The 64,572-nt window shown below is 44.1% G+C and overlaps 4 protein-coding genes across 11 annotated transcripts in view; 1 reads left to right on the forward strand and 3 right to left on the reverse strand.

Moving 5' to 3' along the window:
• Positions 1-4,794, reverse strand: part of LOC103707224 (lipoamide acyltransferase component of branched-chain alpha-keto acid dehydrogenase complex, mitochondrial) — a 10,626-nt gene extending 5,832 nt beyond the window's left edge. Inside the window, exons 1-4 of the mRNA XM_008791625.4 lie at positions 4,419-4,794; positions 4,148-4,297; positions 1,713-1,838; positions 600-1,003 (exon numbers count right to left, since the gene is read on the reverse strand). Of these exons, the coding sequence (XP_008789847.1) occupies positions 600-1,003; positions 1,713-1,838; positions 4,148-4,297; positions 4,419-4,610 (872 nt within the window). The 5' untranslated portion in view covers positions 4,611-4,794. The remainder of the gene's footprint in view (positions 1-599; positions 1,004-1,712; positions 1,839-4,147; positions 4,298-4,418) is intronic.
• Positions 4,795-29,940: 25,146 nt separating this feature from the next.
• LOC103707225 (dynein light chain 1, cytoplasmic-like) lies at positions 29,941-35,814 on the reverse strand. Its single transcript, XM_008791626.3, has 3 exons — positions 35,386-35,814; positions 35,140-35,245; positions 29,941-30,187 (listed from the first exon to the last, which is right to left on the reverse strand). Exons 1-3 carry the CDS (start codon positions 35,590-35,592, stop codon positions 30,105-30,107), a joined length of 396 nt encoding a protein of 131 aa, XP_008789848.1. The 5' UTR covers positions 35,593-35,814; the 3' UTR covers positions 29,941-30,104.
• A 1,222-nt stretch (positions 35,815-37,036) lies between these two features.
• Positions 37,037-51,734, forward strand: LOC103707226. The gene is made up of 2 exons (XM_039132884.1): positions 37,037-37,623; positions 51,518-51,734. The coding sequence occupies exon 1, from the start codon at positions 37,110-37,112 to the stop codon at positions 37,620-37,622; it is 513 nt and encodes a 170-aa protein (XP_038988812.1). The 5' UTR covers positions 37,037-37,109; the 3' UTR covers position 37,623; positions 51,518-51,734.
• Positions 51,735-52,004: 270 nt separating this feature from the next.
• Positions 52,005-60,376, reverse strand: LOC120103861 (alkaline ceramidase-like). 8 transcript variants are annotated; one of them, XM_039132881.1, is made up of 6 exons: positions 60,220-60,342; positions 59,197-59,346; positions 56,638-56,993; positions 56,166-56,285; positions 54,342-54,575; positions 52,005-52,829 (listed from the first exon to the last, which is right to left on the reverse strand). In XM_039132881.1, the coding sequence occupies exons 5-6, from the start codon at positions 54,461-54,463 to the stop codon at positions 52,316-52,318; spliced, it is 636 nt and encodes a 211-aa protein (XP_038988809.1). In that variant the 5' UTR covers positions 54,464-54,575; positions 56,166-56,285; positions 56,638-56,993; positions 59,197-59,346; positions 60,220-60,342; the 3' UTR covers positions 52,005-52,315. The 8 variants fall into 8 exon arrangements, with proteins under 8 accessions (XP_038988809.1, XP_038988807.1, XP_038988810.1 ...); XM_039132879.1 differs by having other exon boundaries at positions 56,050-56,285; XM_039132882.1 differs by having other exon boundaries at positions 56,050-56,296.
• Between the last annotated feature and the right edge of the window lie 4,196 nt (positions 60,377-64,572).

Raw genomic sequence — 64,572 nt, forward strand, 5'->3', positions numbered from 1 at the left:
GTGCAACATATGCAAGAATTGAGAGAGCTACACCAGAACCCTATGCCAGGATCTGTGCCAAAATCCTATGAGGGCAAAAAAAGAATGGTACACCATCTAAGTTAAGAATCCACATAGTTAACCATGATTAAGATGACCAAAATGCCGAATGCTTAGGAGGTTCTTTTTTATGCATTAAATTATTAGGGAACAAGAGGTTTTTAATGAAAAGAACTGTAGTTTGCATGTGAGGACAGAAATTGAGCATTCACCCTGTTGATTATGATTTACACATCTTAAAACACATAAACCAAGTTGTAGCGGGTTACAAATATTTTTCAAGCTATATATCACATGTCATCACGTTGTTTGAAACCACTAAGTTTATAACCATGCTAAGTAAGAAATGTCTAAAATGTGTGGATTTTGCGTTTTTGTTTTTGTATATTATGATTAACAAAGTAATGTTCAATTTAGATGCCAATATGTATTTTTCATCTATTGCATATGCATTCATAAAATATTGGTAGAATAGTGGCTCATCAGACAGAGTCAAAATCACATATATCTCCATGTTAAGATTACTTTGAGCATTACCTCACAAAATCAGCTATAGTTACCTGAGAGGAATTGTCGTATCTTCATAGCATTTTTCATCTAGCATGTGCATGTGAAATGCCTTCCCTTCTTTCAACAGCCCAGGTTCACCAACATTGACTTGTGAAAGGGAAGGTCGTTCTTCCTGAATACCCTTGCTAGCAGCATAGTTTAAGACATCTTCTTTCAAAACCCTTCCATCTATTCCTGTTCCTTGAATATCATTTATGTTTAGACCATACTGCTTTGCAAGATGCCTAACAAAAGGTGTAGACAGAACTCCCTTAAAATCCTCCCCTTTTCTCGATGATCTTTGAGAATCTGATTCACATAGGTCAGAATTTAGTGATGTTGCATCCTCATGACACTCAGATGTAAGAGGACTCTGAGCATCTTCCGCAATTATCTTCAATAAAGTTTCACCAACCTGCAAATGGAATTCTATAACTCACATAGATGACAGGGTTTCTTTGTACTTGAAGCAATCATATATCATTAGAAATAAGGGGAAAGGAAAATTGCATTTGCTTCAGATTCTGTGACAGGACAAAGTAGCAATGCATAAACATGCCAGCATTTGTCTACATATAACCAGTTATAAATGCATTTTACCAGGAAACATCATCTAAGACAATTTTCAAGTCAATGCTGTATGAATGAACTTAGATGAAATTAAATACTAGTACAGAATGAAAACCTCCCTTTTTTGATGAAAGAGTTGTACTGAATGACAAATTACAAATTTGAGAAGACTTGCTCTCTTATGAGCATAATCTTACGTGCATAATCTTATGTAAATCATTGATTGTGTTTTGGTTATGAATTTGTTCCAAGGGTTCACTGTGACAGCATATAAATTTCAGAAACTTGACATTGTAGAAGCTTGAGAAAAGTTTGTGTTAAAATCCTAAGCTATTTTACTAAGCCTAAAAGAACCAGCCCACTGATCTTCAAATCAATGACATCTCATCATTCAAGAGGTCAGTAGTCATATTCCAAATGGATAGAAGTCTCGACTTCAACTAAAGGAGTCAACTATGAGGCCTAATAAATGAAAAGGATTTAAATTGTTCAAAATAAGGAATCCAATGTAGGAGCAAAAGCTCCCCTGAACACGAGATCTGATGCCACTCTACCTTGACTATATCACCAGGAACAAAAAGAATCTGAAGGATTTTTCCTTTATAGCGGCTTGTGATTTCAATGGTTGCTTTGTCGCTCTGTACTTCACAAAGCGGTTGAAATTCTTCTACCTCCTCACCCTGACAAGAAAAATATTAATCAATTGTCAGCTATAATAACAACATCTAGATGGTTAGATATATAGTTAATTAGATGACAGCATTGAAACTGAAAATATGCCATCCACCTCCTAGTCATGGTATGGCCAAAGCAAATTACAGCAATTGAAGAATCTGGATGCATGCAGTTCGCCTAAAACAAATTAGAACCAAAATTTATTAAGAAATAAAAGATATATCTACACATTAAGGCTTTGTTTGGTTTGGAATAAGAAAAAGGGGGTAGCAAAAGTTATGCCACAAGTTATTCAAATTTTTGTTTGGTTACAATTTTTAGAACAACTTTTTATAAGTTTTTTGGTCCAAAAAAAGTAAAAATTAAGTATAAATATACTTATAGACTAAAGAATAACTTATGACAGCTCTCCCATGGTATAAATAAGACTACCATAAGCAAGTTTGACCAGCATAATTATTCCTAGGTTATGCTTGTTTCCCAAAAGCTGTTTGGCAAGTATAAGGCTTATTCCAAGCCTTATATCTGCTTCATGCCAAGCCAAGCATTGTCTAATAGCGAAACAGCAACCGTATGTTCAGTATTTGAATATGTTAGTTCGAGTCCATGCCATGTCACATCTCAAGTATAGGCTCTCCACAGATGCCTTTGAGCCTCTTGGTTTGGGTTCTACAAAGTGATGCAAACACAGTAGAAGAAAGCCTAGAGGTTTGTGCCTTGTGACTTGTCTTTTTACAGGAGGCAGATCCACCAGCTGGCTACGTAGTTTCACTAACAATGAAAGAGGAGGGATTGTCCTACTTATTTTTGCAAGATGTACGTGAATTATCCAATGTCAACCTTAATTATGATATATCACCGCATCCTTCAAAATTTGCCTAGAAAATATGATATCAAAATGCTAGATGCTTACAGAATTTGCTAAATTGACCAAATCCATATCCTTTAGCTGGCTTTTTTACATGATTTTTCCTTATTTTATACATATTTGTTTTGTATTGAAGAGATCCTGTGAAACTTATACCTTATGGCTCAAGGGCTAAAACTCACCTCCTTAAGACCCTAGCCACTTCTTTAACATTACACATGCTACTTCAAAAACATTTACATCATTATGTGTGTAAATATCAGATATTAGTACATTACAAAATAAAGACCTTTATCTAAAGTCAAAATGAAATGTTCATTTACAACATAGCAGTTTGTTGGAATTTTGGCTGAAATGTGGTGAAAGTTAACAACCATGAAAATTCTCAATGTTTTACCCTTAAATTTTGTAATGCACTTCTTTTTGAAAGAATTCATTAAAATTATGAGATTATATCAAAGAGATTTGTGCTGTCACATGTTTTTGTATAAATGTAAATATTCACAACAAGTATTGACACCAGAAAATTGTATGAGAGCAAAACTACCTAACACATGATGCTTATCCAAAGAGGCTTGCACGCTCTTCTCATCTATCATAGTTCTTCTTTACAAGACCCAATTCCATGTCCCTTCTGATCTTTTATAATATCTCATGGTTGAAAAGTACCAACATCTTCTTGATTCAGAAAAAGCTTTTCTAAATACATTTCCATTCAAACAAATACAGATGAACACTTCAATAGACATGACTGGGAAAAATGATTGCTTGTCCAACGCTTTATAACATAGTGCTCATGTAGAAGCACAAAGAGAATTATTGGGCCAAAATTAGTTCACGGCATCCTGTACAGTGAGTGAGTGACTCAAGGAGCGCCCAAATTGGTCAAACTGTTGTTAGGGAATGCATAGAAAGCACAGAATTCCTGCAGGTCAACACTCCAAGTTGGGTAATCATTTGGACTTACCAACAGTTCCAAACTTTTATATTTAAAATCTGAATTTTGAATTGATTATATGTTAGTCCTCAAGACTGACCACTTAGATGGGTAGGCATTTCAAGCTGAATTCAAGTTAAGGTGCTCTAAGTGGGAAATTATGTGTGGAATGGGGAATACATATTGGAGTGCCATGCACCGAACAAACTGTTGCTTTCTTACTAGGTGTCTGATCAACGCAGCAACTGCTTACCCAAATCACGAATCAGAACTCCTACTGAATTACCATATCTCCGTCCTAAATGACTCCCCATATTGTTTTCTTTCCAAGATTTTAACTTTATAAAAGTTTCATAAACACCATAACAATAGAAATCCAATTCACGCAAGAGTCCACTGCTACCTTCTACTATGCATCCCTCTAAGATTAAATGGGCCTCTATAGTTATAGCAAGTGGAAGCAAATTTGAACGAATTGAAGCAAACGCAAGAAAAAACACCGATCTCACCTCTTTGACGAACCATTTGAGTAGTTCGCACTCGGCAATACCTTCCCCGGTCTGCGCCAGAGGCACCTCCACCACTTCTCCCGTGGGGGCATCGACCCAAGCCTGAGTCGTCAAGCACCGATTCCTTGTTGCAGTATACGAGCCCTCAAACTACGCATCCAAAAAAAAAATCAAAAAAAGAAACCCAAAACAGAGATCGCCCATCAAAAAACGAAACCATCTTGGGGGAAATCAAAGGAAGAAAAAGAGGAGAGTGGAATTGCTCACTAACGAGAGAGTACAAAGAGGAGGAAGCCAACGTCCGATCGGCGCGGAGAAGCGGCGAGAGGGGGAGGAGAGAAGAGAGCCCCGAGAGCGGCGGAGGGGCCGATTCCGGGGACGGCCGCGGGGATTGGATCGCGGCGAGCGGAAGAGGAGGCCGAGGGCGGGCGTAGCGGCAGAGGCGCCTGAGAGCCATTACCATTGAGAAGGAAGTGGGCGAGTTGGGGTTAAAATCTCTCTCCCACTCCCACCTTTCTGTCCGAGTTGGCGATAGAAGAAACAGAAGCCGAGAGCCGGGCCTCCAGAAGATGGGAGCTATTGAAGGATGAAGGTGAAGCTACAACTTTGATTAAACTTGTAATATGGCCTTCGCATGGAGGGTAAAGATGACCGAGCACAGAAGTACCGCCCTAAACTAGTTTTATATATGTATATATTGCACGGCTCCACCGCATGTGGTCCCCACACAGGAAGGGCCAGCTCGGACGTGGATAAAGCACGGTGACGTCAGAACTTTGTGTCTTCGGTATCGCGTTCCATTGAACTTCTCTCTCGAGTACTTATCCTAACTTCCATTCATGCATATTGGCTTTAAATAACGCCGTTATAACCGTTACAATACAATAATTATAAGGTGGCTGCTCCCACCATGGAGGGTGGTGATGGCTTCGAAGCCGATCACTCCCAAAATGATGCCGGAAAGAGGCTCGGACCTTCGCTTTGATATCATATCCGACCTAAAAAAAAATAAAGACAGAAAAGTGTTCTCGTTGAAAAATATCTTCTAATACTTAAGTCAAACAAACTATTAAAAAACAATGAAGATATCGGAAGAGCGACAGCATAAGAGTGTAAAAGAGGTTCAAGAGTACTGCCGTGGTGGACCTCCACGAATGGTTTATATAAGTAAGGGTCGGTGTTCGTCGTAGAAGAATTGGGACGTACACATCGGCTATTTTTAGTAATCGATCGTATCCCGAAGATTACGCACGAACGTTTTATCTGTGCATCTTACTCTTTGTATTCACGATCATGACCATCCATTCCAAAAGAATTTAAAATTTGAACAACTCTCCACACGCCTCTAAAGCCTCTGAGTCGGCCACATGGTAGATTTTAACTGGCTAGTCCGAGGCTTCGTGATAAGCTCTCATTGGTCAGTCTGTCACATCGATTTGGTCAGTTCTCAGACATACCAACCACCTTTTATTATATTAGAGATAAATAATATAAAAAATAGAATGATCATTAGTTTCTCTGTTTATTTTTCAAATCATCATAACATAAATAATGAGTTAATGATGGTTATTTTTACTTCATACTTTTTAAATAAAATATTATTTTTCAAATTTTATGTTTTCTCAAAATTTCTCCAAAATAATTATACAATGCAAATAAATATTATGTATCTAATAAGAAAATAAAAGAAAAGATAACACGATTAAAACTTTAAAAAGTTACCTATTAAGATAAATAATAGGTATGTTATAATGGATAACTAGCATATAGCTTGCGTAATATTCAAGTACAGTTTTTTCTATTTTTTCAACTATTCTAAAATATAATATGGCAATATAATAAATTATAATAAAAAAAATTTATAGCATTTTTTTTGGCACATCAAGCAATAAACTTTAATAAGAGCCGAACATGTCTTTAACAGTGCCATTAATATTAACATCCACATAATAAATAAAAAGTTCACCACAAGTTAGTTACGCGCGCGCGCGCACATATATATATATATATATATATATATATATATATATATATATATATATATATATATATATGATATAATAGATATATTATTTAAATTCTTTTACTCTTTTATGCATCAAATTAAAGAGTGGCACGAAAATTGATCTACAACATACTCATCTCTCCTCTCATACACAGCATTACACCCCACAGAAAAATTGTGCCTGGAGATGCGTTTGCAAAGTGGCTTTGCCCAAATTTGTGGCTATGTTACAAAGAGGCTTGCCATCCCTCGCTGAAGGGCTTTAGCAAGTTCTGATAAGCTGGCCTTACCATAAAGCCACAGCATACAAAAGAGTAGTCTTACGGAATTGGAACAGGGAGTCTCTGATTGCTTCTTGTACACCATGATCAACATCCTCTGCACCCCCTATTGCCTCTCTCTGGCTCCTCTCCTCAGCCTAACAGGCATTTTAGGCATACTTGGATTATTATCTAAGAAAATTAAATGAGACATCATTAATTCTCCACTAAGATTAACCTTGAAGTTGTGTTACTTTTCTCAACTGGTTTCCACAAAAGAACTACACATTCTGATCCAGTCATACCACAAATGGTAGCAAGAGTATTTTTCTAAAGAGCGTATAGCATTTTTCCAAGAAATCCAAGAAGCATAGGTTATATTTGATATAATAAAAAGTAAAATACATAGAAGACTCAAAAGTAAAATGTCTATAAGCTACATGCCCCATGCATTGATAAAAATAACCTTAAAACATGATAAATATTGTACAACACAGCACCCTCTGAATTATAACAAAACCGAAAAATTTAGAAGCCATATTTAATCTTGTGGTGGTGGCTCCTTGAAGCAGCTCTCAAACTTCAAGTTCCTCGCTCATCAAACCCCTTCCTCTACAGGGATAATTCCTTCGTCCACCCAAATCCACATATTATAAATTATTCTTCCTATTGCTAGAAAATCAGAAAAAATGGCCTTCACATAATTTATCTCCAAAAATCTCTTCTGAAGGCATTCTAACTTGTCCTCAGTGCACATTACTCATTCTAAGCGTTCCATCTGCGATAGAAGATTATTATACATGGATCAAGAATGGACCAATAAAATGTTGAGATATAGGTCAGAAAACATGAAGATCACATGAGAATGAACACCAAAATTGATGATACCACTGCATATGGTATATAAGAAATCAGAAGGCTTTTCCTACAATTGCTATCCCAAGCTATCCCTCAATGACTGGAAAATGAGTATAAGAAGACTCTTCTCATGTACATGGCCAGTGACAGCTAGCACTAAGACAAAAGTTGATTCTTGAGCCTCGCTTCCATGGGCGAATGCAGATGTCACAAAAGAAAAATGGAAAATATTCCTGGTCAATGGCCCTAAGGGCTTACAATGAACTAGACAGCCGCATGTAAGCACTGGATGCAGATCTGGAAGATTGAAATGCTATTTCTATCTCACAAGAACTATGTCGACATAATTGCAGGAATCAGCTTTCTAAAGTGCTTGGGTATCATAATTTTCTAGGCTTGTTCATAACAAAAATAAATATTCCATCAGCCCATTTTGATAACAAGGATGAAACCCAACAAACGACTTCATCAGAAAAATAAAGAACAAATACCTTCCAAAGGCCATCATTTAAATAGTGCATATTATCAACTCCAATTCCCTTGTTGATAGAGCTACTGCAGCAACAAACAGAGTACATCGTTCAACACAAGGAATGTGAAAAAAAAAGGAAGAAAGATATCAAAATCTGAAAATAACCCTTTTTTTCTGCTTGAGATACTATTTGATGCCAATGTATCATTCATGAACAAAGAGAGGCATGCATACACTAGCAGGGCACAAACAAGTTCACAATGGAAATTTTCAGTTACATAATGATGTAACCATTTATATAATTACAAGTGGGATAAGAAGAGTATGGGTACCTTTAAATGCACTCTTTTAGTGTAAGACATGAAAATGTAATAATTTGTTGATACAAACGTTGCAAGATTGTTATAGAACCCAATTAAGTTCAGAAGCATAAGTATTTAGGAAGAGTATTCCAGTCAACACCATAACCACAAACCCACCCAACACCCCATCCACGGCGCACGCATGCGAGAGAGAGAGAGAGAGAGAGAGCCCAAGCTATGCATGCAGGGCTGGAGTGCAGTTTTAGTATTTCATACAGTACCATAACTCCTCTTTCTCCACCATGCAAAATTCGAACAACATTTTACCATGCAGTATAACTCGGCAGTTAGGTATCCATAAGTCATGCTTCTGCAATAGAATCCTTAGTATTACAGTCAATTTTATGAATGCAGTCCCTAGGCTGCATCACATTACCTATATGGTTATCATAAATGGCCAGGCTGCATATAGGCAGAATAGGCATCCCACTTAACAATACCCAACCACATAACTTAGCATAATGTGCATGTATAACCAACTGCATGTGCCCCTGAATAATTGTTTGCATACTTCATTCATGCCATGCGGCCCCTTGACAATCCGGATACCGTGGCCACCTTTCAAAATACCGTCCATTATTATTATGACTTTTGTTTCTCATTACTGCCTTCCAACCTTCAAGTGGTTTTCAAGTGAAGAACAGAAATGTAACATGATTCCCTAGTTTAAGGTAAAGCCTACCGAAACTCAAGAAGATTTCATGCCTACATAATGTTTAGAACCCGTGAAGCTGCTACTTTAAACAGGAAACACCCCCAATGCCTACCACCCTCACGTGCATATCCCATAGTATTATTAATATGGGTAAGGAGAAATTAGGATCTCTTTGCTGACCACTGTTAGAAATCATCAAGTAAACAACTGAATGACCTTTTCTTCGTGGTGGATTTCTTACATTATTTGGACAAAACATTTGAGAATGCAATCAACAACCTTATGGCTTCAAGATTTACATGTAGAAGCAACCTGTTCACTAGTTTAACCTCAGTGATCCTTGGGAAACTTACGAGAAGTAAAATTAAAGTATTATTCAGGCCAAGCACAAGCAAATGTCGAGAATTAAAATCAAGAACCACTTGTCAATGGTCGAATAGCCCAAACAACACAAATAGTTCTTCCATTAATTTCATCCATAAATAAGAGAAGCATCGTTCTCTCTAATTTAGAAAATATAGGTTTCCTGACTAGGGAATCTTCCATTTTTATCAACATCTTTGATCAATTTCTCACCCTGTATACTAGTAATCACCTATACAGCCTTTTTTAATCTAAGGAGTAGCTTATAAAACAATATAAGTAAATCAACTAAGGATCATTTAACCATGAATTTCCATCTTTGCATCTGTAAACTATCAATTGATATAGCTTAAACTACACGAGGAGCTTATAAAAGTGGCCTTTATTTATAGAAGACTAGACACTGATCATGAATTGAAATTGGTGAAAAAATGAGAAAATATGAAAAAAAAAACATCATCACTCTTAAATATATATATCTGAATAATTAGCAATTGATATGTAATTGATCAATGGAACCTCAAAATATATTACAACTACTTAAAGGGGGGAAAACCAATGTAAGATAAAACCTACATATCTTTTGCTGTCATTTTTGTATATCCAATTGCCAAAGCATGTTGTTTTCCTTCCGCCATTATGGCCTGAAAATAATGAAGATACAGAAATCAGCCATTATTCCCTACATCACAGCACACAGAAATATTACTTGTACAAAAGTAATGTGTAATAACTAATAAGTATTTTAAAGGCTGCATGACTACCTAAATCTAAACACATTGTAAGTTGTAACAGCAACCACTCAACCAAATCCTATTGGTTGATATGCTATGTCAATACCTCCTGAGGGGGAGATAACCCAGAAATTACAGTCACTGAACAGTTGTACTTGATGGCAATTTGTTCTATGGCTACTCCATGCATGGCCTAGCAAAACTGAACATGATGCCAATTTGTTCTATGGCTACTCCACAAAGTAGCCTACCAACTGATGTATCTGAGTTGACCAGTTCACCCTTGACTTGTTGAAGTCATAGGGATTAAATTTTACATTCTATAACTACAATATAAATATAAATCAACTTTTGCTATGACCTGTAAAAGAGAATCTTTACCACAGGGGTTTCTTCCAATACTTCATCATCCAAAGCGCCACCAGGCGATGTCAGACCAGGACACATAATGTTAGCACCAGAAAGGACAAATTTGATCGCGCCTCTATCCACCTGAAACTTTTTCATTATATCTGGATCTGAGAGAGCATAAGAGAAAGGATGAGAACCTAAAGAATTACAGGGTTAGACTACTACTCAATTACTACTCAATATTAAGGCATCAGTTTGACTCAAAGAAGGTGCAATTTTTAGTGATCACATCACCCATGGGGAATATACAACAAATCATTTGCTGCTCAGCCAACTCATAAAACAAAAGGTAACCTATACATTACAAAGCTTGGAAACTAACCTTATACGAAACAAAAAAAATATAGGAAGAATAAGAGCCAAGGAGATACTTTACATTGATGAAGTAACCTCAATGTTGGCATGTAAGGACTATCTCGAACATTGAAAAATAGTGGTACATTGTTTTTTTTTTTTTTGGTAAATCGGCCGCTCACACATGACGAGCGTGAAGCTGGCCTACAAAATCAGAAAACAAAATGCTACGCAAGGACGCAGGCACAGCATCGTGGCCTGTCCAAAAAAAATCTCCCGAATGATGAGCCGCGAAGGAAGCAACCCAGTCAGCCGCACCGTTTGCCTTCCGATATACGTGCGAGGCTTGGTAGGAGGCAGTCTCCCCCAACGCTCTACGAATATCGAGAAGCAGCGGCCGGTCGTCGACTGAGTACCCCCCTCCCCGGATCCACCCAACCACCGTGGTCGAGTCTCCCTCGAGAAGGAAGTGACCCTCACCAAGTACCCGCCTCGCATAGGAGACACCCTCCCAGGCCGCCTGAAGCTCTGCGGTCGCCACTGATGAGTCAAAAATCCTGCGTCCACCTGCCGCCACAAGTCTGGCATCATGATCCCTAATGATAAATCCCACACCTCCGCAGCTCCCATCCGCTGATACACTGCCATCAAAGTTCACCTTGAGAAAGCCAGGGGGTGGGGGCACCCAGGATACAAGTATCGTCCTGGACGCTGCAGTAGCAGAATGGGGGCCCCAGATGTCCCTAGCCAACCCAGTAGGTGTAGACTCAACAGCGCCGATGATCTCCGCCGCAAGCCGTAGAGCTCGATCCGCCACCAACCTCGGATGGTGGCTCTCACCATCGAAAACCCATGTATTCCTCCCCAGCCAACAATGATAGGCCAGGTAGGCATCACGAGTCCCCCTCTCCTCGCGTACAGACCCCCGGACCGAGGCCTCCAAGTGACGGAGGAACTCCTCAACGGACGTCCACAACTGCCTCTGGTCGGGCTGAGCTGAAGCATGTCTCCATATCTGGCTAGCTCTAGGGCACTCAAAAAGAACATGATAGATGGTCTCCTCTGTCGCCTGACAAGCTCCACATCCGGCCTGGACCCTCACTCCTCGTCTCACCAAAACCCCACAAGTAGGTAAACACCCCCAAGCCACCTTCCACAGGAACAAGGCCACTCGAGGGTGAATGTGCATCCTCCAAATCCAGCCGCAGTCCATCTGTCTCGCAGAGGGCCCTCTACCAATTGCTAAAAGGTCCCGAACTCTCACAGTCGTCCCACCTGTCCTGCTCCATACCCTCCTATCCACTGCCTCCCCCTCCGGGATCGGCAGAGCTAGGACGCGCTCAGCAAGGTGCTCCCCGAATACCTGTCGAACAAGGCTCGTGTCCCACCTCCGCTCCCCCTGGGCAAATAAGGCACACACTCTACGTCCCTCCATCCAGCCATGGTCAATCTCGGTGGGCCACCCCTGCAAAGCTACCTCAGCCAACCATCTGTCCTCCAAAATGCTGATCGACCGCCCATCCCCAATCTCCCACCTGATCTCTGGCAACACTCCTGGGGCGCGAACGCAGATCTCTCTCCAAATAAAGGAAGCTCCTCGGCCAGTACGTAGGACGTAGTGGGGGGCAGGGTCCCCGTACTTCGCCCTCAACAGTGAGCCCCAAAGGCCCTCAGGCTCTAGAAGAAACCTGGCTGCCAACCTGGTCGCCAATAACTCCCTCCGCTCGACCAATGAGTGAATACCAAGTCCTCCCCTGTCAGTCGGCTGGCAAATAGACTCCCAAGCCACCATGTGAACACCATCTCTGCCTCCCCGCCGTCCCCAGATGAAAGTGCGAAACATCCTCTCCAATCCCCGGATCACAGCAAGAGGGACCAGGGTATTGGAGAGCAAATAAATGGGGATAGAGCTCAACACTGGCCGTACCAAGATGACTCGGCCCATCATCGACAGTGCACCCACCTGCCAACCCTCCAAACGGTGGGTGATGCTCCGCTCCATGGATGTACACTCCCTCCGACGTAGACGGCGTCCCGTAATAGGCACCCCGAGGTATGTAAGGGTCCCCACCTGCTCTCCAATCCCTAGTAGGCTCATAATAGACTGCCTCGCCCCATGGTCAGTCTTCGGGCTAAAGAAAATGGCAGACTTGGTCAGATTGACCTGCTGCCCCGACATACCACAATATGCCCCCAAGATCCTACTAATGGCCCGGGCTGATCTGCTCGTCGCGCGGGCTAACAGTATACAGTCATCAGCGAATAGCAGATGCGAAACCCTAGCCGTCCCGGCCCCCGGGCCATAGACCTGCAACTCCTGCTCATGGACTGCCTGTCTGAGTGCACGGGACAAAGAATCTGCACATAGAATGAACAAAAGTGGTGACAAAGGGCAACCCTGTCTCAATCCTACCGACGACTCGAAGAAGCATGATGGTGAGCCATTAAACAATAAGGCAAAGGACGGGGACAATATGCAACCGAGCACCCATCTGACCCACTGTGGGTGAAATCCAAATCCCTCCAGGCATCGCCGCACAAACTCCCATCTCATCCTGTCGTATGCCCGCTCCATATCAAGTTTGACTCCCATTAAGCACCTGCACTTAGGCGCTTTCTGGAGGTCAGTCATGAACTCATGAGCAATGAGGACGTTATCCGAAATGGAACGCCCCCCAACGAAAGCCCCCTGCTCAGGGCAAATGAGTCTGGGTAGGATACCCCTCATCCTCTGGACTAGTACCCTCGCCACCACCTTATACAGGGTGGTACACAAGCTGATCGGTCTGTAGTGGCTCGGCTCAACAGGGTCCTGTCTCTTCGAAATCAGTGTAATGAAAGTCCTCCTCCACTCCACAGGCATTGCTGTCGACACAAAAAACTGCTGGACTGCCGCGGTCACCTCCTGTCTGACTATGTGCCAATACCTCCTGAAAAAGACAGGGGGGAAGCCATCTGGGCCCGGGGCTCTGTCCTCGCGCAAAGACCAAAGGGCCGACTGTACCTCCTCCCCGGACACTGGACTGACCAAAGCTGCGTTCTCCTCCACTGACACCTGCCTCCCTGGTACCGGTCCGCATGCACCTCCATCTGTACCTCCAGACTCGGTCCATCTATCACGAAAAAACTGCATCAAGGTCCTCCTGACTGTCTCCTGATCTTCAGACACCCGCCCACTGCTATCCCTAATCCGGCCAATCCGGTTCCGATGTCTCCTGATGATGGTCGACTGGTGAAAGAATCTGGTATTCCGATCCCCCTCCCTAATCCACTGGATCCTAGACTTTTGCCTCCAAAACACCTCCTGCTGCCTCAAAAGGGAAGCGTGTCCAGCCAGTAGTCCCCTGAGCTCCCCCTGATCCACATCTGAAAGACTACCCCCTCTGTCCTCAAGTGCCTGTAACCTAGTGATGGATGCCTCCGTCTCCTCCACCCTCCTGAAGATATTCCCCACCTCCTCCTTATTCCACCTTTGCAATCAGCGTCTGGTTAGCTCAAGTTTCCGGGTAACCCTATACATCACATCCCCCTAACCGGCATCTGCCACGCCTCTCTCACCACCTCCCACGACCGTGGGTAAGACAACCATACCTTCTCAAAGCGAAAAGGACAATGAACTGGAAAGGTATAAGAGGTACTCACCAATACTGGGCAATGATCAGAAGCAATCCTGGGCAGGTGGCGCACCAAGAAGTCCGGAAATCTCTGAAGCCATCCGGGCGTCGCGTACGCTCGGTCAATCCGCTCCCAAACACGTGCCATCCCCAGCCTGTTGTTGCACCAGGTGAAGCGCGGACCAGTGAAACCAAGATCCGCCAGCCCATTGGACTGTATAAAGTCCTGGAACTCTCTGACCTTAATGTTGTTGGAGAAGACCTTACCCCCTCTCTTGTCCTCCGGGCAGTCAATGCAATTGAAGTCCCCTGCCATTATCACAGGGTGGCCAAGCTGAATGAGGCTGGTGGCCTCCTCCCACAAGACTCTCCTCTCCCGATGGTCTGTACTGGCATATGTGGCTAAAATGACCCACGGAGGCCCAGCCCCCTCAGAAATAACCAGGATCACCTGTTGGTTGCACTTGTGGAATACATCAATGCCAACACCCCCCAACCTCCATAACACAATGATGCCCCCTGAGAGGCCCCGTGAGTCCACCGCATATGTCCCCCATGATCGCGGGATGGCACGCCTAGCTCGTTCCAAACTAGATCCCGACAGTCGGGTCTCAAGCAAAACACAAACATCTGGGTCATGCAAACTCACTAACCTACGGAAGGCCGGCCGAAAGGAAGGCTTCCCCGCTCCCCGACAGTTCCAAAGAAGAACCTTCATAACAACACTTGGGTGTTTTGATGCATGGCCACCCCTTCGGGGTCTTGCAGCCCTCCCTCCTTACTACACGCCGCACCCTCTTCCGGCCCGGCCATCTCAAGCACCACCTTCAATTGGTGTACCAAGGCTTCGTGTGCAGTTCCTCGTGGTTGCTCGGTGCTCACAGGCTCACTCTGAACTTCCATCTCCCTGGGCTCCTTTGCCGTTCCCCCCTTAGGCATCTCACCTAGGGTCTTCTTCCCAGGTGAGCAGACTGTGGCAGTGAGCAAAATTTCATCCCGCACAGTCTCGGCCCCATCACCGACCTTGGTTCCTCCGCAGACCGACTTGGGAGAAGACCCAAGCTCCGCTGACGGGAGGCCACCTCGCCCAAGCTCATCCACCGCCCGAGCATCCACCCCGCCTGGCGCCACCGGAGGCAGACCCCCATCTCCACCGCCCGCCGCCATACCCCGTCGCGGAACGGGATCCGCAGAAGATCGCTTCCGGTTGAAACCACCCTTGCCGCCCCCGCCGACCGGCCTCCCAACTCGCGGGCCTTCCGCAATCGCCGGAGACGCGCTCCGACTCCTGAAACGCCGCCAGTCGCCATTCTTGCTCGCCGCCCCGGCCACCGGCACGCGGAACCCCGGCACGAAAGACCCAGGCACCGGAGGGGCCGAGTGGTCTCGGGCCAGACCTCGCTCCGGCCCGAGGGCCCCCCGCCGCTTCGAAGGGCTTCTGGCCCTTTTCATTGGGCTGGGTCCGCTGTTCAGGCTGGGAGGGCCCAGCCCAGGCCCCTGATCACAGGCCCCAGTCTGGACCGGGCCCGCTTGGGTTTGGACGACTCCCTGCCGAGTTAGACTCGGTGTCGACTCGGTCCGCTGCACCGGTGTCGCCGCCACGCCCAGCACCGGTCCGACTCCTCCCGCTCCCTTCGCCGGCGAGATGCGCCGAGCGACCTTCTTAGGCTTCCGCCAGCCCTCAGAGTCCGGCGATGACTGAGGCTCGCTCGCCCCTCCCTTGGCCGGACCCGGGCCCGAGTCGGTATGAACCGGTTCCCGAGTCGGCTCGGTGCAGGAAGTCGTCGTCCCCTTTGGCCTAGCCGGAAACCTAGCCCCACCGCCACCTCGCTGTGCCGGAAACCTAGAAGAGGTCATCCATGGGCCGAAGACTCTCGGCCTACTCCCCCCGGGTAGGTTTCCCTCCGTAGACGACGAAGAGCCGCCAGGAGCTCCATTAACCATCGGGATCGATCTCCCTTCCGCCTCGCAGAACCGGCACTCCCCCGCCTAATGACCAGTGCGGGCACAGAGGTAGCAGAGGCTCGGCAGATCCTCGTAAACGAAGGCCTGCCAGAACCTATTCTTCCCCCATTGAACTAGTGTACCAGGAACCAGTGGGAGGCTAGCGTCGATCTCGACCTTTGCTCGGGCATAGCCGACCCTCCGCCTCTCGCTTGACACCGCATCAAGCGTAAGTGGCCTGCCCGCCGCCGCCACCATCTCCAGGATGGATGCATTATACCAATATTCCAACGGCAGCCCCGGTAGCCTAACCCAGACAACTGTCCGGCTAACCGAGTGGACGCCCGGGGTGAAATCAGGCCGCCAGTCCTCCATCGACATCAGCTGGCCCCCCACCAGCCAAGGGGCCACTGCCATTGCCTTCGCCCGCTCCTCCCCTGACCCGAACCGGATCGTCAGAACACCCTCCGCCATTGGAAGAACCTCCACCGGTTGCAGGAGCTTAGCCCGTCCTCTGAGTTCACGAGCCACAACCTCTGCCGGAATGCGCCGCCCCAAACTCTTGGCGTGCACAGCTCTCCCCTCCCAATCACTCCTCGCCTGCATCACCCTCTCCGTCGGCAACGTTACCACCCGGGGAAAACGACGCTCGAGCTCAGCCAGCTCCTCCTCGGTAAACCGATGGCAGCCCATCTCCGGTTGGGACGGAAGCCCTCGCGCCACCCCAACCCACCGTGGAGTGGTCTCCGCCCGGCCTGGCAAGGGACCATCCCGATTCCCCCGATCAGAAAGCCCCCCGGCGGCTGCCATCCGGCGAACCCACCAGCTACTCGGTGGAAAGCCAAGTTCCCCTCTCTCTCCTCTCTCCTCTCTCTCTCTCTCCTCTCTCCTCAACGGTGTTTTCCATCGTGGTACATTGTTCACCACCACAAGATTGAGATGATTTTGGCTTAAATAAAGAGAAAAATGCATTAATCAAGATGTCCAGTTTAGTAGTGGATCAACTTTCATCATTTCATACATGGACAGCTAGAAAACAAGTCGCTAAACAAAAATAATGAGAATGAGTTGGCATTTTCAGTAAGAAATCTTTCAAAATTTAATAATCTGAACATCAATGCTTTAGGATGCCCAGAAAAGTTCCAAATGGTCCAGCAGACAATTTTTAATGCCTTACACAAAATTCTACAACATACATTATTGACCAGTAACATGAGAAACATGGAAGATACATTGGTTGACATAAAACAAACTCCAAAATAACTTAGATATTGCAAAATAAATCTACCCAGAAAGCCACGTTAAAAGGGATATCCTCCTTGTATCACTGCCAGATGTGCAGCATTACATTCTATGATTCAACTCATATTTATCTGATCTTATTCCTAATCTGAAACCTCCTTGCTTAAAGGAAAAACTTTTTGCTGCTCCATATCTCTATGTTGCACATACACTTGCAAAGACAAACCTAATATGTAATAGCCCTCCTGTACTTAGAGAAATATGATTGGATATGTAAGATTGAAATGTAAACCTTCTCTTAATGTGCTAAATACTGAATAATACTGAAATCGGTGATGTGCCTTAGAGACTAATCTATAAGACTTTTTTTTTTGAACAGAACTTTTGGACCTTAACAATGTCTTGGCATAATAGAATTAATGGGATCTTAAGATCCAAAAAAATAGCTTGGTTTTTAAAGTTGATATTTTGATCTAATGCTAAACATCTAAAGTTTGAACTAAAAATGAGATACCAACTTTTAAACCTTAATAATTAGATTTTCTATAAGCATTTTTTGTTGAACTCAAATGAGGAAAGGGGGTTTACTAACTTATTTACATGTAATGTCTTTAGTAAATGTCCTCTTTTCTATTTACTTCAATAATATTCAGTAAATAAGTGTTGTTGCTGAGGGCCCTGTTGGAATTTAACCTACTGAGTCATCATCTTCTTGACCAGCTAAGGAAGGAAAGGAAATATAGTAAGAATAAGAATAAGAAGAAGGAGGAGGAGGAGGAGGAGGGGAACTTTTATGGATTTCACTGGCTTTAAACATTCAGTAACTTCTTGATGCATAATTCAAATAGTCTTTTCCAAAAACTATGGATTTCCTTGCAAGTGACTATTCCACGCCTTTAGAAATTAAGGTTTTAAAATTTGCTTTCTAATTTTGAATCTCTTAGTCGCTCCATGTTTACATGTCTTTAGAAATTCACAATCTTAGTATCTGTTTGAAAATCGCTGGACTACTTTGCCAGTAAGTCTTCCACGTGACTTGGAACCAATTTTTTTTAGTTTCTTTGAAACTTACAGTTAATATCAAGATTGTGTTATTTTGAAGTTCTAATCATCACAATTGTTTTCAACACTTGCAATCTTTAATATTTCGACTCTCCAACTGAATTCAATCTCCAAGTTGCATTCAAACTTGCATATTCTCAATCTGAAATGTGGTTGATTTTAAAATTATTTGTTTTCATTTGAAAACTCTAGACGTATGTGTGTTTTGAAATTGCTATTATAAAATTAGTGTATCTCCTTCGATTTGAAACCATATATTTATTGAAATTCTCTAAATGCTAGGTCAGAAATAGTGTTTATTCTCTTTGGAGCTTTTATTAATTATTTAGTATGAAATTTGTGAAATTTGTTAAAGTATGAAATATTGACATAATTCTAAATAGAATTGAAACCTTAGCTGGGAGGTATATGAGTGACCCCACTCAAGTTGTGGCAAGGAACTCGATGGTATTTGTGGTCACATCTGGATTACCAATGAAAGTCTAAATGGACCCACAACCAGCTGGTACACAGGTGGCCTCACTTGATTTATTGATGAGAAAGCACATGCTATGTGGTATATGTGGACCCTTGGCCGAGTAGCCTGAGTACAGCCGAGGATATAAGTGACCTCATTTGCATTAGCAATGAGGATAATAAGTGGCCTCATTCAAATTATCGGAGACAATATAAGTGGCCTCACTTGCGTTTGCAATGAGGATCTAAGTGACCTCAAGGGTATTTTAACATTATAAGATAATGTGAAATTATATAAAATATCAGAATTTGACATAAAATATGTTATGATTGTTCCATTGTTAATTTTCCTTATAGTGAATTTTAATTTCTAGAATTTTCATTACCAAACCATCGCCAGAATTTTTGAAATATATATGACTTGTGATCTAATATGAATTATTGAAACTCTTCTTGAAAAATCATGTGTTTTGATCCTTTTACAATAATTCCTTTCCTTATCGAAACTTTTGGTTTTATTTCAATGAACCAAACCTGGATTTTCAATGATTCTTTGAGTTATGTAGTATGATTTAAGAGATGTGTTTTTCAATGAAAACCTAAATTCTTAATCATGGTAGAGGTTTACTTGTTGAGCTACATAGCTTACTCCACTTATTTTACAATCTTTTCAAAGTTAGTTGTATGATATATAGTGGACCCATTTCAAAGAAAGACTGAATCTGCTGGGGTTGTTTTTGGATCGAGTGATTATTGAAATAACAAAAGCATAGTTTTGTATGATTGTTGATATAATTGGCGGCACAATAATGTATAGGTAGATATGTTTTTAAGTTTGTAAGCGAATTTTCATTTAAATGCTATGGTTTATAATACATTTTGATATACATTATTCCATCATATAGTTTATCCTGAGGATGTTAAAAGTTTCAATGATATGTAAATCTATTATAATGGTCAAACCTCAAGATTAGCAAGTTCTAATTTTGAGGAATGACATTATCAGCATCAGGGACAGTCCTTGTACATTTGGGATGATTAAAGCAAGCTGTAAAGAAAAGGAGAAGGTAGGGAAGTTAGCTAAGCACACATGAGCACTCACTCATGCTTTGCAAAAAGAAAAAAAAAGATAACAAAATTTGGCCATGGTGGATAGGTGAATATAGGAGGAATAATTATGCTAGAAGCTCAGAAATTAATGTGCACACATTTCAATAGTAACCATTTTATTATTCCACCTTTTTATTGGAGTAAGTTGAAGTTGGAGGGGAAAGGGAGAGTTAAACTATTCCACCTTTTTATTGGAATAAGCTATTCCTTGGTTAAGTGGGATAAATGGGTCAGGAGGAGAAAAACTAAAGCATCATGCTCTACCTTTTTTTCCAGAAAGACCCATTCTGTCCTTCTTAGAAAGTGGTTTATTCCATGTGCTCAAATGACCGACTGGCTAAAAAGAGGCGGAATAAGTGAATTAAGAGAGTTTTATTCCTCCCTATTCCTCTTCCAAATGCAACCTTAGCATTTTAGCCTTTGCAGAAAATTGAATGACGGAAGAATTTGGTAGTTTGTTCGCATGACTTTGGAAAGATTGGCATCCTCTCTTCAGAAATAATTTCATCAAATTTGATTAGTGGAGAATATCTTTAGCAAGGTTCGCCATCTTGATACCGGATCCCATAATGGTACCATCCTGTTATAGTGCCAGTACGCCCAGTAGAGTACCTAATTCGGCATACTGAGTGTTGGTACATCCCCATACTATTTCAGTATCGGTACAATATGGTACAGTCGGTATGCACCGTGACCAGTATGGCAAACCTTGATCTTTAGTTTTCTTTATGATGGAAAGGGGACTAGATCATCCCAAGAAAATCTAATCAACATCTATTTTCCCTGATACCAAATTTTTTTTGGGCTACGGCCCTGTTTGGGGGAGCTGTTAGTAGTAGAGCTTTTGGAAGTAGAGCTGTCCGAAGCAGAGCGTTTATAAAAAGCTTTTTGCTATTTGGTAACCACATTTCTAAAGTGCTGTGGCACTTTAACATGTGTTTGATAAACAAATTGAGAAAGTACTTTTGTGTGACAAAATGACCATAAAAGACATTACCAGTATTATACAATAGAGTATAATAAAATATAATATGTATTAATAGATAAATATATAATATAGTATAATATTAATGTAATGTAATATAATATTATTATAATATAGTACTATAACATTATGTATTATAAAATAATAATTTAATATAATATTAAATTATTTAATATAACATATCAATGTATTATGATATAATGTAATATAATATTATATTTATAGTATAATACAATAATAAATATATAAAATATTATAATTATTAGGGTAAATTAATTTTTCATCATTCTAATGACCATTTATCTCTCTAATAAATTTTCTAGCTAGGTGATAAAATTAGTTAAATAATTACTAATATTATTTATTTATTTATTTAGATCAGATTATTTGCCACTCACTCATTATTTTTCTTTTTATTTATTTTATTTAGTTATTTATTTATTTATTATTTTATTTCATTGAAATATAGAGGGGTCGCCGGTCATGGGTGGTGGCCGACATGGTGGCTGCCACCATGGGCAACCACGAGCTCCCAAAACAAAAAAAGAAAAGAAAAAAAAAGAATAGGAAGAAGGAACAGTGACGGCAGCGTTGAGAGGAAGAAGAAGATAGAGAGGGAGAGGAAGGTGATGGGTGAGAAAGGAAGAGGCGGGATGAGGGTTTTGGAAAAAAAAAAGTGAGATTTAAATGGGGTATTTTGGTGCAAAAAATAGCTTCCTGACAAAGCTGAAAACATCGTTTTCGGAAAGCTCCAAATTGGAGCTTCTCCCCAAAAGCTGTTTTCAGCTTCCCGCAAAAGCTGAAACAGCTTTCCGAAAATTTTACCAAACACCATTTTTTATCTGAAAGTACTTTTGGAGGGCCAGAAAGTGCTTTTTGGCCCTCCAAAAGCTCCCCCAAACAGGGCCTACTTCCATCAGCATGGTTTCAAATATAAATTAGCAAAGAAAGGTTCTATTCAAGGATTTTAAGTGCTAGTGCTACAAGGTTGTAGTAATTGGCAAGCAAGGCATGTGTCATGCCATGCTAGCATGCATGCCATCCTGCCGCGAAACAAACAAAATTGCAGAGGATTTGTGAGCCCCTTTTTTATCAAAATAATAATAATAAATCAATTAGTAGGTGTTGTTTGAGCCTGTTTTGGGTACCAAGCATGAACTTACACGCTCTGACATTTGAAACAAAAGTTTCATTCAACAGAGCCAATGAGAGCATCAAGGAAGCAGATAACATGATAAGTTATCATTTTCTTTATCACCGTTTTTAAGTTTTTGCAGCTTTAAGTTCACAATTTTGCTTGGCAAAGACTTTCATAACTTCAATTAATGTGACAGAACAATGATCATAATTTCCTTTTCCAAAGAATGGGAGGTTAGCTTGGATAGCTCTTCCGCTTGCTGTTGGGTGGGCCATTTTAAGAAAGATTTTATAGGACAATTCTTAAGTTTGAGGACGAGGGAATACATGACTTTGGACAATAAGTGTGGGATCCAATACCACATACTTCTATCGATTCTTTTAGAAGAAATTTTAAGGAGATGGAAGATTATTTACTCAAGGATAGTTTCTTCCAGATGCACCTTGTCGCTGCCTTCAGATAGCAGGAATCTAGACCTCTTCTACTTTGTTTCGAACAATGTAATAATAACCAAATGCTTATGCATGAAAGGAAAGGTTTGGTTTGCAAATGGAGACTGAGATGGAAAAGATATTGCAACATATTTAAAGGAGCTCCACACTGAAGGGAGAATGAAATGCATTTGTATCAGTAGACAGTGTCAGTAAATAAAGAAAACTTTGCAAATGAAAGAAGAAAAGGCAGATGCGCTAATAAGCACTCACATATGGAAAACTGACATGGAGTCAGGTTGATTTGATTAACTAGCGTTTGGATTTGATATACAGTCTTCGCATATAAAAAATAATAGTCAACTAGACAGAAGAATGATGATACGAGTTAGCATGAAAAATGTTGACACTATCAAATTTATGGGTTAAACTGTTAAAGAATAAAGTTAAGGCGAACAATTGGTTGGTCCATAAGCAGAAAAGATCTTAAGAAATCAACATAGCATCAAAAGGCAGCCATTGAAGCTTCTCATGTGAAAAAGAAGGTTTCTCCTATTTAATCTATTGACTTAGAAAACAGAGCAGCATTAGTGAAGGAGCAGATCTAATTGCGAAAAATAATTGTGAAAGAAGTAAGAGAATTTCTAATTGCAGCATGCTACCAAAGACACCCTTGATGCTGGAGACACTTTAGACCTGTTATAAGTGCAAGTCCATATTCATGACAAGGTAATATTACTGATCAGCTGCGGATAATTTAGTGTTACACAATAAGGCTAGCAGTGATGTATGCTAAACTAGGCAAGATGGAACACTTTGAAGCATAATATTTGAAAACTAGCCAACACGAAAACAGAATATATGTAGTTTTGCAGCTCTATAGCTAAATGGATATAGTAAGTTAAAAAAATTGGTTGTCAGTTATCATGATCAAAACTTTTTAAAATAGCTAATTAACCCATTCTCAACCTGTTTTCCTTTATCATGCCCCAACTTATATATATATATAATGACTTTATCAATTCAAATTCCAGCACCAATATCCTTTTGTTAGCATGACTAAACTACCACATAACAAACAGAGTTACCACTGATGTTATAAATGAATCATCAATAATCACTGATATATCTTGCGGAAAAGTACAAAATAATTGAGGAAAGAATGGACGGACCATTTTGCAACAATTAGAGGCATTTTCTTTGGAAGCATGTCATCCAATAGAGGTTCAAGGCCAGGATACTGCAAAACAAGTGATCTCGCCAATGATACAAACAAGAGTGAAACCTATTCCTTCCATCTGATCAGAAGTAAGCTCAAAGTAAAAAAGGAAAATTACTTTTCAGATTTAACACAAACCTCATCAGCAATACTTTGTCGAATCTTCCTTTGTACAGATGCCTTCACTTGGTTTTGTGCAGATACGTCTTCAAAGGAGAACCTTCAAAGAGAAAGTGAAAGTTAGTTGCTAATCAATGGCATACATCAAAAAACAAGAATTTTTTGCAAGAAAAGACATAATCGTAATTATCAAAATCTTGTAATAGAAGTTCCCCTGGAGGAAAGATCTTAAAAGTTAATTTCTGTTTATAACAATAAAAAAATATGTAATATTTATTTGGGTTTGCATTTTGGATCTCATTGGTCCCTTTCACTGTGGATGATCCACATTCACAATCCCCGCTATTACCTTGGAGTCTTGGACACTCCAAGTTTTTTATGCTTGTAGAAGCCATCTCCAAGAACTATCCCTACTATTACCTTGAGGTGTATTGAACCAAACTGACAGAGAATCGGAACAGTTTCCCCTGTCGGTTCGATAAATTGGCCGAACAGGCTCTAATGGATTAAACCCCTTCAAGCCGGCTCAGTTCGATTAACCACCCCCAACCACCCCCCCCCACCCACCCCACCCCCGCCCCACACAGCTCAATTCAACTAAAGGAACCCCTCTGCCCCCTTCATCTTGCTCATGACCTTCACGTCCCTCTCAAGCTAGCGACCCTCCCTCCCCTGCGCTCGTGATAGTCGACTACTAGCCCTCCCCCCACCAGCATCAAAGGTACGCATCCTCCCTGCTCCCTCTCTCTTTCTTGCGGGGTTTGTGTTAAGGTTTCAGGCCCTCTCTCTCTCTTTCAAGCCTCGCACCCCTAACGACGAGGGCTTTCGAGCCCTCCCTCCCTCCCTCCCTCTCTGACTCTCTCTCTCTTTTCCTCTCTCCTTTTCCATCTCCCCCTCCCTCTCTGACTTTTTGTCGATATGCCCTAAAATGGCACCGTACAGATCCATACCGTGCCAAACTGATCATCCGTCAATACCCCCTCTGGCGTCGATTCAACAAAACTTGCTGCTATAAATACTCTTTCTAAATTACTTTTGGCTCAATTATTCTAATTTATATAATTATGCTTTCCTATTTGTACATAGATACGGCTGGTTAAGTCTATAAATAAAAACTTTAGTTGAAACTTTGCAAGTATGTACATTACACTATCTCATTCATCAACAGAAAAGGTTCTTCATAATCATGCAGCACAAAGATGCGCCATAAGTTTTTCATAATCATATAGAATTTTTTTCAAAAAAAAATATGTTGCAAATGGTATAGAATTCAAAGAGTTAGCACCCCCAAAAGAAAAGGGAACTCAGCAAAAGGCCATGACTATAGGACTAAATTAGTGCACATGTCTAATGGGTAGAGGCCTAAGGGGATGGACCTAACATGAAGAGTGAAGGCAAGGAGGAAGAAGATGTCAAGTGAATAGTCAATCCATACAAGACGTCACCTTTCAAGCTAAGAATCTCTCTGCTGCTTGCCAAAAAAAAAAAAAAAATCAAATCTTACTTAAGAACTTTATCAGTTTAATCTTCTATTAACAAAATGTTCTCGTGTTCTTCTATTTTCAAATTCGCTATGGGCAGTATATGCTTTCTTTTTTATCTGTCTTCTCTATATTTAGCAATGCAGCCTCTAGTCAAAAATCAAAGATTTCAAGTTAACAGTTAATCATAGTGAAGCAGTCAGGAATGTTAATAATCTGCCACATGTCAACAAGGTAAATTGAAGTTTAAAAGGTATGCTCCATACAATTGTCTCCTACAAAGACATATGTTCATGCCAGCCCACTTTGATTCCCCTTTTGTTGAGATTCACGTACTAAAGATTTACCTCTAAAATTGAAGTTCAAACCAAGGACTAAAAAATGTACTTTAATGCTCAAATGACCATTTATCATAATTAACAATTAACTACTGCAGGCTTTGCACCCATACTCTGCAATAATCACATTTTTACCATGTGACATCTTGTCTTTGTGTTTTTCTTTTTCTTGGTTGGTTTTTGTGGGTGGGGTGGGGGTGTGGTCCTCTCAATAGTCCCTTCACAATGGTAAACCCCAAATATTGGTTTCATCCTCATCAGTCACCTCACCACATAATGAATCACTGGCAAATTTGATCCCTTTTTAAATGCCTGCTCAAATGTGCCCAAGAATCCGCCCTTCTCTTCCTACCCCCACACCAGCATCTTTGCATGAATTAACTCCTCCCTCCTCATCCTTGACTTCTCAGATTACCGACCACATATCCAAAGCGCAGATCATTTATTATATACCATGCACGCAAATCATTTTTTCAAAGCTCTCTCCATGCCAATTCTCTTACCATATCTGCAACACACGATATCACTTTTCTGCCTCCTGCTCTCAGTCAAAGCATCTGTTTCCTTTTCATATCAAATTCATAAATTTCTTCTAAGATCTCAAATAACTCACATTGGAGCCCTCATCCTTATGCTGACAACAGCTGTATACCTTTAATGCACACTCTGCTACTCCAAATACTCCAGTTCCAAGCTCTCTAAACACGTTCCCTCAGAACAAAATGGTCCCTTGAACAAGATAAGCTATCTTATATCATATAATTGACAACAAAGACAGATAAGAATACAAGATTTGACGTTCTACCATGATATCACCTGCTGATCTACAATCCATAACAAAATATTCACTGAGGCATGTTGTAGTTCAGTGCTGATATTAAATCACATTGCAAGAGATCCAAACTCTCTCCTGTAAATAATATCTCACATAAAATTACCCTTAAAACTAACTCACTATAACAGTCTCCAGTAAATACCGGATCCAAACTCTTAATTTTGCGACCAACATCCAACTCCCACAGTCCAATCTCACAAAGGAAAAGAATATATATTTCTCCGGCAAAGGATTCTATGCAAAAATGACAGAAAAAAAATTGAATAGATGAAAAAGAATCAGGATTTGAAACCCTAAAACCGTGTGCATTTGAGTCTAGACTTTAAAGAAAACCTCGAGCAAATTAATTGACCAACAGAAACATAATTAGCAGAATCAATAGACATTCCCGATATACGGTAAAAAAGATCTTTCAAATAATTTTATTAAAAAAAAAAAGAAAGATCGTTTATATATATTTTTTAGATGATTTTTTTAAAAAATGCCCTAAAAATCTTAGGATAAAGAAAGAAAGGTAAAGCTCACTTCTTAAACATATCGGACTAAGAAAGAGGGAACCAGAGAGCGAAGGCCGAAGGGATCCAAAGGGACAGCAACGCAGGCTTCGCGCGGAGTGCTTCGAAAACGAAGACGACGATGGGCGTCGATGCCTCCAAACGCAATGGGTTACGGATCGCGTGGCGATTAAGCCGATCGGATCGCACAGGGTAAGAAGAGCACTTAAATTTTAAAGAAAAACATAAAGTCTGACGGTAGGGATTGTATCTTTCGCGCGAAAGAATGATTCACCTTCCTTCGCACGACTCTACCGTAAAATCCGCTTTAATAACTGTGCTGACCGATAAACGAGAAAAATTTGAAGGGCTTGATGGCCGCGTGGGGCGCGATCCAACGGACGACGTTGTGAAAGAAGATCAATCGTTTTTTTCTTGCGCGAAGGATACAACCCGAATCCGGATATCTATGTGCTTCCTTATATTTTTTTTGTATTAAAAAGTGGGGAGTCGACCAAACCGATGGCTATTGGCAAGTACACCTTAACCGGAATATATAATTTTTCACGAGCTTCTAAAATGATTATTTGAATATTCTACAAATTTTTTCAAAGGATGGCCAAATTTATCTGAATCTTTATTGAGAATGTTTCAAATTCCACTCGATTCAACCAATTACTATCAATTTCTCATTAACTTATTAGTATATTCTGAATAAATGAAATGGAACTTTATAAGTATGTTTTAAAAATAAACTCAAGATAATAAATTAAGATGGCAACAATTATGCTCTTGAAGAACCTACAGTTACATTTTGAACATTATGGGAATAAAAAAAAATTAATTGTTTGAGATTAAATTTGGCCTATATTTTTTGACATAGCTATGGGATGTTTAGGTAATTTTATAATTTGTGATTTTGTTAGAATAAAAACCAAGTTAAGTATGCACTCCATATCATATAACAAACTTAATCTATTGATGTAAGTATTTTCTATGATTAATTGTGGTACATGCAATCTTTCAAGATTAGAGGGAGAGTGGAGAAAAGAAGGGAGTTTGACTCAAGATCAGAGAAGGAAATGATAAAATCAAACTTGTTATTGATCCACAAATTTAATTATTATAATTAAGTCTTTACAAATACATATCTATTCTATAAAAAGATAATGATTTAAAACATGACCGCTGAGATTAAAAATATGACATTGAGGTTGATAAGGTGAGAAAGCCCATAAGCTTATAATGGTTCTTGCAAATGGTGATTTTGATTTACTTTATCTTGCTAAATGGATTGAAGACGAGAAAATTATTATTGTGTTGTTCTTGAACCTCGTGACAATGATCTTATGGTAAGTATTTTCTATCAAACATGCAACTTTTACAAAACAACCTCATCAAGTGATGAATATTGATCCGAGGAGTGACATTATGTCTTCATCATGGACTCAAAGAAATGCTTGTTGTTGTAGAATGGTTCTCCATCATGGTAGATTTATCATAATTCTACATTGATAGACGAACTAAGAGATACCCCGAGTCATTTACTAGACAAATCAGTTTGCTTTTGACTTTTTTTCTCTTTTTTTTCTCTAACTAGAAATATGAAAATTAGAAACAGATGTTTAAACCACATGTAACGCATGTTTCCATTGACTAGTTATGATCCATGTATTTATGCACATAATTTAAAAATAACTATTCATAAATATTAATATAAATACAAGATATCAATAAAAAATTTAAAAGTATTGCTTAAATTTTTTAGCATGCTTTGCATTACGACGCATGGTCTGGAATTGGGAAATATAAAAAATATGCTAGCATGTAGAAATTATTTTATATAATATATAATTATATTTTATATATAATTCAACATAGGATCACTCTTAGTATGATATAGGAAATCAGATGCCGATTAGATAAATCTTGCTCAATCATATGGCAAATCAAACCCCAATTGGATAGGTCTTGCTCAATGCAGTTATTGTTTTAGCTAATTATTTTGAATCTTATTAGTAATTATAAATCTAAATAATCTAACTTGTGAGGTTGTTCTTCTCTTTTTTTTTTTCTTTTTTTTTCTTAAGAAAAAAAGAGGAAGAAGAATTAACTTCAATACCAGAGGACCAGTAGCGCTTCCAACAAGCAAACCAGACAAGGGACATCCGATCTCCACATTTAATCGATACCCGCGCGTTTTGAATCTGGATCACTCCGTTGAAAACAAAGCCCCGTTCCAACTGTGCTCCGTTGGAGAGGAGCATTACTTTTTTTTTCCTTTTATCTATTTATTTTACTTAGCATATTTTTTACATATAATCATGGCCATCCGTTGTGGGGTTCGAGTTAGGTCCAACGGTCATCGGAGCAGTTGCTTGTCCGACGCATCCAAAAGCGTCGGATCTAATTCCCCTCTCTTGAGACGCATCATGCATAGAGATAATCCGGAAGGCGAACGGGTATGCATCCATTAGCCGGGGCCGATATCGAATTTAATCAAAAAGAACGGCAGGTTTGGTGTCCGAGTTTCCATCTCAAATGAAGGGGAGCGAAGAGAGGGAAGAGAGAGAGAGAGAGAGAGAGAGAGAGAGAGAGCCCGTCGTCCACCGCTCACCTCGGTCTCGTTTCCCTCCTCTCCCTCCTTCCCGAAGCGCAATTCCGTCGATGACGAGGTCAAGGGAGGCGATGGAGTACTGAGTATAAGAAGAGGGGAGGTGGTGCCTCAAATGTAGTCGATGGATCCACTTCGCCGCCACCGGAACGTCGCCTTCCTCGGCCTCTCGGGCAACCGCTGCAGCGCCGGCTACATTGGAGGTCCCGGCCTCCCTCTTCTTCTTACTGTTCCATCGTCTCTCTCGACCTCACCATCCGCCGTAGCGCTCGAAGACGGAGTTGGACATTGGGAAGGAACTCAACTAGAGCTGAGCTTATAAAACACGACCAACCGAGCTCAGATTCGATGTTCCAGCGCATTGCCCATTGTACACATGGAATAAGATATACGGGCAAGTGTAGGAAAAAGACTGTCAAATAGTAGGATACAGGCACTGGCAAAAGCATCTTCGACATTGTCAACCAGATTTGAATAACAGCACGGCTTTCGAGTCTACATAGAAATAGATGAAGTGGTTGGTCTCATGCGTCACGTATGAACCTGTTAAACAAGAAGCCAACAAAAGAATATTTATCACTCAGTCAACAAGTTAATCCATCACAATTCATGGTTAGTTTTTAATAAAGAAACAAAAAAGAAGGGAGAATAAAACTTCAACCCAAGATATAGTAAAAATGGGACATAATTGCATGATAAATGCATTATATAGAACTTCACTGCTACAGGTACACATAGTTCAGTCATATACTCAGTTCAGTTTGAACAAGTAGATAAAAAACCTCATTCATTATGCCAACACTAAAATTAGCAGTACTGCATGTAGTAGAGGATACCCAGAGATATATAAAAAACCCAGATGACCAAAAAAATAATTGATGGCTAAAACAAAAGAAGCCAAGATGGTCTCTCATATAACCAAGGGTATCAAGTTTATCCAAATGAACTGCATTTGTGGACTTCTAGAAGCTAAGACAATTAGAATTCACTTGCTCTGGCTGTTTAGAATTTCAAATGACTTTTACTAAGTAGAGTGGGGATGGTTCAATGAGATGTGAACGTCGCTGGACGTGTTAGCAAATATAAGGTAGAAAGACGCAGAAAAAATTACATTGATCACATAAATATAACATTAACACTAAGCCTTATCTGATCAAGTTAAGGCAGGCAGTCAGCATGATATTTCAATTCCATTTCTCCCTTCCAAACACAAGCTTGCCTTCACATGTTTAAAACTGGAAGCAAATATGCTATTCAAGGATGCTGTTCTAAATATGTATTGCTGGCATAAGAACAACAAACTTATGCAAACAACATTGTAGCCTGTCATGGTTTCATATTTGCGAACTAGTGGAAGAAAGTCTTCATGATAATTCATAAAGTATGAGATTTATGTTGCACTGGAACCGAAGAATGGTGCACAACAAAGGGAATGGCTTAAAAAGAAGCATATCATACAGTAAAATTGGAGTACACGTATCGTATGAAGAACCCGTTTCAGCAAAAAAAAAAATACAGTAAAATTGGAGAGAGAAGGAATAGAGAACTGAAAAGGTTAGAAGATTAATGACAGCAGAACAGCCAAGCCAATCATCAGCCCTTTCCTCACTTCCATCCATATTTCCTAGCATTAATGCAGTTTTGCACAAAACACGTTGCCTCTTTAGCCTCAACAAGAACTCCACAAGGATGCTAAAAGGTACAATTTATTTATATAGACTTCATAATGCGACCAGAACCTTATTACTAGCTGAACCTCACATTACAATGGCTGGCCCATGATAGATTACTCAATCATTTAGTCAAACTTGAGTCAAATTTTCCTTTCCTTTTAAAGAATCTCACGATTGACTCAAAATTCTGCGAGCACCTACATGTCCTACACATTGCAAAGGAACCTAAAAGTTATGAAAACCATATATAGTCTCTCTTTTTACAGTGAATGAGCTATTACTTAGTTGAGTGCCTAATTACAACCTTTCAGATGAAGTGTTGCTTCTTTACCAAAACTTGCAATGTTGACACTAAAGGAGCTTGAAGGCAACTTGGTGATGGTCCAAGGAGGCTGATGAGTAAACTTCCCAAGCCAAGGCACTTATTCCATGTATGAGCAATAATGCTCGTAGCATGTCAAATAGCAACCATATCCCTATATTTATTATTTGTTTTATTAAGCATATTATTATTTAAGTTAGTCATTGCATATTTTACCATCACTTTAGAATAGTAAGTTTTCTTCTAGGGTATAAGAGGGCTTTTAGTTCCTGGGCCAGAACCAAGCTCCTCTTCTACTCCCAAAGAACAATTATCTCACTTCTGCAAGTACAATCACTTGTGAACGTGCTTGCTCTGACCTCCTGTGAGCCATCCTCCCTATATGGTTCCATGTTACTTCATCTAGTCCAGATAATTTGACTACATGCATTCCAATATTAATTCACGAAAGTGTCTAATTTCAGTTGCAAGACAATGAAATGACAGAAGACGAGGCTTTCTCATCTAATATGGATGAACCTACACAAGAATGAATCGGAGAAAAGTATTTTTCTCAAACTCATATATCTTGAACATGAGTAGAAATGCAGAAGGGGCTCAATAATTATGATCATGTCATGTAGAAGTGCAAAGATACACACCGTTGAAGGAAAAGGGGAGGAAACATTGCCATCATAATATAAACAAACACTTTTGAAACTGGAAAGCAAAAAATATCCCAAACTCATAGGTCCTATGAATAACTAGTTAAAAGTATAAATTGATAATGTTCACTTCCTGGAATATGCATCTAAAGACTATAGTATAACAATAAAATAGTTTAAGCAACACATCAAAAAAGACTTCATTGAAGTTTAAAAAATTAAATATTATGTAACCCAATAATTAAAGTAATTAACTTGGAAACAAAAGAAAACATCGAAGGGCATCTTGCATTAACTATAGATGTATTAAATTATAAAACAGTGTCTGTGGAAGTATATTTCTCATCTAATATGGATGAACCTACACAAGAATGAATCCGAAAAAACTATATTTCTCAAATATATCTTGAATACGAGTACAAATGCAGACGGGGATCAATAATTATTATCATGTCATGTGGAAGTGCAAAGATACACACAGTTGAACGAAAAGGGGAGGAAACATTGCCATCATAATATAAACAAACAGTTTTGAAACTGGAAAGCAAAAATTATCTCAAACTCCTAGGTCCTATCAATAACTAGCTATAAGTATAAATTGATAATGTTCACTTCCTGGAATATGTATCTAAAGACTATAGTTTAACAATAAAACAGTTTAAGCAACACATCAAAAAAGACTTAATTGAAGTTAAAAAAGATATATGTTATGTAACCCAATAATTAAAGTAATTAAGTTGGAAACAAAAGAAAACATCGAAGGACATCTTGCATTAACTATAGATGTATTAAATTATAAAATAGTGTCTGTTAGAGCAAAGCCAATTAATACCAGAAATGTTATTTGCTTTACTCAAGGAGGTCAACATATGAAATCTACTTTCATGCTCACAGATTGATAAAAAGACTGGAGGAGAAAATAACCGCATGGTCCTAATAGGATGTGGAAATCATGTACACGACTGCCAAAAGTAGTTCAGTAACCATTAAGAAAAGGCAAGAACTAAGGATACATACATATAATTTCAGAAATGTATGAGGATATAGTGCGAAGAACAAGTGGCATGGATAGTAAATTCTAGTTGCAATAGTTGCCTGCACCAAGAGTAAGGATTGCACCCTTGTATCTTTACACTTTCATAGAAGCATAAATGCAAGTCTCATGGAATTTAATTATGCAAACTAATTATGAATGTTACAGAGTTGAACTGCTGAGAAAAGAAGAGAAAAATGGGAGAAGCTCACAGAAACATGGGTTGAAAAACCTTGCTCCATCAAACATAGAGTTCTTTTAACCTTGGAGTAAATAATCTTTTATTACATATCAAATATACAAAGCAGAGAAACAAAATGGAGCCTCTGTGATTTGAAGCAGCTGGATGGTAAGAGGTTACCTCATCACTACATGCTGTTAAAACTTGAGAAAAGATGCTATAAAAAACAATAAAGACAATAACGGTATACTATTTGAACTCTTAACATTAAAGAGGGTTCCCTTACATATTATACATCTTGAGAAGATTAAGATGTTGAAGTGCATATGACATAAACCAGGGGACACAGTACTAAGTAACTGAAAATAAAGTCTACGGGTTGTAATAATGGGCACATGTTCGATGAAGACTGGAGGTTGCTGTTTTGAGAAAGGATTCAGGAAATCTTGTGCTAACAGAAAATCTACTTCTTTGGTAGGTAAAATATGGCGATGCCTAATCCATAAGTTTATTCTCAAGTAAATGGATGAGACTTCTTGGTTAAAGCTGCAGTTACGACAGTTGGTTCACCTTGGTGGCAAAAGTATAGAGCATACTTTGCAATATCCAACATGGATAACTAGAAAGCTGAAAATTTCACGCATATAAAATAAGTTTTGACAACTTCAAAATCCTAAAACAATAATGTGGTCAATATTCAAAGGTATATGCTGAGAATCAAATTAGACTTCTGAATGTAGTTAGATATGAAACTCTTCAGACCTTAATATGATCTTGAAATTTTTTTTGGATGGCTGGTATCAGGATTAAAGAATTACTTGGTGTGCTAACATCTTCATTCTGATATTACTTCAATGATGCTTCTATAATTAAAAGTCCTAGCATAGATAAAAGTTGCTTTTATCTACATCTGGATGTGTAAAAAGGTTTTTCGTTGCATTTTATCCAAGATTTCAGCTTTGCCTCCGGATTGCATTGATTGGCATGTCTTGCAAGATACAAGCTACTTTGATCTTTTCGTATGGACTCACATCCAGACCCAGAAACCTCGTAATAAACCGTTGAGGTCTCGATCAAGAAATTCACGAAAATTGTCCACAAGAATAAACATTGGGCCACATGGATGAACACCTTTTCCTACTGCCTTCAAGTAGCCACTCAACAGTCTAGGAAGAAGCACTGACTTTGCACGGGCAGTTTGTTCTTAATCAACATCCAACAAAAGAGATATCTAACAATGAGAGATTCAAAAAGAAAAGGAGGAGGAAAAAACATTCCAAGAACACTTCGAAATTCTAATAATTAACCATAACCATCATCTTTCGATTGATTATTGATTATCCCGATGCACGGATTGAAATTTCTCCATGAAACACTTTACCTAAGGGAACTATCGTTTCCTTTGTAACTTTCCCCCCTTTGTGCCAAGCAGTTCGATCAAATTCTCAATCAGGTAACTACTTGATCATGCACCCTCATGACTTCCCTGAATTCATCCAGCTAAAAAAAAAAATACAGATCTGAATTCTTAGAACTTTTCAGCTAGCTAACTATCTTTCCTTGGAAAAAAAAGAGAAAAACTAAGCTAAAAGACTGATACGAACGCAAACAGCAGACGAAAGAAGAGATCAAATGGAGTTACCGAAGTTGCGACCAACAATGCAGTGCCAAGTGGGGCCGTGCTTGTTGTCGAACTCCTTCTTGATGTACTCCGCGATCTCCTTCTCCACCGTATACTTCTCGAACGCCTGCTCCACAAATAAAACAAAGCAAACCCTAATCAACAGACCGGAAAATAGTAAAAAAGAAGAAATTTAAACTTTAGTCTAATATGGAAGCAGACGTAAAAGGGGAGATGCGATGGAGAGAAATAGGTGGAGCTGCGTACAATGCGGGCACACTCGAAAACCTCCTGCTGCATCTCCTCCTTCATATCGGCGCTCTTGAAGGTGATCTTCCTGGCCGCGGGGGCCGCGGGCCCTGTCCCCGTATTGTCCCCTGGCGGCGCCGCCGACTTCCGGTCATCAGAGGAGGTCCTCAGGTACGCCATTGAGGCCGCCGATCTGGCGCCACCCTTCTTTCTCTCCTCCGCCATCTCGCCCCCTTTCTCCCCCTTTAATCCCTCCCCGATATCGCCGGCGCCGGCTCCGAAGAGAACGCGGCCGCTCGCTCTCAATTTTTCGGTAGTTTCGGAAGAGGAAGGAGATCTGAGTCTTGTTTTATTCGACTTGCTAAGCGTTCCAAGACTCTTTCAAATTTGGAATTTAGAGAGAGATGGGGGCTGGAACAAAATTACCCCTACGGTATGAGTATAGTATCGACAAGTATTTTTTTGACCGCCGGTGCCTCGTAGCGGTACCGTGGGCGTGGATAGAAAGCAAACTATTTTCTTTCAGCAAAAAAAAAGAAAAAAAAAAGAGCCAACTATTTTTGTGGACGAGCTTACGCCTTTTTTTTTCCCTTTTTTTTCATTTTTGTTTTTTTTTAGCGGCCGATTGATATTACTCGGGTACGAACACATCTAATAAAATTGGAGAACAAATGTCACGAAATGAGCTTGTGTTTTGTCTGGACTAATAATGGTGATGCCCGATTCTAGTATTCTTTAGTTAGCATTTGGTAAGAGTATAAAAAAATAAGTACAAGATTAACTAAAGTAGGTGATATAGCAACGGTAGATGTTTGTATCAAATTCATTTGATCGTTAATTTTTACAGAATAAATAATAAATTAAAATAAAATTTTCTAGTTTTTTTGGGAATGAGAAAAACTACTCTTATCCCTTTCTAGTACACTTTATATGACAAAAACACCGAAACATAATAAGATATTATATACAATATAATAGTGTATTATTAATTATTATATCATAATATTGATATATAGATAATAATATAAAATTTAGGGCTATAATTTAAAATGGTGAGATGGGCATAAAGAGTGGGTATAACACTATCCCAACATGGACATGGAACAACCTATACCCAAAAAAGAAAAAGAGTACAAGAAGGTTTTACTGAAGCATTATCACCACTGTGCTAGAAATGTCTGATACTCTTCTTTTGGGGACGGATGTCAACATTTAGAGGGTACCCCTCTATTGCTTCGTCTCTAAATTTTGTAGGTTGTATCCAAGTTAAAATAGTGTAAGCAGCTGTTGTATGATGGAGATGACGAAAAAAAAAAAGAAAAAAAGAAAAAGAAGAAGAAGAAGAAGAAGAAGAAAGAAGCGGCACCATGCACCTGCTCCACGATTCCGCCGTGCCGATCCACCGCTGCACCCGTAACCGAAATATTAATTGAAGGAAAACCATTTACCAAATATGTTCCACCCCAACGTGGCATACCACACGCCCCTATCCCTCCGAATCAACTAATCATCCCATACCACGTGGCATGCCACCGGTGCAACGTAGTGGTTTGGTAACGCAATTTAGGTCGTCTAGTCTAGAAAATACCTCCCTAAGCTTCAATCTTTCCCCTACCTACCCTTGCAGCTTCCTAACACGTGGTCTTCTGGTTCTTTCTGTGGATAAAACCACAGAAACAAACAAACAAGCGGAGAGCGTGTAGAAATAGGAGGAAATCTAGAGCAAGAGGAAGAAAGAAACCATGGGGATGATGGGGTCTCTCCTCCTCCTCGTCGTCCTCCTCCTCTGCATCGCTTCCTCCGCGGTAAGCTCACCCCTGCCCATCATCTTCTCCGATGATACGAAGCCGAGCGCCTACGAGGTGCTCGAGTCGTATAACTTTCCCATCGGGCTGCTCCCCAAGGGCTGCCTGGGGTACGACCTCGACCCGGACACCGGCGAGTTCTCCGCCTACTTCAACGGCACCTGCAGCTTCTCCCTGGAGGGCTCCTACCAGCTGCGCTACCAGGCCACCGTCTCCGGCCGGATCTCCGCCGGCCGCCTCTCCGACCTCCGCGGCGTCAGCGTCAAGGTCCTCCTGTTCTGGATCAACATCATCGAGGTCACCCGCCACGGCGACCAGCTCGAGTTCTCCGTCGGCATCGCCTCCGCCGACTTCTCCGTCGACAACTTCTACGAGAGCCCCCAGTGCGGCTGCGGCTTCGACTGCGACGGCGCTTCCTCTTCCGCTTTTGATCGATCAAATCTTCTTTAAGGTAGAACAGAAACCCTTTTAATTCCTCTTATGTTTAACTATATATGCGTATCTACTAGCAATGGAAATGGAAATGGAGATGACCCTTTTTATATTTCTCTCTTTTAGTTCGATCAAATCCATCTTTAGGTTCTCGAGCGGAATGGAAGAATTCCTCTAATTAATAATTTAAAGGATTTTTTTTTTTTTTTTGCGTGAATACCCTTCTCAAAGTTTAAATTTGCATAAATATCTTTTTAGAACTTATATTTATTTCCATACCCTATAAAGCACAGATTTTGCACAATATTCTCACACCATTAATAAAAACCATATTTATTTTATTTAAAAATAAAATAAAAATTTTAAATTAATTTTTTCTCTTTTTGCGATCGTCTTATAAATATTTTTTTTTTCACATCTATCTATTAAGAATACTTTAGTTATTTTAATTTAAAATCATTAATTTTTTAATAGCGTTAGATGTTATGGGTATTGTTGCTGGTGGTCCAAACCGAGAACGATTGGCACAGCGGTGTGAACGGGGTCCCGTTTGAGTTGCCTTGGTTGGTGTTGATTGCGCTCCACTTTCCACCGGGAAACCTGCAAGCAAGCCTCGCACCACCACTGGGGTAGTGGGGGCCCTCCGACGATCAAGTCAGAGGAGATTGGAGGAGAAGGAGAGATAATAGTAGCAAGTAAGAGAATGCTCTGGAAGTTCTTGCTTACCCTCCCCCTTCTCCCCCCAGCCGCATATATACCAGGCTGGGGGGCCCTTTTGGGGGGTTGGTCATCGTGTAGCACGATGGAGCTGCCACTGACATGGCCGTTACAGGGCGTCGTGGGGCAGCGCTGGGTACGGCCATGACAGGGCGTAGTGGAGCTCCGCTTTGTACGGCTGTTACAGGGGATCGTGGAGCAGCGCCGGATACGACCGTTGCAGGGAGTAGTGGAGCAGAGGGCCGCGGCGTGCCTCTGGGAAATAGCCTGTCGTTGTCGAGAGATGTCCGACTCGGGGTCGGGCTGCGGAGACGAAGATGTCCGACTCGGGATCGGATTGCTGGATCAAGGGGCAGCCGACTCGGGGTCGGGCTGCGGAGCCGAAGATGTCCGACTCGGGGTCGGATTGCTGGATCAAGGGGCAGCCGACTCGGGGTCGGGCTGCGGAGCTGAAGATGTCCGACTCGGGGTCGGATTGCTGGATCAAGGGGCTGCCGTAGTCTTCCTGGGCGCGCGTGCCGGTCACGTGGGGCATGGTGGCTAAGTTCCCCCGTAACAGTAGCCCCCCACTTCCGAGCCTGAAACCAGAAGGGGAACGGGTGAAGGGAGTGATGCTTCGAGATTGCCGCCATCCCTCGGAGAGGCGCGCGCGCTTCGAGCTCCCCGCCTTCTTTATGGCGTACGGCGGTTGTTTGCTGACCTGGCAGTCTGAGGATTTCGGCGGACATCCCTCCTTAATGGCGTCGATTCGCCTTTGGGGCGCGAGCGACCCTTCGGCAGCCAGACGTCCTCTGGCGTCACCGAGGCGTCACCCACCTTTCCGCCTATTTAACCGGGGGCCCTCCTCCGTCCGCCTTTCTCTTTACAGACATCTTCGAGTTTCTCCTTTGCGCTGCCGCCATTGCCGTCGGACTGTTGGCTTGCTCCTCCTTTGACGCTCTCGGAGCCGTTCTTCCTTTTCTTCCGGTGAGTTGCCCCATTCTTCAATTTAAGGCTCTCCATACTTTCTCCTTTTGTATTAGGGTACTCCAGTCGTTCCGGTCCTTTCCCCCTTCTTGACCCCGTCCTGACCGTAGATTCACTGGCCATTAGGGATGGGCGAAGTGAGAGCAGACCGCATTAAGACGGAGCTGGTCGCTGAAGACCTAGATAGGTTCGTGGCTCGATACCACCTTCCCGAGGCCTGCAATGTTACGCTCCCGGGGCCTGAGGAGAGGATGTCCCATCCTCCTCCAGGGAAGGTCGCCATCAATGAAGGCATTCTTCAGGCTGGGTTTCGCTTTCCCCCCTCGGACTTAGTTGTGCAGGTGCTTCGGGGTTTAAGAGTGGCGCCGACGCAACTGGTGCCGAACTCATGGCGCGCCCTGACGGCCTTCCAGGTTCTCTGCCGCATGCACGAGGTTCCCGCCACCCTGAATGTCTTTTGGGAATGCTACGGCCTGAGCGGCCACCCCCAGGACAAAGGGTGGTGGTGCTTTGCGGCGCGGCGAGGGTGCGGCCTCGTCAAGGAGGCTCCTTCCTCCATTCACGGCTGGAAGGAGCGTTTCTTTTTCATTGACGTAGATCCCTCTTGGGGAATCAGGGCAACCTGGGAGACGCCGATGAAGTCCCCGATTGGCCTATCGAGGTTGTCGAGGGAGGAATCCGATGGCGTCGCCGTCTTGAAGGGGTTGGTTGCCGAGGGCCGGCTCCCCTCGGTGGCTTGCCTTATTTCCGAGGATACCTTGGTGAACGTTGGTCTGAGCTCGGTCCCCACTGACCGTGAGCCCGCCACCATTTCTTTTTTAGCTCTTTTCTCCTCTTTCGTCTCGTTCTTTCCTTCAGTTTCTCAACCTCCGACCACCTCGTCCTTTTTGCAGAGATCGACGACGTCATGCGGTCGGACAAGGCAACGGCTGTTGGTAGGACGTCCCTACTGGAAGCAGTCCGGAGGAAGAAACGAGCTCCTCCGAGCGGGGCCCCACCGGCGAAGAAGTCCCGCCGGCAGGCGACTCCGACGCCGACAGACGGGTCCGGACCCACCGATCAGGGGGACGCCGCGGGCGCGGACCGGGAGTTGACGCTGTATCAGCCCTTCGATGCCGAGACTACCGTTTCTCCGGAGGCATCACCCGGGCGCGGCCGAGATGGATGGGTCGGACGTGATCGGTCCCCAGCCCAGCCTTTGACTCGGTCGGCTCCGGATGATACGAGGAGGGACGCGCCGAGGCCCCGGCCGAGCGGGACCCTGTCAATTCCAGGGGCGGTCCCCGCCCCGAGCATGGTCAGCATGACTCTTCCCCAAGCGATGGGTAAGGGTAAGGCTGCGGAACCACCGTCCGACTCCGGGGAGAAGTCGGGGTCGGCCTTCACTTTCGCCGGCGCCCGAAGCCTCATCGAGACGGTACTGCTGGAGAAGGACCGCAGGCAGGTCCGGGAGATGAGGGTCCCTGACGTTGGGGCTGCCAGCTGCGTCTGTCTCATGTCGGTGAGTGTTCTTTTGGTCGCTTTCATCATTTATAGGCTCTGTTGATCCCCGCCTGACGCCCTCGTTTTTCCTATCTCTTAGCTCGCCCAGTACATGATCCGCCTGGAGGAGTGCTACGAGGAACAGGCGAGGCTTCTGGCGAGGGCCGAGAGCCAACTGAAGGCAGTAGAGGAGGGAGGTCAGGCTGCGGCGGGGAGGACGACCAGGGACCTCGAGATGAGGCTCCAGGTGGCCGAAGAGCGGGCACTCGGCTTCGTCACCCTCGAGAAGCAACTGTTGGAGGCTCAGGAGCAACTCAAGGTTGCCTCGGGTCTCGAGGGCGAGATCAAGAAGGCGGAGGAGCGGGCCGAGAAGCAGTCCCGGAAGGCTGCCGACTACCGGGAGAGGTGGGAGAAGGCCCAGCGGTCAGCCGACAACGCCCGCAACCGAACCCGGTCTCTTGAAGCCAAGCTGGGCGAATTGGAGTCGGCCTTGGAGAAGTCCCGCGCGAGCGACCAGGAGCTTCAGTCGCGCCTGGAGGAGGCTGAGGCTGCTCGCATTGCTGCCGAGGCGAAGCACAAGGAGGCTCAGGCTGATCTGCTGAGGATCTCCTCCGAGGCGGACGACCGGATTGTGGCGAAGGTCTTGGAGGCGAAGGCTCAGATTATGGAGCGGGCAGAGGCGGCGCTGGCCGAGAAGAGTGCGGAGATCGGGCGTCAGGCGGTACAGGCTTATCGTCAGTCCGCCGAGTTCACCCGTGATATGTCGGAGGCGGTACAGGCCTATCGTCAGTCTGACGAGTTCGTCCGTGACATGTCGGACGCGGGGTCCGACTCCTTTGTCTTAGGCTTCGAGGAAGGCCTGGCAAGGGTGTCGGCTAAGTACCCCGAAATTGACCTGAGTGGGATCTCCCTTCTCGACTCCCCTCCGGCGCCATTGCCTGCTGCTTCTCCAACCGTCTCCCTACCCCCTGCGGACGTGGCCGGCGTTCCCGACCCGGGGGTTCCTCCAAGCTGACCTTCTGTATTTTCGTTCTTTTCTTTGTGTGTTGGCGTTTTGCCAAGTTGTATGGGTCTCGGCCCTGAAACAATGAAAGTTAATGCAAATAGAGTTTCTTCATTTCACTTTCGTCCTTCTTCTTTTTAACTCTTGGTAGCGTCTCGCTGACTCCCGACTCTTGAAATTCTTCTGGCGCTAAGCCAGGCATCCGAGGGTTCCGCTCGTTGGTCGGCCAAGGCTGGCGCAAGCCGAGGCGACCGGTCGGGGCTTCAGGCTAGTCTGCTCCCGGGACGATCATCGGGTTAGCCTGGCATCCGAGGGCCGTGCCTCGGGAGATTCCGCTCGTTGGTCGGCCAAGGCTGGCGCAAGCCGAGGCGACCGATCGGGGCTTCAGGCTAGTCTGCTCCCGGGATGACCATCGGGTTAGCCTGGCATCCGAGGGCCGAGCCTCGGAAAATTCCGCTCGTTGGTCGGCCAAGGCTGGCGCAAGCCGAGGCGACCGGTCGGGGCTTCAGGCTAGTCTGCTCCCGGGATGACCATCGGGTTAGCCTGGCATCCGAGAGCCGAGCCTCGGAAAATTCCGCTCGTTGGTCGGCCAAGGCTGGCGCAAGCCGAGGCGACCGGTCGGGGCTTCAGGCTAGTCTGCTCCCGGGATGATCATCGGGTTAGCCTGGCATCCGAGGGCCGAGCCTCGGGAAATTCCGCTCGTTGGTCGGCCAAGGCTGGCGCAAGCCGAGGCGACCGGTCGGGGCTTCAGGCTAGTCTGCTCCCGGGATGATCATCGGGTTAGCCTGGCATCCGAGGGCCGAGCCTCGGGAAATTCCACTCGTTAGTCGGCCAAGGCTGGCGCAAGCCGAGGCGACCGGTCGGGGCTTCAGGCTAGTCTGCTCCCGGGATGATCATCGGGTTAGCCTGGCATCCGAGGGCCGAGCCTCGGAAAATTCCGCTCATTGGTCGGCCAAGGCTGGCGCAAGCCGAGGCGACCGGTTGGGGCTTCAGGCTAGTCTGCTCCCGGGATGATCATCGGGTTAGCCTGGCATCCGAGGGCCGAGCCTCGGGAAATTCCGTTCGCTGGTCGTGCGCCTGTCGCTTGCCGCCCGACGGGATTTCTCCGTGGCCAGCTGCGATCGTGTTTCTCCTCCTCTCCAAGCGTCGCCTGGGGAACACCAGATGGGCATTAAATGCTAATTGAGGGGTTACCTGGAAAATCGGATCGCCAGTTGCTGCTTGCGAGGAGTGTCAGTTAAGCGGCCGCGATACGCGCGTTCTTCGAGGCGGATGCGGCCTGGGCGCGAGCGGAGATATGTGGACCTAGGGGTACAGGCCACCCGGAGTGTCCTGCACAAAGAATGCGATTAAGGAGAATAACGCTTAGGAAATCGCGGGAAGATACGCCTCGAGAGCCGGATCGGCTCCGGATTCAATGCGCCCGCATTTATTGGAGCCACCCGCAGCGGAACGACCGGGGGGCCGCAGTTTGGCTATAAATATAGGTGCAGGTGCGATGGAGCCTGCCAAGCCGGAGCTGTTCAGGTTGCCATGGATCGTGGGCCTCCTCTCCGGCGCATGGTTGAGAGACCCCTATCGAAGGAACGGGAGGCGCGCCCTTCGCGACTTCCGCCAACTAGCCGTTTCATCTGGGATCAACAAGGAGGTTCTCCCCGGCGGAACTCCGCTCTAGGCGTTTCATCCGGGATCACGTCTCCCCTCCTTGAAGTTCGGCCTCCCGATTGAGCTCCGCACCAGGCGCTTGATCCGGGACCGCGCCTCCATATGCTCTTCTCCCTTGTATTCCTTCTCTCTCCTAACACTGGGGAGGACCGGAATATCCCTTGGAGGTGGCGTTCCCCTGGAGGCAGCGGGAGCTTCGTCTGCGGCGGCTCCTCGTCTTTTTCGTGAGGCGTGGATGGCGCCTCTGGGTAGGAGCAGTGTGGACTTCTCCTTCGTCCACTTCTTCTTCATCCGCGCCGGCTCTTCGTCTTCTTCGTGAGACGCCGATGGTGCCTCCGGTTGGAAGCACCCACTTCCGGCGGGATTGCAGCCGCTTCGGATGGAGGTTTCGAGATCCCAGATCTTCAGCTCGTCGGAGTCTCCACCTCTTCTTTACTTTCTTTACACCCTAATTCCCCTCTGGGAATTCCTTGTAATCACACGAGCACGCCATTGTAACCAGAAATTATTGAAATGAAAAGTGTTATACATTTTTGAACTGTCTTTCTGGCATTGTCGTTCTACTGGTAATACATCCGCAGGTTAGCGGAATTCCAGCTCCTTGGAATTTCTCGACCATCTAGGGCCTCCAACTGGTAGGAGCCAGGTCGGTTTACCCAGCGAACCCTATACGGGCCTTCCCAATTTGGCGCTAGCTTCCCACCTTCCGCAGGTTGAGATGCTTTAGCTCGCCTTAGCACCAGGTCTCCGATTCTGAAAAGCTTCGGTCGGACCTTGGAGTTGTAATATCGGGCCACCCTCCGCTGATACATCGCCATCCGAACCTGCGCCATTTCTCTCGCTTCTTCCAAGAGATCCAGGTTCCCTCGGAGTTGCTCCGAATTGGCCTCGGGTCGGTGCGCGGCCACCCGAGGTGAGGGGAGTCCGAGCTCCACGGGGATAACGGCTTCCGTGCCATAGGTTAGGCTGAAAGGCATCTCCCCGGTAGGGGTCCGATGCGTGGTCCGATACGCCCAAAGGACATTCTCGAGTTCTTCGACCCAAGCTTGCCCCGTCCGACCGATTCGCGCTTTGATTCCTTGGAGGATTGTCCGATTTGTGACCTCGGCCTCGCCGTTGGTTTGGGGATGCGACACAGATGTGAACCGATGCTCGATCCCGAAGTCCTCGCAGAAGTCACGGAAATGCTTGTTGTCGAACTGTCGGCCATTATCCGAGATGAGGACCCGAGGTACCCCAAATCGGACAATGATGTTCTTCTTCACGAACTTCCGGACTTGCGCCTCCGTGATAGTGGCCAGCGGCTCTGCCTCCACCCACTTGGTGAAGTAGTCGATTGCAACAATCAAAAATTTCCGCTGAGCTGAAGCGACGGGGAATGGTCCGAGGATATCCATTCCCCACTGGGCGAAGGGCCAGGGTGCAGTGATTGGTGCCAAGGGGACAGAAGGGACTCTCTGGACGTTGGCGTGGCGCTGGCAGGCGTCGCATTTCCGTACATGATCCTTTGAGTCCTCCAACAAGGTAGGCCAATAATAGCCTTGCCTCATGATCTTGTGCGCCAAGGACCTAGCCCCCAAGTGTGATCCGCAAACGCCTTCGTGGACTTCGCCGAGGACGTAGGTCGCTTCCGAGGGGCGGAGGCACTTTAAGAGGGGGGCGGTGAACGAGGTCCGATACAGCCTCCCTTCATAGAGTACGTAGTGGGCGGACTTCATAACAAGTCGCCGAGCTTGATCTTCGTCTTCAGGGAGGATTCCTTCGGCGAGGTAGGCGACAAGCGGGTCCATCCAAGACGGCTCCGGATCAATCGCCATCACCGCTCCAGCCTCGCCGATGCTCGGGGCATCCAGGGTCTCCAGGTAGATCGCCCTCGACAAGTTGTGCGCGTCTGCGCTCACTAAGCGGGACAACCTGTCGGCCCTGGCATTTTCACTTCTTGGGACCTGCTGGATGTCGACACTGCCGAGGTCGGGAATGAGTGCTTGCACCTTCCGGACGTAATTCTGCATGGTCGGGTTCCGGGCTTCGAACTCCCCACGGACCTGCCCGACCACCAGCTGGGAGTCGGTGAAGACCTTCAGGCGCCGGATGCCGAGCTCCTTGGTGAGTTTGAGTCCCGTGACTAGGGCCTCGTACTCCGCCTCGTTGTTGGTCACTGGAAATCCGAACCTCAAGGCATACTCGGCTATCACTCCATCTGGACTGGTAAGGACCAGCCCGGCCCCTCCACCTTCGGGGTTCGACGATCCATCGATGTGAAGCGTCCAAATCGGGAGGTCGAGGCTGGGTGTTTCCGGCGACCTAAGTTCCGCCTCCTGCACCGTGCACTCGGCGAGGAAATCCGCGAGCGCCTGGGCCTTGATGGCGGGTCGGGGCTGGTAGCGGATGTCGAACTCACCAAGTTCTGCTGCCCACTTCACCAGCCGTCCCGCATTCTCTGGATTGCTGAGGATCTGCCGCAGCGGTTGATCGGTCAAGAGGGTGACAGAATGGGCCTGGAAATAGGGGCGAAGCCTCCTGGTCGCGGTCAGCAGCGCGAAGGCGATCTTTTCAGCCTTCGTGTACCGCGTCTCGGCATCCCGTAGGACCCGACTGATGTAGTACACAGGCTTCTGGAGCTTTGCCTCTTCCCGAACCAGTACCGCACTGACTGCGGTTGGGGAGACCGCCAGATAGAGGTAGAGCATCTCCCCTTCTTGCGGCTTGGACAGCAGGGGAGGAGACGCCAAGTATTCCTTGAGCTGGTCGAATGCTGCTTGACATTCGGCCGTCCAGAGGAAGTCTTTCGGGCGTTTCAACACCTTGAAGAAAGGTTGGCAGCGTTCGGCCGATTTTGCCACAAATCGTCCGAGCGCGGCGACCCTCCCAGCGAGCTCCTGAACCTCCTTCACTTTGGTCGGAGGGGACATATCTTGGATGGCCTTGATTTTGTCCGGGTTGGCTTCGATCCCCCGCTGGTTTACAATGAAACCGAGGAACCTCCCGGCCGAAGCGCCAAAGGCGCACTTCGCTGGGTTCAGCTTCATGTGAAACTTCCGTAAGGTGGCGAAAGTCTCCTCCAGATCCGCGATGTGCTGGTCTGCATGGCGGCTCTTCACCAGCATATCGTCCACGTACACCTCCATGTTCCGGCCGATTTGCTCTTTGAAGATTTTGTTGACGAGGCGCTGGTAAGTGGCGCCAGCATTCTTCAGACCGAAAGGCATTACCTTATAACAGTACAGCCCCCGGTCTGTTATAAAGGCAGTTTTCTCCTCGTCCTGTGGAGCCATCATTATCTGGTTGTAGCCGGAGAAGGCGTCCATGAAAGACAGCAGCTGATATCCGGAAGTCGCGTCGACCAGTTGGTCTATCCGCGGAAGCGGAAAGCTATCCTTGGGGCATGCCTTGTTCAGGTCGGTGTAGTCGACGCACATCCTCCACTTTCCGCTCGCCTTCCGGACAAGTACGACATTTGCCAGCCATTCGGGGTAGCTGACCTCCCTTATGAATCCTGCCTCCAAGAGTTTGTCTACCTCCTGGTCGACCACTCGGATCCGATCCGGGGCACAGTGTCTCTTCTTCTGTTTTACCGGTCGGTGGGTCGGGTCGACGTTGAGGGCGTGAGAAATGACCTCCGGGTCGATCCCAGGTACATCGGCCGCCGACCAGGCAAACACATCGACATTGGCTCGGAGGAATTCCACCAACCGGGCCCGAGCTCCCAGGTCGAGATTGGCACCGACCCGGATCGTCCTGTCCGGGCGACCTTCCTCGAGGGGAACTTCGATCACACCCTCGGCCGGCTCCCCGTGCCGCAAGGCCACCTCGTCTCTGGCGTCGAGGGACTCGACGCTTAAGGCTTCTACGGGCTTCTTCCCTTTGAGAGTTGCTAGGAAACATTGCCTTGCGGTCGGTTGGTCACCTCGGACCTCTCCAATCCCGGCCGCCGTGGGGAACCGCATGAGCAAGTGGTACGTAGAGACCACCGCGCGAAGGGCGTTCAGTCCGGGTCGTCCGAGGATAGCGTTGTAGGCCGAGGGAACACGGACGACCAAGAACCCGAGCCGCACCGTGGCTTCTGCGGGTGCAACGCCCGCAGTCACAGGCAGCTCAACGACACCTTCGGCCGAGATAGCGTCACCAGTGAATCCTATGAGGGGGGTGGATGTTTTGTGCAACAATTGTCTGGACAAGCTCATCTTTTGGAAGGCCTCGTAAAACAAAATATCAGCTGAGTTCCACTATCCACAAGAACACGCCTTACATCATAGTTTGCCATAGTGAGGGAGATCACCATGGCGTCATCGTGGGGGGTCTGAACCCCCTTTACATCTTCATCACAAAAAGTGATTACATTACCGACCCTCTGCCTCTTTGCGACGGCTGCCCCTAACGCTTCAGTCGAGCCCCCTGCGTTCCTCTCGGGCCGTGAGCAGCCCCCAGTGATAGTGTGGATCACGCCCGCGACGGGTCGATTCTGCTCCCGAGGCTCCTGAGGGGCCGGATCGGCCGGACGCGGGTCTGTGGGGGGACGTCGGTCGTTCACATATCGACCGAGACGCCCTCGGCGGATGAGAGCCTCGATCTCGTCCCGAAGCTGGAAGCAGTCTTCGGTGTCGTGGCCGTGGTCACGGTGGTACTCACAGTACGCCCGAGAGGGCCTCCTCCCAGGAATCTTCTTCATCTGTCTCGGGACCGGGAGGTCCTCCCGCCCCTTGATTTCCATGAGGATCTGGGCCCGGGGAGTCAGGAGAGGAGTGTACCGGTTGAAACGTCGGGGCGGAGAACGAGGGCGTAGGGCGCCGTGGTTCCTCGCCGGCGACAGGCTTCTGCGCCGACGTTGAGGCGTCGGGCTCCTCCTCTGGCGTGCTTCTTTTCGCCTTTTCTTCCCGAGCTTTGGAAGGATCTCGGCGGCCTCCTTGCTCCGGTGGGCGGACGCCTCCTCGGCGTCCGCATACTGGTTCGCCCGGGACAACAGCTCCGGGAAGCTCCGCGGCAGGCGTTTGTCCAGGGAGAAGGTGAGTCTGCCCTTTCGGAAGCCACGCTTCAGGGCTGAAAGAGCCACTTCCTGGCTCAGGTTCCGGACTTCCAGCGTAGCCTTGTTGAAGCGGGTAAGATAATCCCGCAAGCTTTCTCCCTCGTTTTGCCGGACATCAAAGAGGGAGTCGGAGACCAGTCGCCGCCGGCTACTGACGGCGAAATGGGTGATGAAGAGGCGAGTAAACTGGTCGAAGGACTGGATTGAGTTAGCCTCCAAGCCGGCGAACCACGCCCTTGCCGGGCCACGGAGGGTCGCCGGGAAGGCCTTGCAGAGGAGAGGATCTGATGCTCCGTGGAGGAGCATAAGGGTCCTGAAACTCTCGACGTGATCCCGCGGGTCCGTCGCCCCGTCATAGGGCTCGATCGCCGGCATTATAAACCCCGGCGGATTCGGGGTCCGCAGGATCCTCGAGGCAAGCGCCGGCTGGGAGGAGATCTCCAAGTCGGCGAAGGGATCTTTGGAGTGGCCCTTCAGGACCTGGAGTTGTCGGTGGAGATCGTCCACCCGCCGGTCCAGGGAGCGCGACCGATGGGTGGGAGACAAGGAGCACCGAGAGGGGGACCGACTGGAGCGCGGGTTCCTTGAGGACTGGGGGGTCTGGGAACGCGCCCGGGCCCGCCTCTCGTACCCCGCGCAGCTCCGATGGGAAGGTCCCGGCAGAATGGACCGTGCTCGAGAATCTTCCTCGCGCCGGCGCTCCTCCCCATGGGAGAGGAAGGAGCGCGGGTTGAGGAGGACAGGCGAGCGCTCAGGGAGCAGCGGCTCCTGGGCCCGCTGCGGCGCCCGAGACATCACACCCTGCAGGTTCTGCACTGCCTCCGCGAGGGTGCGAACCTGCTGGGCTAACTGGTCGAACTGAGCGGCTTCGACCATCTGAATGGGGGGTGGAACGGTGGAGTGTTGCTGAGAATGTGTTGGAGACGCAGCGGCCTCCCGGCCGGAGGCACGAGAGGCCCCGCGACCGGAGGCATTGGAAGCTCCACGACCACCTCGCCGTGCCATTACGATCGCTCTGAGATTCGGTGCCCTCCTTCTAGCGCCAACTGTTGCTGGTGGTCCAAACCGAGAACGATTGGCACAGCGGTGTGAACGGGGTCCCATTTGAGTTGCCTTGGTTGGTGTTGATTGCGCTCCACTTTCCACCGGGAAACCTGCAAGCAAGTCTCGCACCACCACTGGGGTAGTAGGGGCCCTCCGACGATCAAGTCAGAGGAGATTGGAGGAGAAGGAGAGATAATAGTAGCAAGTAAGAGAATGCTCTGGAAGTTCTTGCTTACCCTCCCCCTTCTCCCCCCAGCCGCATATATACCAGGCTGAGGGGCCCTTTTGGGGGGTTGGTCATCGTGTAGCACGATGGAGCTGCCACTGACATGGCCGTTACAGGGCGTCGTGGGGCAGCGCTGGGTACGGCCATGACAGGGCGTAGTGGAGCTCCGCTTTGTACGGCTGTTACAGGGGATCGTGGAGCAGCGCCGGATACGACCGTTGCAGGGAGTAGTGGAGCAGAGGGCCGCGGCGTGCCTCTGGGAAATAGCCTGTCGTTGTCGGGAGATGTCCGACTCGGGGTCGGGCTGCGGAGACGAAGATGTCCGACTCGGGGTCGGATTGCTGGATCAAGGGGCAGCCGACTTGGGGTCGGGCTGCGGAGCCGAAGATGTCCGACTCGGGGTCGGATTGCTGGATCAAGGGGCAGCCGACTCGGGGTCGGGCTGCGGAGCTGAAGATGTCCGACTCGGGGTCGGATTGCTGGATCAAGGGGCTGCCGTAGTCTTCCTGGGCGCGCGTGCCGGTCACGTGGGGCATGGTGGCTAAGTTCCCCCGTAACAGGTATATATGCAAAAATAAGAATAAAAAAAATAGAATAAAAGAACAAGTATTTTATAAAGGTATATGTATAAATATTAATTTTGAGAGGGTATTTATGTAAAATTTGATATTGAGGAAGGCATCCATGCAAAAATTTTGGATTGCTGCTGCATTTAGTAGTTCTCTGTTGTCAGTTGAAAACTGCTTGGGCTTGGGAAGCTCTTGTGTGTTTTAGTCTCTAATTTTTGATAATTTGCCGTTCTTGAACTGTTTTGCTAACATGCCTTCTGTTTGTTTTGGCATGAAATATCAACCGATTCTTCTGTTATGTTTTTGTGAACTAGTGTATTATTTTAGGGCTTAGTATATGGTTTAGTCGTTAATATTGTTTGGTAGGTGGGTGTAGTATGGTTTGTGTACACTTTTGATTACGAGGACGGTGGTTTTGTGGATTAAGTCTCTTGTATTTGTGGTACGGAAACATATCTAGGTAATATGGCATGCGAAAATAAATTCTATATCAGATTATCATATTTAGTATAAAAAATAAATGAAAGAGATGGTAAAATAAATGATGGATAGAAACAGTAAAATAAATACCTCTAAAAGGTGGTTTTAGTTTCAGACTTTAGATCTGAAATTATCATTTCCTACATAAATACCCTCACTTATATTATATTAATATTAAATTAATTATCTTAATATTAAATTAATTATATTAATATATATTATATTGATATGTTATAAATATTTCAATATATTTATTAGTAGATACTAATTCTTAGTAAATAATTAAAATTATCAATAAATCTAACATAGAATTTATCAATAATTAATATATTTATTTACTTAAATATACTAAAAATATCTCCAACTAAATATGGTATTTTTTCCGAGGTCATTTTGCTGAGTAATTTTTCCACCAATAAAATATAGTAAAATTTATTTTTCTCTGCAATCTTTTTTTTTCAGATAAATAATACTTATAAATCACCCCAATCAAATGAATCCTAAAAAACAATGTACACTCGGGAATGCTACAAACTCAAGATAAGACTATCGATAATATGACAGTTAAACCTAGTAACCTTTTAACTGTGGCCAGCATCTGAAATTGTTACTCATAAAATAACTGCTAACAAGGACCATGCAGTTACCAAAAAAATTTGTTCTTTCATATCCTGTCCATTTGTATTAGTGCCGAATAATCAAGGGAACTAACATTTGCAAGCATGTTCTTGCATGCAGGTGGGACTCAAAAATATAAAACTTAGACAAAATGCTGTATTTACTGCTTATTCTAGCAACTCATGGAAGGTAGACAGTTACGCAGTTACATAAAGAACCAGATATGTATAAACACTTGATTAAGTACTTTTCCCAGGCTTGTCATCTTCAAGGTTATGTAGGTGGAAATACATTATCATCAAGGAAAAAAGAGTAATGACAACACTCAAGAGTCATAGAACCAAACCAGAAATACAAAACATGAGACTGAATGTTTATTTCACCAATATTTACAACTGCATAAGGCTAAGCAGACCATCCATAAACTTTATCTGTTCCATCAGAGCTCAGAATCCATCAAACATCAAATATAGACATGAGAACACCTAGATGCCAAAATGAAAGCACAAACATCTACCGGCAGCACTCCAGCTTGTGTGCATCAGAAGTTGAATTTTTCTCAAACTCAGGAAGCAGGAAATATTTGTTCCATAAGATTCAGTAGATGGAAAAAAAAAAAAGAAATTGAATTTAATTTTAAATCTACAATCAGGAGACTACATATTGTGCATCGAAAAAGAAAACAAAAGATCATGGATCCAGCCCATCTCCACAGATTGAACAATTAAGCATGATACATAGAAAACGCCAGTTTAGGTCGAAAACTAACGAAATCAGTCAAAACATCAAAACTTGGATCACTGATGTCCAACATACAAAATGTCTCTACTAGCTCGCATGCAAAATTCGCACAATTTGTTTCCAGAATCAAAAAAGAAACCAGCATCAAGCACCTCGAGAAATCTTTCTACCTTGCTGTCACTCCCTTTTTTTCGGTTTCTGAATCTTCACATAGGGGAAACCAAAAAGGTGGACGACCTGGGGTTTCCATCCCAGTTGCTGAGCACGGCAAAACATGAGGAATGCGTTTGCGAAGTATGAGTTGAATCCCATAAGTACATGCCACCAGGCATGACCCTGTGGGTTCATGTACCAATGTGAAAGTTTCTTACAGAAGATGCGGTCAAACAACCAGCATAGAGTCCCCAAAAATATTGTTGCCACATAGAGTTTGGCCAGCCGCTTAGCTGCAACATCTTTAGTCTGAATGTAGTATTTGTACATCCGAGGAACACAGAGAAGACACAGTACGATGTAGTGCACCTTGAATCCTATTCGAAAACGCACCAGTGAATGGGCCACGGCAAAGGCAGCACCATAGAGGAACAGGAAAGTAGGCATGGTACTCCTATAATGCCAGTCCGGTGAGTAGAGGACATAAAGGTAAAGCAGCATCTCCCATACCATTGGTGTCTCATCACTCTGTTGTAGTCTGAAGGTAGAGTAAAAGGTGATCAGGTAAATTTAATGATAGAATATCAGCTACTTAGTAATCCAATAAATTATCCGAAAGCTTGGTATAAATAAGCGAAAACGACAGCAAAAACTCAAAATAATGGCCAGCCCAAGGATTTGGCGGTTTGCCATGTTATAAAATCTGTGGGAGTTAAATAAGTACATGAAGTCGAAATTTAAGCACCATGCCAGATAGTAAATTTACAACATAGGTGCCCGGATAAGAAAATCGGAGGTTATAAGTCTTATAATTGAGGATCATATGGTGAAGTAGAGGACAATGGAGAGGGAAGATGAAGAGGAAAGGGGACAAGCTAATGCTTAAAACAAGTGTTTGCTGCCACATTGTGAATTCAGTAGAAACATAGGTATCTGAACGGGTCCTTATGATGCAAGTGTCAGTTTGTATAGGGGCATATATTTAATTCTCTGTATAATGATTAGTTTTAGATTCAATATTTAGCAGGCGTTCATATTTAACAAAAAAAATGTTCAATGTGTTGGAATTTAAAACACAAGAAAACTTGTCAATGAATTGGAATTTTAAAAAAATAAGCTAGTAAATTTACTAATTTAATCGAAGCTTTATTTCTAAAGTGACAGTGAAAAAAGCCTCCATGGTATTCAAGGCCTACTGACAACTTATTATGTGAAAGGCTCCCTTGTGTGGAAAGGACATATCCTTAGTTATTTAGTGAGACTGCTGCAATAGTGGAGGGTGTACATTTCATTTCCAACACCACTGAGATATCAGATTATACATGTTTAGCATTTTCACACTATTTATCACCCAACATATACCCTTTCTAATATAAAACTCTAAGCACTAGCTGAGGTTTTTAGGTCTGTCATTTTGTTGGCAATGTCATCAGTTAGTATGCCAATACAGATTGTTTTGATGTGCAAATCTGGAATAATGCATGTCCCCATTTGTTTGCTATCGATAAGATTCCAATATTCGAATCCAGTCACCACATTACCCCTCTTGATCCAATCCTATACTTCCCCAGTCCCATCATTTCATCCTCCTCCTCTATTAAAACAATATCCAAAAGTAAAAAAAAAAATATTATACACACACACACACATATATCCATCGCCTCATTTGTTTGTAATCAATAAGATTCTGATTGAATCCAGTCGCCACATTCTCCCTCTTGATCCAATCATATGCTCCCCCACTCCCGCCATTTCATTCTTCTCTATTAGTAAAACAATACTCAAAATGAATACATATAGAATAATGCATGGCCCCATTTGTCCACTTGTTCCAATCCTATGCTCGCCCGTTTGTATACTAGTTACACCAAAAAACTACCAAAATGCAGCCAGACTAACATTCAGAGGTAATCCATCCATGACTTCATAGTAGACAGTCGAGGCTCAAGAGACATCATTAACCACTTAAAAAATACCAATATGGAAGCACATAGAAAACAACTAAGTTTTGATAAATTTGAGCAGACCAAATTCGGTAGAAACAACATACCTATGAAAATGAATACTTTCACCAGGAAAATTGCATATCAGCCCTTGCAAACACTTAGTTAAAAGTAGCTGGTTACCAATATTACCCTTGGCCACCACTACTACAAGCCTAAACGAAGTCATCTTCGAATAATGATTTACCGTCCACGTACTCAAAGGAAATAATAACTAATCTGATCTCCCCCATAACTTCATTTGACTTAATAGCATGTTGATCTCATAAAATAACCTGAAACTGTTTGAGCAAACATGAGCTAAAATATATGTGCGCGTGCATGTGCATGCATGGTCATTGACTTAATAGCATGCAGATCTCATAAAATAACCTGAAACTGTTTGAGCAAACATGAGCTAATGTGTGTGTGTGTATGTATGTAAGTTCTTTACAATGCCATTTATCACTCGTAAGCATATTGGAACTATTCCTGAAATCTGGGTAGATCATTGATGCTCAAATAGTGATTAAAATAGAAGTTTGTGCTAGCCAACAACCTAAAACACCTGAATGGTAAGCAATATTCTCGGTCCATGAAGAAGAAAGGAAATACTACCTTAAGTTCAGAAAATAAGATCTTAAGACCTGTAAAAAAACTTCAATTGACAGGACTAGGCCAGTAGAAGGACCTTAATTGCTAAAATTACGCTATTCATTATCTTCATGAATCACAACATATCCTCTTTTACTTGAGGCACTCTTCTAAAAGCCCTATAGGAAGCCTTATTCCTGGCAGCAACACCTCCCATTTTTATGAATAACCGACTTTGCTCAGAGAAAAAAAATTCCTGGTCAGCAACAAACTCATGCAACAACCGTCACCGATTTATGAATGGTATCAGAACTGAAAACAGAAAGCTCAACCATGTCCCCTTCCATACAGTAATTGCATCCAAAGGTTAGCCAACGAATGCTTGACTCATTCAACAATCTCTTGTTCCAATTGACCTATACATCTATCTGATGCATTACCAACTACCAGTTCAGCTCAATCATCCCATGGTAAATGACCATTACCTATCATGCAAAAGAATCTTGTCCATAACTAAGAGTTTTGCACTTAATTACCTGAACTGAGAGCAGGTGAATGAAAACTGGTTCTCAAAAAGAAAAGAATGGGATTACTAGGGAAATTGATGTTGAAGCAAGTTTTCAGAAAGATCTTGAAATGTGTGTGGTATCATAAGTAGAAGTTCCTGGCTGCTAAGGTTTTTAGCAAGGGAAAAAATCGCTATCAAAATCAACTAATACACAATCTAAATTTCCATAGAAGGAAATACTCATCTGTAGTGAGGTTTGACATAATCAAGTCAAAAGCAAATTATAGGTAGGTAATTGCACCAACATATAATATTGAGATGGGTGGAAAGTCAAAAGACAACAAAAGGGAGAAAAGGGAGGTGTATGCACACAATTTTCCCTATTAACACCTATGTGCAACACAGGGGCCGTCGTGGCATATGAAACAATGAAGACAGAAGTTAATGTGGAAGCAAAAGTCATTGCCATGTCACGATGCATGGCACAAAATGGGGCCCTGCTTGGGCCCAGGTCAAACAAGGGCTAAGGTAATGCTTGTCTGGAGTCAGATGCACATTTGAGACAACATTCAAACCCTGGACTCAACCTGGTTCAGAAGCTCAGCCAAAATTATCCATTATTTCAACCTCGAGAGCCCTTATAAACAGCAAACACCAAATCTATAAATTATTACCCATGCATGTATAAAGCAGGATAGGTAGCTTCTTTTCTTTCAGCAACTGGAGCTTCAGAAAAATTTTACAAAGTAAATACTGAAACTAAGAATAGAGGTATCAATGCCAACAGAACTATATCACCCCAGCTGCATCATGTTGAGGCTTCACCAGCAAAATACCTTCCTTGCTCCCTCCAGCCGGGCCAACATAGCTTGGGGATAAATATATTAGTTCGTATAGTTCCACCCTGTAGCTGTGGAAGGTCTGATATCATGTGAACTTGAATGAAATTCATAAATAACAGAAGCAATGTATGCAGGCTGATACATAGCAAGCTAGAGATAATTTTCTACGTTTATGTCAGCCAAAAAGCAAACAGCTCTATTCATAATCTTTTCTTTGCCTGTTAGATGTGTCAGAACATTTATGTGTAGGAACATCTTTTTTCCCCTGGATTATTAAGAATTCTATTAAGAGTTTAAAGGGATGCTAATAAAATTAGAGTACATAGACATAAGAAGATAAATGCAAATATGAACAGAATGATCTATGGAAATAACAAAAGAATATTGCAAAATACTGATCTACCAGGATAAGGAGCTTACACATGCTGTAATGTGGCATGAAATATCATGCTCCCGATGGCAAGAATCATGTTGGATATATGAAGAACACTAAATCTTTTCTCAAAGCGTTGTCGTAAGGCATTTATAAGTCCAACGAGTGCCAAAAGTATGCACGGCGCATTGGATATAGTGTTGTAAAATTCTGCAATATATGACGAATGGGTATAGTTTTTCTCACACAACTCAACAGTGGATGTTACCGGACCCCAGAAACTTGATACCACTGAATCTGCCATTTCTCTATTAATATGTACCGAATTTCAAATTCACATAATGAACGAACTCCACACACAAAAGTACTGGTGCTAAATCATATGGTTGGCAACCAGACGCACCTGCAGAGCATAAGTAATTGTCCCATAAGCATTCATATAAGAGCACCAATAGTAAACTTAATTTACATTAGATTAAAGTATTTATGACAAAATAAAACAAAGAAGATATCTATATCCCAAATCCAATCACAACATGTTCAAGTCCCGGTCCAAAAAAGTCTATTTATAGGTTCTAGCACATCCAAAGAAGTGAGCCTGAAAGCAATCCATGAAACAGATATCCAAATCTCTAGTTGTGGACCCAAAAGTCTATGGTTGTAACCTTACATGATTGAAGTATTTCAATACCTCCTAGCGTGCATCAGGATCTATCTTACAAAGATGAATTAAACGATCCCAAGGGAGAGATTTCAAGGACCAACTGGGATTCAAAACCACTGGTCAATGCATACCGCTAACTAGGAAGAGATTTCTCTCCCTAACTCTACAGTCTCTACCCTCCTGTAGATCCCCCATGGTCTCAATTATATTATTTTTAACAACTTTCTGATATTAATAGATTTTTTTCATAAGCAGTAAATAATAATTTGAAACCAACAGGAGAAACAAAGCTCAGACAATATGCCATGACCCCATTCCATATTAAATTAGAAGAAAATTACCAGAGGACCACAAAAGGAAAATGGAAATAAAAAAGACCATAAAATAATAGAATTCTTTTAGCAGAGAGCAAGCCTCCTCAAATCAAAATGATTATATAGATTAATGTTTACCCGTACAAATTCAGCCTCCAAAACTAAAGTTTTATAAAAATTTCTTCCATCATCCCGAACTTCAGAGCCAACTATGTGGAAAAATGCTCAAGTTTCTTACTATCGTTGTCATGAGACATCAAAGAATTTAAATGCATAATCGAAGGCCCTAGATCAACCAATTGAGAGGAAGAGACTTTGAACTACTGCAAAATTAACAGCATGACAACCAAGCCAAAGTATGAATTAATATTAAGTAAACTACATCCCAATACTACACTTATTTCATGTTTTGGCCCCCTTTGAACAGAATTCATAATGGGTACTTTCCTGAATTACTACTCAAACAAAGGTTTCAAACTTAAGTGACACCCAAAGCTTTCTTCTTCAACAGTGAACTCGAAAGGTAAAAAAGGCATCATATTCCCCATAATAGGATAGAGAGTACAATATATATATTCTTATTAATAAGCCATCTACATACCACCCCAAAATTTCTATCCAAAATAACCATAACAAGCAATTATCCTCATCATAAAGACTATCAGATCCTTTAAGCCCATAAGTCGAGCAATAAAGACAATTTCTATCAAACCAAAACTCCAAAATATTTAAGCCTCATGGTTACATCCTCTTTTCCACACCAGTTCTCGATGCTATAATACATTAATACATGGTTTGCCGTACCAGTCGGCACTAATGCGTGCCAATCATACCATATCAGTACCAAACTAGCATGCAGTATAAAGGATGTACCAAGTGTCGGTACGCCAAACTGACCCCCATACGCGATATATTGATACAGTAACAGCATGGCACCTATACGAGGTCTGGTAACAAGACGGTGAACCTTACATTGATGAATCCCAAGAACTAGAAGAAGACCACCATAAACACTTCTCAGAGCCAGTAATCAAGCAAAAAACCTAATCTAAATCACATGCACTAATTCTATTTCTCAGCCTCATACTTACACTCCCTTTCCAACAAAAACCCTCTCTGCTTCAATGCTTGATAAATCTAAAACAATTCAATTTCCCTCAAATCATGCACTAAAATGTTTTTATTGAAAAAAAAAACAAGAATCGTTCCAAAAAAACACAATTCGGTTACTATGAAATGCAATGGTTGAGAACTGGGGGGATTGAGATGAGACCTAAATAGGTACACATCACAAATTAAAATAAAAAAAATAAGGAAACAAGTAGAGAATTCTGATAGGAAACAGGATTTTAGGGCTTTTGCAAGAGATAGCATACCTTGACAAGATGGCTCGGAGGATTAAAAGAAAGAGTTCTAGGGGACCAGCTAGGGTAACGTATCAATGATTCAATGACAAAAATTACTAGGATGTTTAACAGTAAGCATTGATCACATGAAGAACACGTGAGATTGGACAATGCAAGCTTGGATACAGAGAACGTGAGTATCGGATGTATGACTAGATCTAAAGGTAGTAGGACCAATACGTATCCAGGAAAGTAGGTGAATTGGACTTTAGTTTCTCCAACCTGATCTGAACTTGGAAAGAAACTTGCCACCGCCTAGTTTGCTTCCAAACATAGATGACGGCTGCAAGTGGTTTGGGTTGGATCTGGCCATAGATTAACACAAACCTGACATATTGAAAATCTTACAATATTTTCAGGCCAGCCTGTTTTCTGCACATCTCCAATAACAACCATTATAAGCCATTATAACAGGGGAAAAAATAGCAGCAGTACTCGACAAATTAATGGTAAACATAAATTAATGTTAGTTGGTCATAACATACATACATACAATGGCGACCACTTTACATATTAGAGTGCTATAAGGTATAATGTCATTGGTCAAAATTGCATCACATCCCCATAATGCAAACTATCATGTATGATAATTTACCCTTCAAGATTTCATCTAAAGTTTTGATGAAGTAAATTTCTAACCAAATAGAAATAATAATCATGATTTCCATGAATAAAAGCATGGTGCTTACCATCATGAGTTCAGAAGGGATATCACCAAGCAACAACCATATCAAAAAAGGATAGAAACAAAGGAGACACGGCAAGCCCTAGTTTCAGAACTCGAAATCTAAATACCAGTCAATAAAGTTGAAACCCAATTCCTTTAACAGAAGACCTAAACATACGAAAAGGCACTAGCTTTGCTCCGCTGTCCGAGTTCCAATAGGTCACGACTTATAACACTGAATCCAGTGAGCTAAGTCTCAAGAACTTCCACGAGAAGGAATCAATACGGGAACAAGCATTCTCTCTTCTTTCAAACCACCCATAAGGTGTTTGTCTCGTACTAGCAATCAAATCCACAGCTATGCTCTAACGCTCAAAATTCAAAGAATTTTCCATTCAAATTTTTTTTGGTGAAAACTATCTTCCTTAGATCCCACCTTCAATTCCCACTGATCCCACGACCAGCTCCATCAAATGGAAAAAAGAAAAACACTCATTGCGGGGATGATATCTATAACCCTATCTAATCATTGCAATTTTCTCTTCTTTTCTCATAATCCGAGAGAGAAAGAGAGATACCTGGTTTGAGACCGGCCTTGAGCTCTCGTGGCGTCACCTGGATGTCTTCCGAGAACCCTAGCGGCCGATGGGAATCGCGGAGCCTGGGGGCGAAGTAAAGGGTTGTTTTATATTACGCGGAAACCGGACGGTTTTTCCTTAACCGGTTGGACTCCACCTCGGGTCCGGTTCAATGATCGGCTCGAGGGGTTGTCCGCGGAATTAAATGGCTCTATCTTGAGCCGTATACCTCGGCGGTCGGGGACTCAACCGGTTTAATTGGCCGGTCCGGTCGAAAGTAAAACACTCGAAAAGGCCGGAGCCATTGGAGGTCCGCTCAAAATTCTTGTCGAGCTTTTCTTCTTCCCAGCCCGAGTTCGGATCTCGGAACAGTTGATCCGCACTGCATGCATTCCTTCTCTTCTTCCCAGCCCGAGTTCGTATTTCCCTTCTCTGATCCACCGATCCGTTCTGTATGCATTCCTTCTCCTTATTTTCTTCTTTGGCTTGGAAAATAAAAATCGAATCCATGCATGGTTGGATCGGTCCTCACAGTTTTGAGATAAAGTTCTTTGTGGAATAAATAATTATCTAGGTCATTTGATATGGTCATTGTGTTATTCTTTTCGATCTTCGAGAATAGTCTATCTCTTTTCTTTATGCTTAAATTTTAATTGCTTATTCTTCTGGATCGAATTGGTCCTGATGAAGTTGGAGGGATTAGGGGCAGATGGCTGTGATGGCTTGGATTTTATTACTAAAGTGGACCTGAGAAATGGATCTGGAGCAAAGGATATGTGAAGAGGGAAGTAAAATAGGGGGAAAAAGTTTGTTCCCACTAAGAAAAGTAGATAACATATAAAAAGGTGAGAGGAAGAGGGAATGTTCATATTTCTGTTCGACTAAAGCAAGATCGAGTTGATAGTTGTGCATGATTATCGATTCGAGTTTAATAGAATTCATAACTATATCATTGAAAACCAGCTACATGCACGCATGGGCGCATTCATGGGTGTCGAGTTGGCTATTCTTGATGATTGCCTCATCCAAGATCTGCAAAGTAGCTGATAGGCAAATGAGTAATGTTGGAGGTCATTTGTAGAGTATAATTTTTTGATCTCACTAGTGTAAGGCCTAATAGTCCTATATCGGAAAGATTCGTTCTAGAGCCTGGGCATATGAGGCGGGTGACTCCAAATCCTGCAGACGCGTTTTGGGAGGAAAACAAAACCGGGGAGGGATGAAGGACGCTTGTGTGAAGCCCCGGAACCGGACAATATGTGGCAGGGGAGCCCCGTGGTCCCTCCTCATATGGCCCCCACGTGGGCACTAGGTGTCTCACGTGCCCCGCACAGGCGGGGGCGTGACATAGTGGTATCAGAGCTAAGGACGGCTTTTGTCCGATGGTGGGAAGGGTGTGAGGCCCAATAGTCCTACATCCGAAAGACTCGTTCCAGAGCCTGGGCATATGAGGCGAGTGACTCCAAATCTTGCAGACGTGTTTTGGGAGGAAAACAAAACCGGAGAGGGATGAAGGACGCTTGCGTGAAGCCCCAGAACCGGACAATATCTGGCAGGGGAGCCTCGCGGTCCCTCCTCATGTGGCCCCCACGTGGGCACTAGGTGGCCTCACGTGCCCCACACAGGCGGGGCGTGACAACTAGTGCATGTTTTCTGAGGTTTCTGTGAATCATTAGTTGCAGTGAGTAACTTTTTCTCTACCCATATATAGGCCACTGCTACTAAATTATAAAGACCACTACAAAGCACAAAATGATTGAGGGCTTGGAATAAGATGCTTAGCCTCCTTTGTTTCGATTCCATCAAAGTTTTCTGGTATTCTTGAGATGTTGCAAGTTATATAGAATGTGCTACATTTGTCACTCTGGAATGGAATCCAAAGATAAGATGTTCTATTAATTATTCTGTAAACTTTGGAATTTTTTTCTAATTATAGTAAGTGGAGCATGAAGCGAGATTCTTCTATAAAAAATTCTAGTTTTAAAGGAGGATGGCCACTTACGCAAAGAAAAAAGGAGGATGTGGCCTTGAGGGTAATAATGGTGATGAGCTTGTTGCTTACTTCTATAAAAAATTCTAGTATTAAAGGAGGATGGCCACTTACCCAAAGAAAAAATGGAGGATGTGGTTCTTTTAGGGTAATAATGGTGAAGAGCTTGTTGCTTATAGTTTAGGGTAATAGGGGGCATGCCTAGTCAAAAGCACCAAATCAGTGGCCAAGCAGTGGCACATGGACCTGTATTTTTCCTGTTTAGTTTGAATATGTTTCTTTTGGAGAATCTGGTCTTTTACAAAATTGCACAGTAAAGAAGTCTTGTTGCTTATGGTATATTTTGGTGATCAATGATCAATAATGCCAAGTCAAGCAAGCAAGGACATCAGCATTAGTCTTGTAGCACTTAAATTTTAGTTTGTTTCATCAAGTTGATACTTGTTTTGAAGAATGTAGCCGTTTAAGGGTGTTGGTAATTGATGCGGGATTTGCACCCCGTCACCAGCAGAGCCCACACACCAGCCGAGCAGGGGAAGAGAGAGTGTCCCTCAGAAGGGTATTGTCCGCTTTGGGTCCGATTTGGGGGTCGAGCGTACCCGGAGCCCCTCCTCACGGTTTTGCCCCACAAAAGGCGCCTCCTAAGGGAAGGGTGATTGAGCCCCCCCATTATATGGCACAGACCTTCCCGCTGATTAGCCGATGTGGGACTAAATTCGGGGAACCCCCCGTAACACAGCCCCCCCAGCGGGGAGGTCCTGTGCCCGGGTCGGCTCCTTGCTGGATAGGCGGAGGGCCGAGGCCCTCCTTCTAGCGCCATCTGATGCGGGATTTGCACCCCGTCACCAGCAGAGCCCACACACCAGCCGAGCAGGGGAAGAGAGAGTGTCCCTCAGAAGGTATTGTCCGCTTTGGGTCCGATTTGAGGGTCGAGCGTACCCGGAGCCCTCCTCACGGCGCCTCACGGTTTTGCCCCACAAAAGGCGCCTCCTGAGGGAAGGGTGATTGAGCCCGCCCACTTCCGAGCCTGGAACCAGAAGGAGAACGGGTGAAGGGAGTGATGCTTCAAGATTGCCGCCATCCCTCGGAGAGGCGCGCGCGCTTCGAGCTTCCCGCCTTCTTTATGGCGTATGGCGGTTGTTGCTGACCTGGCAGTCTGAGGATTTCGGCGGACATCCTTCCTTAATGGCGTCGATTTGCCTTTGGGGCGCGAGCGACCCTTCGGCGGCTAGGCGTCCTCTGGCGTCATCGAGGCATCACCCGCCTTTCCGCCTATTTAACCGGGGGCCCTCCCCCGTCCGTCTTCCTCTTTACAGACATTTTCGAGTTTCCCCTTGCGCTGCCGTTGTTGCCGTCGGACTGTTCGCTTGCTTCTCCTTTGACGCTCCCGGAGCCGTTCTTCCTTCTCTTCCGGTGAGTTACCCCATTCTTCTACTTAGGGCTCTTCGTACTTTCTCCTTTGTACTAGTGTACCCCAGTCGTTCCGGTCTTTCCCCCCTTCTTGTCCCCGTCCTGACCCGTAGGTATTGGCCATTAGGAATGGGCGAAGTGAGAGCAGACCGCATTAAGTCGGAGCTGGTCGCCGAGGACTTAGACAAACTCGTGCTCGTACCACCTTCCCGAGGCCCTGCAAACGTTACGCTCCCGGGGCCTGAGGAGAGGATGTCCCATCCTCCTCCAGGGAAGATCGCCATCAATGAGGCATTCTCCAGGCCGGGTTCCGCTTTCCCCCTTCGGACTTAGTCGTGCAGGTACTTCCGGGGTTTAAGAGTTGCGCCGACGCAGCTGGTGCCGAACTCGTGGCGTGCCCTGACGGGTCTTTCCAGGTTCTCTGCCGCATGCCACGAGATTCCCGCCACTCTGGAATGTTTTTGGGAGTTCTACAGCCTGAGTGGCCACCCCCAGGACAAAGGGTGGTGGTGCTTTGCGGCGCGGCGAGGGTGCGGCCTCGTCAAAGAGGCTCCTTCCTCCATTCACCGGCTGAAGGAGCGTTTCTTCTTCATCGATGTAAGATCCCTCTTGGAAATCAGGGGCGACCTGGGAGACGCCGATGAAGTCCCCCGATCGCCTATCGAGACTGTCGAGGGAGAATCCGATGGCTTGGCCGCCTTGAAGGGTTGGTTGCCGAGGGCCAGCTCCCCCCGGTGGCCCGCCTTATTTCCGAGGATACCTTGGTGAATGTCGGTCCGAGCTCGGTCCCCCACCGACCGTGAGCCCGCCACCATTTCTTTTTTGACTCTTTTCTCCTCTTTCGTCTCGTTCTTTCCTTCGGTTTCTCAGCCCTCGACCATTCTCGTTCTTGTTGCAGAGATTGACGACGTCATGCGGTCGGACAAGGGACCGGCTGTTGTGTAGGTCGTCCC

This window comes from Phoenix dactylifera, chromosome 13 (genome assembly GCF_009389715.1).
Source record: "Phoenix dactylifera cultivar Barhee BC4 chromosome 13, palm_55x_up_171113_PBpolish2nd_filt_p, whole genome shotgun sequence".
NCBI lineage: Eukaryota > Viridiplantae > Streptophyta > Magnoliopsida > Arecales > Arecaceae > Phoenix > Phoenix dactylifera.

Excerpts from the sequence above, each read along its gene's own strand:
- LOC103707225 (XM_008791626.3), bottom strand. The coding sequence starts at position 35,592 with ATGGCGGAGGAGAGAAAGAAGGGTGGCGCCAGATCGGCGGCCTCAATG. Across the intron at positions 35,246-35,385 it reads TTTTCGAGTGTGCCCGCATT|GCGTTCGAGAAGTATACGGT; the intron begins GTACGCAGCTCC and ends TTTGTGGAGCAG. Across the intron at positions 30,188-35,139 it reads CATTGTTGGTCGCAACTTCG|GTTCATACGTGACGCATGAG; the intron begins GTAACTCCATTT and ends CTTGTTTAACAG.
- LOC120103861 (XM_039132877.1), bottom strand. The coding sequence starts at position 56,894 with ATGGCAGATTCAGTGGTATCAAGTTTCTGGGGTCCGGTAACATCCACT. Across the intron at positions 52,830-56,637 it reads CATGCCACATTACAGCATGT|ACTACAACAGAGTGATGAGA; the intron begins GTAAGCTCCTTA and ends CTCTACCTTCAG.
- LOC103707226 (XM_039132884.1), top strand. The coding sequence starts at position 37,110 with ATGGGGATGATGGGGTCTCTCCTCCTCCTCGTCGTCCTCCTCCTCTGC.